This window comes from Solanum dulcamara, chromosome 3 (assembly GCF_947179165.1).
Source record: "Solanum dulcamara chromosome 3, daSolDulc1.2, whole genome shotgun sequence".
Classification (NCBI taxonomy): domain Eukaryota; kingdom Viridiplantae; phylum Streptophyta; class Magnoliopsida; order Solanales; family Solanaceae; genus Solanum; species Solanum dulcamara.
This window is the reverse complement of record NC_077239.1, coordinates 44046712-44107902: the sequence shown is the minus strand read 5'-3', so window position 1 is coordinate 44107902 and position 61191 is coordinate 44046712. Positions and strand designations below refer to the sequence as shown.

The window sequence follows — 61191 nt, the reverse complement described above, 5'->3', positions numbered from 1 at the left end:
CAAGATTGAAGAATAAGGTTCTTATTTACATATTTTCGTGGCTTGTAGAAATAATACTATAGCATCCTTATTTGGTTCAGATGCTTGCATTAACAATGATGGTTGTACAACCAAGATCATTAGTGGTATCGGTTTCATCTTGGTTCACATATCATCTGCTCTTGAAGTTGCAAATGGGAGGGACTGTTTACATAAACGTCTTACAGAAATATATTTAACAACTTCAACATATACTAGATTCAGCTATCGTATCTACTCCCTTCCAAAAAACTTCTTGCCTTAAATTGATCTGCTACTCGATAAAAGCAAATAATTCATGTACTGACTCTATAGCTTTTAGTTTTGCCTCCCCTTTAGCTTGCCTTAGGTAATCAAGCTTTTATCTACACTATTTCATTCAATTTCCCTTAATGTGCAACATTTTCAAGCCACCATTGTTCCTTCTCCCTCTAACGCAATCAAATATTGAATTAGGCTTTGGTGAGATTGTTCGCCATCATTCAAGAGTTCTAAGTTCCATCCTATTTTTCTGGTGCTCCTGTTTATTTACAATTTACATCTTTTTACATTATTTCATTCAATTTTCCTTAATGTGCAGCATTTTCAAGCCACCATTTTTCCTCCTCCCGCTAAGCGCAATCAAATATTGGAATAGGCTTTGGTGAGATTGCTCGCCACCTTTCAAGAGTTGTAAGTTCCATCCTAGCTATCTAATGCTCCTGTTTATTTACAATTTACGTCTTTTCACTCAAAGTTATTTACTTTTTAATATAATCATGTGCTAACCATTCCCAAGGTAAATAAAGAAGAGGTTAAAAGTTGAATTGGTATTGTGACTTGATTTTTCACTGTACAACTATCTCCTAGCCATACATGACAATTTGGACGAGTTCTAGCAGAATACTTGTTTGTGGTTTCCTTACAAAGATAAAAAAAAAAAAAAATAGACGACAAAATAGCCTCAGATATTTGCTGCAGTAGATTGTCATAAGATGGCTTATTTTTTAAGATCAAAATGGTCAGATGTCACATGAACTTCGAAATGAATATTGAAATTTTAAACTTGGGGATAAAGTGATATTTATTAATAGCATTAGTTTTTAGTTGGTCAGCACTCTACTGGTGGCTCGGGGTCCTACGGCAACACTATATATTCGACATATTAGACCAAACACCCATAAATATGGTATACGACTGTCATATCTCTTTCTTTATGAGAATTTTTATTTATGGCACTGTAGGATTTTTACTAATATCCTTCAATTTATGTGTACCTTTGTCTAGTCGAAATGATGATTAATTATGTACACTTCTTCTAAACTTATGATATTGCTCTTATTTTCCCTTTCTTCCCTTCCATTAACCTGTATTCCTTATTACTCATAAATTGTGTGTTTTGCCTGGTATGCATCTTTAGAAGTCTTATCATATTAATAAAACTGAAAACATTGTACTCATCGTCTGGAGATAATTTGGGTAGAGTTTATAGAAGAACGGAGAATAGTCAAAGTGCATTACAAGATGGGCAGATTAGTCGCACAGCTTCTAACACCCTAAATTTCGCTTATATTAGTAATTATTGTAGGTGGGAAACATAAACTATATGTGAAAATTAAATTACAGTGGTAGTTGGAGATTCATATTTTGAACAACCAATGTTGAATTAACTGGTAAAGATAGCAAATTAATCGCTCATAATTAGTATAATGTACTTGTATAACACCCACTACTTTATCCCTTGACGGATTCATCCCATGGATATAATGTATCTAAAACAAAACAGCTACTTCCACAGAACAAATGCACCAGTACATATTTCTGAAACCTTTAACAAGTTAACAACTTTGTGATTTATTACCCTTAATTTGGCGCGCGTGTTTTGGAACAGTCATTAAACTAACGGTGGTGCCCACTGATTGAATGCACTCGGACTCGCCCAAAAGAGGATTCAATATCTAGTGAGAAAACAGCAGTAACAGAGATCAGAATCTTAACTAGGACCAGTGCTACATCCACCATACAAAGAATGAATCAGAAACTATTGGTTTACTTAGAAATAATATGTTCCTGCATGTATGACATTTGAATAACCGTGTACTTCTTGACGGCATAAATCTGAGTCACAAATGATGATTCGAGCTCAATTAACAACTTACAAATTATCTAATGCTTCCGCGCCCACATCTCGGTGGCACTAGTAAGAAACTTTGGAAAAGACACTTGGATAATATTTCAAGGTTATACGAATCTTATGACTAGGCATACACGCACAACGTATGCACGGTGAATCTAGTATTACCTTAAAAACATGAACTCCCTAAATTGAATGTTAAATTATTATTATACACCCAACTAAAAACATCCCTTTAACTTGAATGTTAAATTATCAGCATACACCTTTTCACATTGAAGAACTGTGACGTTTTCAAAGGGTTGCGACTTTTTTCGATGAGTAGTGACTTTCTCAAGAGTTGGGACTTTTCTGATAAGGCACAATGAGCATTTGTTCATTACCCTTTGTTCGCTATAAATAAAGAGGCTCAGTGAGCTAGATTTTTTATTCTTTCATCTTGGTTTATTGTTATTATTTTTGAATATTTTTTCTTCTCTCTTTTTTTTTGATGTGTGTTTCTCTCTATTACACCTTCAAGTTAATTTTCTATAAAAAAAAAATTGAATTTTTATTTGGGCTAAAAATTTAGTTCAAATTGTTAAACTTTTAAAGCATTTATACTATTAAGCATGGATACACGTACTATTAAGCATGTCGTGAGGCTGACGTTTTGAGAGCAAGTTCCATAAAACATATGTGATGAAAAGCTTAAAGCTGGTACACTAAAAACAGTAAATCGTTGTAATAGCCAGTGTGTTTTAATATGAAAGCATCTTTTCAAATTTCTACCAAAAAAACACCGTAAATCCTTGAATGCTCACACCAATAATTCCATAAAACACACTCCCTCCATTTCAATTGGTTTGTTTAATTATGATTTCCCTCCATTTCAATTGGTTTGTTTAATTATGATTTTAAAACAATTGATTTGTTTAATTATGATTTCCCTCCATTTCAATTGGTTTGTTTAATTATGATTTGACACGAAGTTTAAAAAGTAAGAATAGACTTTGAATTAAAGCATTATATTAATTCTTCATGTTAGTATACATTCGTAAAAGGACCTCCAGCAAGCTTATAGCATAACTAAACAAGCCACAATTCATGCTCTCCAACTCCAGTGCATTTGCCTTTCCTACCAAGAAAATAAACCAAAAAATGATAACAAGTTCGTTCAATACATATTAAGTTTCGGGATGACCAGGTTCAACCAAAAGAAATCACACTGAACATCCATTCACACTTTTGGTTGGAGAAGATCGAGGCAATACATCCAACAACTTGAAATCAGTGTCTTCCTAAATCATCTTCAGCAGGAATTTGGATGAAAGAGCTCTGAGAGGTGACATCACACAAAACATCCTTCGTCTCTAAGGATGACGCAGGATGAGATGAGTTATCCTTGGTCACTTGTGGACTTACAACCTGGGGTCACAGGAGCTAGTTAGCTTGAAAAAAGATAAGACAAGTTGCTGAGATAATAGCATATCAATTTTGTACCTTTATGGGGTACACTTCAGTCACCTCTTCACTATTTTCATCGAGATAGACAACATCCTGCATAGTGAGCTGGTGGTATTCAACAATCTCCCTCAAGAAACGGTTCTCCCGTGTTAGGACTGAGTTCTCTTGACCCAACCTAGCCTTTTCTGCCAAAAGTGTCTCGAGCTGGAGCCTTATCTGATAGGTGCATATCACAACAATTATTTCCATGAACACACTTTTCAAAAATAACAGAAATTTGAAACAAGTGCAAGAAAAAGAAGGCATAAATGCCTTATCACTGCATGCATTGAGTTATGGCGACAAAGCAAGAAGCCACATCCCCCAATAAACACCATAAAAGTAGGTCCAGGATATCCCAGTGCCACTGGACACAGATGAATATATTGAAACCTTTGTTGGTGAAGAATGCAGATGGAGAAACATAAAGTGCAAAACTCAACTGTCTTATCCTCTAAATGAATTGAAGAAAGATTATGAACTGGATTTTTTCATACTTCCTGTTATTATTTTGAGATTTTGCTAACTCTAACCCTTTGAGTTAAGCAAGGGAGTAGGAATACCAAATCATCATCTTCAGGATTGCCGCCCTTTTCACGGCTCTCTCGAAGAATTCTGTTTTCTTCTTCTAGCTGCGCACAACGTTCTTTAGCAAAAGCTAGGTCAGCTTTCAGAGTCTTCAGCTCCCGAAGAAGAAGCTTTGCTTTTGCAGCCATTGCCATTGCAACCTGTAAACTCAAAACAGACATATCATGCATCTCACAAAAATACATGTAAAATCCAAGACATAAAACCAGCAAACATTCAGGAAAGCTGTCAGCAGCTTCCCTCTCTAGGATCTTCACTGATCTCAAGGCCATAACAGTGAGATAGATTAAAGTCATCAAAATATATGTTGCTCGGACTCTCCAATAATGGAAGATCCTTCAAAAATGTACTGGCTTTAAAGGATCCGACATGCACCTGGCAACATTTTTGAAGTCCGAGCAATATAGATCCAAATCAAAAGATTCAGTAGAAGTCCTTGATCGACAATGTCTTGTGGTAGATAAATACAATGAGATACAAGCATATTACCCATTGTAATATTTCCAAAATGATGGTGAACAATATATTTTGGATTCTAATGTTGACAAACGAAGTACAAAATCTGAATTATGAAAGAACCCCTTAATCCACAAGAACGAGAGAAAAGATTGAAAGGAGACCCTTCAGGGTGGCTCAGATGGTTTGTATTGGGACTTCCATAATGGAGGTCTCAAGTTCGAAACCCCTAGCCTGTGACGGCTTTCTGGATCAAGCTCACCTCACAAAGCTTGCTTAGTGCAGTTTACCTCTCTTGTGTGGTTTGCGGGCTATTGCATAGGAACGGGATTTACCCTATGCACACCCAAAAGGCAGCTACTGTGGATTCCCTTGTTAACCAAAGAAAGATTGAAAGTGTCTCCTGGATCCTCAGTAAACAAAAGGAAGCAATAAAGAGTCAAAGCAGGTACCCATCACCAGGTATGACAATTCACGCACTTGTGCAGATAAGAACATAGGCACATCAAACCCACCAAGAGACTTCCAAGGACATATATTGAATCTGTTAGGGATTATTTGGTTCACAGTAGCAATGTAATGGATAATAATAAATAAAATTAGAATCGACATGAAAACCACAAAGCATGTTAAGTTATTGCTAAACTAGTGTTACACAGTTGCCACCTTACGTCGCGAGATGCCTTGAGTTGAGTTTCCAAATCAGTTTGTGTCTGGGGTTGCATGTGGGGCCGCAACAGAGGTTGCTGACGAGCATCACTCATTGAAGCATTATTCTGTGGAACAGAGCTGCTATCTTTTATCCTTATTTGTAGCTTTTTGGTTTCCTGAATGATATCTGCAGTACGATTCTCCACAACTGCAAGACCCTCCTGTGATAGAAAATTCAGATATTCTATCTTAATATGATAATGAGCATTGCCCAAACAGATATTAAGCAAAAGGAGGCAGGAAGTGTGTGCTGAAACCAATATTGATGGTTATAAGGTGAAAATACACAATATATCTACTTAAGTGCACTTAAATAATAATAATCATAATATCAACATTAACACAAAGAAAAAAAGGCCACCCCTCTGTTTTAAAAACATAGGATAGGAAAATGTTCTATCTGTGGCTGTTATTTCATTTTTCTAAACAATCAAAATAATACAAAATTTCTGATGGAATAAAAGCAATAACAGTATAGCAATGTGTTACTGGATAACAGTTAAATTAAAATATTTGAGCACACTGCTTTGGGGTGCACTTAAGACGTCTGAATCTGAATGCACATCTAAATGATTAAGATGGTATCTCTAGATATGAACATTGAATGATTAAGACTGTTTGCTTTTCAACATCTGAATGTGCATAATTTATTGTTTTGTAAACATAATAAATATACAATTCAAATAAACAGTAATTAAATATTAGAAAAATACAAATTTAATAAAATAAAATTATTATTTGATTTAAAAAAGTTATATTTGCTAGTGATTGTGGATATGGTTTGTAACGATAGTGGTAGTAATGGTTGGTGGTAATAGCTAGTACTAGTGGTAATGATAGTTGTGATGGTGAAGGTGGTTGGTGTTATAGTGACCGGTGTGATGATGACGATTGAAAATGATTGTGGTGGTTGTGATGTTGAAGCTGATTGATGTTAGTAGTTGACGATGTTGGTGGTGGCAGAAGAAAGTTGATGATGTGTTGGTGGTAATTGGTGGCAGTGCTAGTTGTGCTGGTAAAGGTGGCTGGTAGTAGGCATTGACTGTAGTGGGGTAGTGATGTGTCATATTTGTTTGTAAATATGATGTGCGTTTTGTTCATTTTGTAGGAAAATTAAGTCACGCGCAAGTTTTTGGGTATGTTGCTGAGTTTGCTGAGAAATCACTACAGATGGGTGTCCACGAGAGCCACTACAGGTCGTGAAGCCTTATACGGCCTGTGGAAGCTGGTTGTTGTGCTGATGTGCTATTGAGAATAAGTCAAGGAATTGTTGCTAAGTGAAACTCCACGAGACCCTTGACAGGCCGTGGAATCCACCGCGGATCGTGGTGGTGAATCGTGAAAGAGATGTTGTGCATTGTGTGAAAAATTCAAGGGACCTCACCACGGGGCGTGAAGACGACCACGAATCGTGGAGCTTGCTTGTGAAGAAGCAAAGGACCACATAGTGTGGAGCCAAGTTAAACACCACCGAGCAAGGACCACGAGGCGTGAACTGCAGTAAGGTCCGTGAAGAGCCATCGTGAACATGTGTCGACTTAGTTTTCTTAGTTGGTTTAGAATTTGGTTTTGTAGTCTATAAATAACCCGTTTACGTTTTATTTTGAGGTAGTTACACAATTACGTAATTTTACTGATTTTAGAGCTTTAACAAATGTGAGAAGCATATTTCGAACAACGTTTTGAGGATCAAAACATTAATACAATATTTTGGTTTCTTGATTCGTTCTTCGTTCTTGTGATTCAAGGTTTACTTTTGCATAAACGTAAGTGTTGTCTTATGAATTCTACATTGATTCTTGATTCATTACTTGCGAATATGAGTAGCTAAACCCCATAACTAGGGTTGTGGAAACCATGACAGAATAACGAAGTAGGCAAACGTATAGGTGATTTTCGTTCATTGTTTAGCATGCATTGTAGATTTTTTTTTAATTTTGTTTTCCTTTTAACAAGTGCGCAAATTAAAACTCGTCTGTATTCATTACTTGCTCGGGAGAGGAATAGTGATAGAAAAAGAAAACTACAACAGAGATTTGAGGTTCAAAACCTTCGTCTAAGAACTTGAACCCGGGAGGGGATAGTTTTCTGAGATCAAAAGAAAGGGTAGGCTAGATACACATTTGGAGACTGAAAGGTAAAGAATGAAATTCATCTAATAGGACCAGAAGGTGTTTAGATGTACATAACTTGCTAGATTTTGCATGGGACGCATTGATATGATATCATTAATATGAGACGACTAGTGAGTTACATGTCATGGGGAACACAGTCCTAGATACCATCTCATATTGTTTAAAATCGTATATCTATTTGACTCTATTACTGCGTACATTGATAATTGTTACTAATCAAACAACCGAAACCCCAATTTACTGTCTTTTTACATTCGGGAAATAGTGACTACAACTTAATTTAAGTGTTAGTAGACTTATTTCCTCCGCATTTCCTATGGGTTCGACTCCAAACTAGTTGGGTTCTATACTTGACAATGACCGCTTTATACTTCTTAATTGAAGTGTAAGGTTGGGAGCATCAAATTTTGGCACCGTTGCCTGGGAATACAACTTTGAAATACTCTATTAGTAGTTAGTTCGGTTTGTAGTCTTATTTCCTACTTTTATTTTTGTTTCTTGTTTTTGGTACAGGTTTGTGCATGCCCAATACCCTAAGTAAGGGTGAACCACTGATCCCTTGCGATCCTGAGCTACAAAGGTCAATTCGAAAAATGAATGAACAAAAGCTTGAAGCGCAAAGGTTGAGAGAACTTGCGGAGGCGCAAATTAGAGCCAAGATGATGCACACCAACACTTGATGAACTTCATTGCTACATGCAAATCTTCTGACATCCATGGAGTTAGCCAAACATCGATTCGTCTGCGACTTTCCATTGTCTCTGTCTGGGAAGGCAACCAAGTGGCTAAATGAGCTCCCTCATGATTCTATCACCAGCTGAAGGAAGCATTTCTGGAGCGATTCTTCCCACCTTCAAAGAAGCTGCAAATCAAAGATGATATCAATGCACACAAGCAGCTGCCTCATGAAGCACTACATGACTCGTGGTTGAGATTCAGTCAGAAGTTGAAATAGTGCTCGAATCATAATCTCAAAGACGAGCACTTGATGGAACTATTCTACAGATCTTGCAACTTTGTGACCAAACCAGTTGTTGATCAAGCTTATGGTGGATCTTTCATGTCTAAGACTTTCGCGGAAGCATTGGCTATCCTGGACCAAGTTTCAAAGACTAACAGGGCTTGGCACACAAGAGATACTGAGATAGGGGGCATGGTCTATACATTCGAGATGTCGGCCAAGTAGAGAAGGAGAGAAGAGGAGCGAGACCAGGACATGGCTCACATCAAAACCCAGATGGATTTACTGACCAAGCGCTTACTATCCGGAGGTGTTGAGAAGGTGAACGCAATTGGGGGTGCAAACAGATATGATGAGCTAGAGTTCCACCTCGATGAGCAAGCAAAGTACTTGAGTAACCAAGGGGTGTTCTGAAATTACAATTCAAGAAACAAAGGTAGGAATTATCAGAGGGATGGATACTATGACAGGCAAAAAACCGCGATCAAGGAAATTGGTAGAATAAGGAGAACTACAAAAATGATTGAAGCAGTATCTATGTGCCTCCATGTGCCTCCTGGAAACAAAGATCGAGTTGGAACTGGAACATGTAGCTCAAGAATGGAAGAGAGCATGGCTAAGGTACTACAAAAGGCGGAATCTACAGAAGCTGGTGTCAAAGAGTTAAAAGGTGACATGTCCAAAATGAGTCAGTTGATGGATTCATACTCTACTTCCATCAAACAGTTGGAGCATCAAATGGGACAAATATCGGTCACTTTGAATCAGAGAAAGAATGGTACACTGCCCAGCGACACCATTCAAACCCAAGGATGGAAAAATAAGTACAACATAATGATGTCGTGACGCGACGTTAAATCAGACACTTCATGGAAGGCAACCCATGTGGAAACTTGATGAAGTCTGAGTAGTCAAGTGACCTCCATCGTGCTGGTGCCATTTCAAACCCGTCGACTGACGCTTAGGGCGTCGCGGATATGATCACCTCCCTTGTACTTACTTTTTACAGTTTTCACGTGCATTGGGGGCAATGCACAACTTTTTGAGGGGGGTAGGGCATCTTGGCCACTTGGGAATTTTTGTTGTCATCTTTCTTTTCTCTCAAGCGTAGTATCTAGTAGAACTGGCATGTTTAGGTGGTTGTTGAAAATACAAGAGTATAGAAGTATGTAGTAGCCTATGAAGTCTGATGCTTTGAATTGAATAAAAAATGAACCCATTGAAAAGTTGAAAAATGTTATGTGAAGGCACCTAAACTGTGAAGATTGACTTGTTAGGATCTTTATAGGACATTGTACGTATTGACTTGTCAATCAAATGTTGGCTAGAACATGATTGTGTTGATTGGTGCTGAATAGTGTAAGATATGTGCCATGTGTGTGAGAGCTAAATTACCCAGTTCAAACAATGCATCTGTAAGCTAGAACTTACCTGGTTAGTCTCATTAAAATGATTGAATAGCTTGATTAGGACAGGATCATAGGTCAGTATTGAAAATAAGTTACTTAGCCTAAAAATGACAAATCAAATGAAATTGTACCCTTTAAACCAAATGTTTGAGCCTAAAAATGACCTTTTCTTCGAAATAACACAATTCACATTCCCTACCTGACTGTAGACCTTTATCTTGGCCTTGATCCCTCCTAAGACAATGTGTGCCTCAACTCAGGCTAAAAGCCTAAGTTGAGAGTTGCTACTCTATAGAGAAAACCGAAAAAGTTAGGGTATGAAAAGAACTATGTGATGAGAGGAAAAAGAAAAGAATTGGGTTGTGGCCGTTAGGAAAATGAAAGAACAAGTGTAAAGCAACGGAAAATTCAGATGCAATGATAAAAACACTTAGAAAAAGAAAGAAAAAAAGTGAAAACCACACTCAAGCATAAATAAAGGAAGAAAAAAAGGGATAACACAAGCAGCTAAGCCAAAGTAGCGTCATGGAGGGGAAAAATAGTCACTTTAATCTTAAATGTATCCTACCTGAGCCCGAGCCTACATTACAAGCAAAGAACGTCCTAATGCGAGAAGCATATTTCAAACAACTTTTTGAGGATCAAAATGTTAATACAATATTTTGGTTTCTTGATTCATTCTACGTTCTTATGATTCAAGGTTTACTTTTGCATAAACGTAAGTGTTGTCTTATGAATTCTACATTGATCCTTGATTCATTACTTAGAAATATAAGTATCTAAACCCCATAATTAGGGTTGTGGGAACCGTGACGGAATAACAAAGTAGGCAATGTATAGGTGATTTCCATTTATTGTTTAGCATGCATTGTAGTTTTCTTCATCCTATTTTCCTCTTAACAAGTGCACGCATTAAAACTCGCATGTATTTATCACTTGCTCGAGAGAGGGTAGTGATTAGGAAAAGAAAATACAATAGAGATTTGAGGTTCAAAACCTTCATCTAAGAACTTGAGCACGGGAGGAGATAGTTTTCTGAGGTCAAAAGCAAGGGTTAGATACACATTCGGAGACAGGAAGATAAAAATGAAATTCATCTAATAGGACCGGAAGGTGTTTAGATGTACATAACTTGCTAGATTTTGCATGTGATGCGTTGATACGATATCACTAATACGAGAAGACTACTAGTTACATGTCATGGAGAACACAATCCTAGCAACCTTCTCATATTGTTTAAAAGCTTAAATCTATTCGACTCTTTTACCGCGTACATTGATAATTGTTACCAATCAAACAACTGAAACCCCAAATTACTTTGTCTTTTTACTTTCGAGAAACAGTGACTACAACTGAATTTAAGTGCTAGTAGCCTTATTTCCTCTGCATTCCCTGTGGGTTCAACTCCAACCTAGTTGAGTTCTATATTTGACGAAGACCGTTTTATACTTCTTAATTGAAGTGTAAGTTTGGGCGTATCATGTAGTGGCTAATAATGGTGGTGATGAAGGTGAAGGTAATGCCGACGGTGGTGACAGTGGATACAAGTAAATGATGGAGGTGATAGGTCATGTGGTAGCAACTGATAGTAATGGTTGGCAGCAGTGATGGTTGTCAGTGGTGGTTCTAAATATTGAATGATTAATAATGCTTGTCTTCTTAACATTTGAAAATGTAGAATTAAAAAATTATTAAGTATAAAATTTAACCACTACAACAACATAACAAATATAGTCCCACAAGATATAATTTAAATAATATATTCCCTCCGTTTCAATTTGTTTGTCTTACTTTTTTTTGTAGAATGTTTCAAAACGAATGACTTTTTTTTCTGACAATTATTTAATTCTAACTTTCCATGTGGCATGTTTTACACCGCAAAATTAAAGAAAATTTTGATACATTCTACCTAACTTTATTTAAGACCACAAGATCAAAAATCTTTTTTACTTTCTTAAACTCTGTATCAAATCAAAATCAGACAAACAAATCAAAATAAAAAGAGTAGTAATTAAATGTTACATCAACAATATATTTGAGAAAATATCAATATACCATAAAAAGACCACTAAACTAATTAAATATAAAATATAGTTGATAATAATTTAATGTATCTAAACTACATATTAAACAATATGTATATTCAAGCATTATGAGATTGCTTGTGAAAGAAAGTGTTACTTGTTGTTTAAGCATTTAACATAGTTTTAATAACCAAAGAGCATTGAATGGTCTTAAGACTTCATCTTAGATCAGACCGAATCAAACCTCTTAAGACCCACAAAGTGGTAAAAATATTTAAAGAAAAACAAACACACTTAATGGGCTATAGTCTGAATGATTCAAATTCATAACTCCCTTAAGTGCAAGCAAATGAGGCCTTAGTGAGTGTTTGGATTGGCTTATTTTTTGTCGCTTTTGGGTTTTCAGGGTGAAAAGTACAAATTAAAAAAGCCAAAAGTTGGGTGTTCCCAACTTATGGCTTTTAGCTTTTAACTTATTAGTCGCTTAAAAGAGTGAATTCAAACACCCCCTTAGCAGTCCATCTTAGTAAAGAAAAATTTAAAAGTATTAAGTGTTTTTTTATAACCGTAGTTTCGGGCCAGCTTACCCGCACCTCGACTATTGCAGTAAAAGATATTTCCCAATATTGCAAAGGTTACTTTGATTTTCTGTGATGCAGAAGACAACCAATTAAAACTTTTGAGCATAATCCTAATATTTTTGTTTTGATAACCGAGAAATCCGTTTGTGGCCCGCCCTTTGGACCAACCATAGCCTTCAAAACTCGGTGGATAATGGGTCCGCCCCTCTACCCTTCTCCACTTAAATACCAGGCTTCACTTTGCATGGTGTGGGGCTTGAACCTGTGACCTAAGCCACAAATCCTCCACCCTTTGCCACTCGAGCTAGGCCCTGGGGGCAGCATAATCCCAATATTGTTTGAGTCAATATCAGGGTTGCACATTAATTGGAGAAAGAGCCACATCTTCCCAATCAATGATGTGCCCTTTGGTGGACATTTAAGGGGGAGATAATAGGACAGTTACCCTCAACTTACTCGGGCATGCCTCTCGGATCTAAAAGCAGATCTAAAGAGACATGGAATGGAGTTGTAGTGTGATGTGAGAAAAGACTGTCTAGATGGAAGTCTCAATATTTATCAAGAGGTGGTAGACTGATATTGATCAACTCAGTCTTAGATGCATTACCAACCTACTTAATGTCAGTATTCCCTCTCCCTGCAAAGGTGGAAAAAAGAATTGAAACTATAAGAAGAAATTTTTTGTGGCATGGAGAGAAGGAATATAAAGGTTTCCACCTAGTCAAAATGGAAGACACTACTACTTTCCAAGCAACAGGGAGGATTGTCCATTAGAAATCTTAGAAAGCAGAATAGAAGCCTTCTCATGAAGTGGTTGTGGAGATTAGCCTTAGAAGAACAGTCCCTGTGGGGGGAAGTGATTCAAGCCAAATACAAAAAGGAATGGCCTTGGAAGACCAAGGAAGTAACATCCACATAGGAATCAGCTTATGGAGATCAATCAGAAACTTATGGCATAGTTTCGATGCAAACACAGACCTCAATGTGAACAATGGTAAGAAGAACAGGTTCTGGGAAGACAGCTGGTTAGGGAATGGTAGCCTCAAACTCATGTTCCCAGATTACATCACCTCACCAACAAAAAATGTCTAATCTCCATGAAGTATGGTCAGAGCATGGGTGGAACCTCACTTACAGAAGACTGATGCATGATTGGGAGTTGGGGAGAATGGCTGAATTTTATGGCACACTTGATCAGTTTTCAGGCTTCAAGGAGGAGAAGACACCCTCAAATGGAAGTGCCAAAGCAAAGGTCAATTCATTGTTAGCTCTGCGTATAGAGATATGAATCAGATGGGATCCCAAGTTAATATTTTACCCTGGCAGCTTATATGGAAGATTAAAATACCTTATAAAGTGACAGTTTTTACCTGGTTGGTGGTGAAAGAGGCTGTCCTTACACGAGAAACTTATGAAGAGGGGAATAAGGTTGTGCCCAATATATTGCTTTTGTGAGAAGTTTGCAGATACATTTAGTCATCTGTTCTTACATTGTAAAGTGGTAGGTCAGTTGTGGAATTTATTTACCAACTTCAGAGCTGGACTGTTCCTGAAAGAACAGGACAAGCTCTAGAAAGTTGGAATTTGGAGGGTAATGGCAGCACAGACCAGAGCAGATGGAGAATTGTCCTAGCTGTTATTCAGTGAATCATATTGAAAGAGAGGAATTTAAGAAGTTTTGAAAACAAGAGCAGCCATGTGCAAATGATTTAAATGAACTGCATTATCACTTTTTGCTATTGGTGTAGCTAAGAGAATATAAATGATCCTGTGGTTATTATAGACATACTAGTATCCTTATAATATGAAGGAGGATCTAGTGATAGTTTTGCCTTTTTCTTTATCTTTTTGTTTGATAGGCACACTCCTGTGGGTGTAGGATATGCTGTCAATTTTTGGATACCAGCTTTGAGCTGATGTTTGACACACAAAATGTTACCGTTATCAAGAAAAAAAAATGGGTTAAAAGTCCTGTTTTGATGAATATATCATAAGTGCACTTTTTCCATATTACAATGCAGTATTAGCATTACAGCATATTGACGATAAGAACCACACAGTTAGCAGCTTTTGCTTTGCAACATGACAAGTGAAGATGCTCAAAGCATTGAATATGCCTCCAGGCAACATTTCGTACATATGCAAAAATCCAGCAAATTCATCAGGATACATCCAATGACTTCTTTCTAAGCACGGAAATTTAGGTTCAGCACAACTAAAGTTTGTCTCACTTAATATGAATTTGAGTATATATTATTAGTTCCTTTTAAGTGTCAGAATAGTTGTTTGCGTCAAGAGAAGTTGGAGAAAAGAATTATGGCTTTAGCCATTTGCAGCTCACAATTTATTCATCTGCAATTCAGTAACACTCAAGCTTGTATTCCACTTCTTTTCCTCGAGACATTCAAATCCTATGCCAAGCAAGAAATCACTAATGCTCTCAGGCACCAATATCGAGGAAATCTTTTCATAGACCGTTTTTAGACTTTTTCCTTTATTGGGGGCCGAACTCCAGTACGATGACTGGAGTTAATGCATCAGGGGAAAACAGCATTTACTACAATGCTGGATTCAAGTCATATGAGATCACTAAATGCCAGTCAGGAGTAGATGCATGGTACGAATGGACCGAACGTAGCAGGAATTTAATGAGGAGAGTAAGAGTAACTCATAAAACTCTAAAATGGTTAGTGGCAGTATCTATTTAAGCATCAAAAACACAGGGGAAAGAAGTCGGAAGATGGAAAACAAAGGACCACTTCTCAAGAGTTATTTTGTACCCTCAAGTTCAATGAAAACGGGCGATACATTAGTTTCATAGTCATACAGGGGCAGAGCAAATCCATCATTATTACAAAGGAGAGTGGGGATACATAGCCCACAAAATTACAAAATTTATCTATGTGCCAGAGACCATACATCAGCCGCAGGAAGCACCTACAAGCCAACAAACACTATCTTTCAAAGAAGCTTGCAACAGCAGCAGATGGACAACGGAGGCCTCGAGGAAGGCATATCTATAGGCAAACAAGAAGAGTATCAGAATCACAGGAGACAGATCCACTTCAGAGAAGGATCTTCCGAATAGATGCCTTGTGGGTAGATTTCATACGGCGACACAGGAGACCCCAACTCTGAATGAGGTCAGGAAATGGGCCTGTAACTCCTGGAAGACAATAGAAGGTATTAATGTCTTCACAATGAATGACGGTCTATTCTTATTTGAGCTCCCATTAAAAAAAAATAGCAAAACACGTCATGAATGGAACCTGGAGTTGTAAAAAACGAATTTGTCACTCGAATGGTAGAACCCTACAATGGGCTGCTGGCCGGAAAACATCACCAGAGATTGGGTGTGGGTCAGAATCTTATGACTTCCACTGTGTCTGTGGTCGCAGAGCATCTTTAAAAAGATCGCCAATCAGTGCGGGGGATACATCGAGACAAAGGAGGAGGCATCTCTGAAAAACCACTTACACTGGGCCAGAATCAAGGTGAAAGGGGATGGAAATTTGATTCCCGCCGTAGTTAGAAGTAACTGCTGAAGGGTTCGTCTTCACTATCCCGGTATGGGTGGAAGCACCGGTCACTTTTAGAGAAGAGAGAGAAATCAGAAGAAGTTGTCGATTTTAGACCAGTGGTCAATATAGGGCAGAGACCTATTTTGATGAAAGATTCAGCTTTTGGGGAGACTAGCCACGTGGGGTCAGCAGGAAATAAGGACAATTCAAAAAGGAAACACGTGGAGGGCACATGAAGGGGAAAGGACCTATGTGGGCCATAGCAGGTCAATTAAAACAAAGTTTGGGCCAATCTGAAGACCCAAACAATTTCGGCCTTCAGGAAATAATTAAAACAGCCCAAAAGGAAGACATAACTATGGAGACTGAAATAAATGCATATATTATTTCCCATCAGAAATCTGCAAGAGCCGCAATGGAGCTAATTGAGGGGGAGAAGAAGATCCCAGATGTTAAGCTTGACAATCCAATAGAAAAGTCGCAACAAGAAGGTGATGAAGAAACATCAGCCATACAATTACATGACCAGCTTGAGGTAGTGAATCGCATCGGGGACGAGGCTATCCCTATCATAATGAAATTCCCAACAGAAGGAACTGAACATGAAGAGGACATTGCTGAATGGATTCAAGAGAACATAATCAAGCTGAGCTCAGAATTCGGGGTGAACTTTAAAGGCTGGTGAGGAGAAAACTAAGGAATTATTCAGAAAGGTACATAATAACAAGCAACAAAACAGTGACACACAAACCACAGAAGGTTATGTGTGTAAATTATGGGTACATTATATCCAATTAGAAGCCAGTGGGACTAGGGGGGAGTTACCCTGTGGGACAGAAGGTTCTGGGATGGAGAAGAAAGTAGTGTAGGGAAATACTCTATTTCTTGTAGACTCACTGAGAACCAGAACCTTGATTGGCACTTAACAGGGGTCTACGCTCCAAATGAAAGAGTAGAAAGGGAAGAACCCTGGGAAGAGTTAGGAGAGGTTAGAGGACTTTTCACAGGCCCTTGGGTCCTATGCGGTGACTTCAACACCACTAGGCACCCATCAGAGAAGAAGAGCTATCTTAGAATTAACAAAGCCATGACAGACTTCTCGGAGTTCATAGAAGACATGGATCTAATGGACCTAGAGTTGAAGGGGGAAAATACACATGGAAAAAAGGGAAGCGACAAGATATTGCAGCTAGGTTGGATAGATTCCTTATTTCAGAAGATCTAGACAGTTACTTCAGAGGCATAAAACAGTCAATCATGCAGAGGGTAATATCAGACTACTCTCCAACTATGCTGCAGTGTAGATATTGGGGGCTTCCAATTCTTATTTCAAAATTGAGAATGGGTGGCTTCAAAAGGAGGGGTTTAAAGAGAAGGTCAAGATCTGGTGGGACTCATTCTTTAGTGTTGGCAATCCTGATGTTGTTCTAGCGGCCAAGTTGAAGGCTCTGAAGACCAAACTCAAGGACTGGAGTAAATCAGTTCAAGGTAATTTGGGAATTCAAAAGCAGTTGGTACCGACACAATTGACAGGACTAGAAGAAATCCAAGAACACGGACTTTGCAAGAGGAGGAAATTGTGTCCAGAATGACACTTACAAATGAATTTGAAGATATTGCCAGAAAGGAAGAGATAGCATGGAGACAGAGGTCCAGGGCAACAAGTCGAAATCAAGAAGGAAATAGTGACCTTCTATGAGAATTTATATGCTGAAACAGAAGAGTGGAGGCCTCATCTAGAGACGGAGAATTTCCCTAGGATCAGTGCAGGAGAAAGTTCCATGTTGGAAGCCCCTTTTGAACCACATGAGATACTGGAAAGCATCAAGGCATGTGTAGGGGACAAGGCCCCAGGTCCAGATGGCTTCTCCATGGAATTTTTCAAGCAGTGTTGGGACATTATTAAAGTAGATCTTGTAGCTGCAATTCAGAATTTCCATGCTTCTTTGAAAAGAGAGCCTGAATGCAACTTTTGTTGCTTTGATTCCAAAGAAGGTGAGTGCCAAGGAACTAAAAGATTTCAGACCCATAAGCCTCATTGGAGGGGTCTACAACATAATAGCTAAGCTCCTAGCAGAGAGACTCAAAAAAGTAATCCAAGGCATAGTAGACAGGCAACAGATGGCCTTCATCAAAGGAAGGCAGATCATGGATGCTATTTTAATTGCAAATGAATGTATTGAAGCTAGACAAAGAAGCAACAAGCCATGGATTGCCTGGCAAGCTGGACATCCAGAAAGCTTTTGACTACCTGAATTGGAATTTCCTCATCCAGATGTTGGAAAGAATGGGTTTTGGGGCTAAATGGATCAACTGGATCAAACATTGTATTGGCACTGTGAGATTCTCCATCCTACTCAACAGAGCACCTACTGGATTTTTTGCTTCTCAAAGAGGATTGAGACAGAGGGGCCCACTATCTCCCTTTTTGTTCATTATAGCCATGGAAGGGTTGAGTAACTTGATCAACACAGCAAAAAGGAAAGGGTGGATCAAAGGATTCCAAGCAGGAGATTTAAACAATCTGGAGGTAACTCATCTCCAATATGCAGATGATACATTGGTGTTTTGTGAAGCAAAAACAAATCAAATCCTAATTTTGAGGATTATTTTTGTTATCTTTGAGGCAGTCTCTAGACTCCATATCAATTGGGGAAAGAGCTTTATCTATCCTATCAACACAGTGACAGGGGTAGAAAGCTTGGCCGGTAAGTTAGGAGGCAAGATTGGGGAACTGCCAACAACTTACCTAGGCATGCCCCTAGGAGCTAAAAGCAAGTCCAAAGGTATTTGGTATAGGGTCCTGGAGAAATGTGAAAAGAAACTCACCAACTGGAAAAGTCAATACCTCTCCTTGGGAGGCAGACTAACTTTAATCAATAGTATCCTTGATGCACTACCATCCTCTATGATGTCAGTATTTCCAATGCCTGCCATTATATCTAAGAGCATTGATGCCCTTAGGAGAAATTTCCTATGGCAAGGCAGTGAAAACAAAAAGAAGTTCCACCTAGTTAAATGGGAGGAATTGATAGTGAACAAGAATACAGGTGGCCTAGGCACCAGGAACTTAAGGGAGCAAAACCAAAGCCTCATGTTGAAGTGGCTGTGGAAATTTGCCAATGAAGATCATATGCTTTGGAAGGAGGTCATCACAGCAAAGTATGGCATGGAGGACAAGTGAATGACAAAAGTGGTTAACACTCCTTACAACTGCACTGAATGGAGAGCAATCCAAAACCTGTGGCCTATGCTATATTCCAGATCCATAATCAAAGAGGGAGATGGTCAAAAGACCCCCTTCTGTGAGGACAAATGGAATGGAGCGACACCTATGAAACAGTTGCATCCGGAACTATACATGTTATGTCAACAACAACATGCAACAGTGGCCACAATGTGGACTGGTCAAGACTGGAATTTGTTCCTAATGAGACACCTGCATGACTGGGAAATAGAAAAGGTAATTGCATTCCAGAACTCAGAAGATAATTTTAGCAATCATACTGAGGGGAGGGACTCACTGGTTTGACAGAGTGACATTCATGGCAAATTCTCAATAAATTCAGCATATAAGGTACTCAACAAGAGTGTAGACCAAGAGACAGACTGGCCATGGAGGACAGTGTTAACAAAGGCAAAAAGCGCAAAAAAGCTCTAAAGTCCGTTGCGGCTTTAAGCTCAAAGCGTAAATAAAGTGTGGGCTTTAATGAAAAAAGGCGCAAAGGGAGAAAAAAAATACAAATATATATGTTTAGTCCAAGACTAATAATTATAAACTTGAATGACAAATATATGACCAAAGAAATTGAAAACAAATTATGATAAAGTGAAATATCAATTGTTTAGTGTCACTTCTTAAGAAGAGGCTCATTGGCAAGGAAAAGTTTGCCTTAGAACCTTAATGATGACACTGAAGCGCACATAAAGCGAGGCGAAGCGCTCAACACGTTTTGAGCCTCGCTTCAGGGCTTACACTGATGGAGGATGATCTGAAAACCAAAGATGCCCTACAAAGTAAACTGCTTTTTGTGGTTACTATCAAAAGAAACCCATGAAAATCTGAAGAAAAGAGGATATCAATTTGCCTCTAGATGTACTCTATGTGGAGAGCAAGCAGAGATAATTAACCATCTTTTTTTGCATTGTAAGTGGACTGAGCAGCATGGAGAATGTTTATTCGCCTGAAAGGAATTAGGTGGGTGAAACCAGGTAGCATCAAAGGAGTTCTAAGTAGCTGGAATAGGGAAGGCAATGCTTCATAGGAGGAGAGATGGAAGATTGTTCCAGCATGCATTTGGTGGACAATTTGGAAAGAGAGGAACAATAGGAGCTTTGAGAATGTGCAGAATAACCTTCAGAAGATTAGAATGAATTGCTTAGCTCTTTTCTATTTTTGGTGTAAGCAAGATATTTTAGCTAGAAAAGAAGACATCTTTGATGTACTAGATTGTCTATAGGCATCAGATTGATTAAGCTCAAAGCTTTTGTAAGATGTAATACTTCTTTAAAGGGGAACTACACGTTTGGTTGTAGTATACCTATGGATATTAATAAACTAAGTTACCAGCCTCAAAAAAAAGACCCTTTAATGTGTTCACAAGAAATTACCATCTCCTGTCAAAACCTATTGGGTGTAGGCTTTAAGATCACCCTAAGTTGCACGATACCATTACGTGCACCCCCAACTGCAATAATTTTAAAATCACAACCCAGCTCCCTCAAAAAACCCATCCACTTGTCCTTTATCAACAGTAGATATATGTCTTAGTACTCATGAATCTAAGACAACTAACTATGAAGTTTTCCACAGTCACATAAGAAAAAATTCCAGGCTTTTAAGTTGGCTTATCAAATTTACAAATAAAAGAACTAATGCCTTGTATTGCAACCTAATGTGTTCAACTATATGACTTCTTTCGAACAAATCGGAGCTACTTAACTTCTCAGCTTTTTGAAAGTAGAAGTTATTTTATGATACCTAAAATCTATAAGATCAATACGAACATAGCTAAAACCCAAACACATTTTTTTATTATTTATACAAGCAACAACAACATACCCAGTGTAATCCCACAAGTGAGATATGGGGAGGGTGGTGTTTATGCACCCTGACCCCTACCTTGTGAAGTTAGAGAGGCCGTTTCAGATAGACCATCACCTCAAGTATCAAAAATTATTTATAAAGACTAAAACCAAACACAATTGAAGCAAGGGATTCATGTAGGTGATACCAACTAGATAAATTAGGATTAAGTTATCATTGTTACACTTATCATAGGTCCAACATTTGCCGAGAGTAGTTATGTGACTAGAGACTTGTATGTACATACAAGGATAAGTGTGAAATTTAACCTCTATCCATATGAGCATAGTATTGGAACAATCCACACAAACCACCGTATTAATTTGGATTGAGGCGTATCGGAGTTATCAAAGTTTTTAATTATTTTCCACATCCACACAATTAGTACATTCAAAAAGTTAAAAATGCTATTTCTTGATGGAATTTTCTTTTGGAAACTGGTAGCTTTATTCTTGATGGAAAATTTTTGAAGGAATATAAAAGCATACCTCAAAAGCATTTCCGATGGTCCCACCAATATAATTAAGGGAAGATGCAAGAGCATCTAATCCCTTCTGTAGTTTATGGCCCTCAGCTTTTCTAAGGCTTTCAGGCAACTGTTTTCTGTCATATTGCTGCAAGACATAAAATAAAGGTGCAAAATTCAGAATCTGTAACCCTAAAGCCCAACTCATAGACCATCACCACATAGCCGGAGACAAGTTTTAGCAAACATGCAACCATAAAATTTTCAATTTCAACATAAATTTCTTACCTGACCACTGGTTGCAGTATCAGGCATATGTTGCATCCTTGGTCTTACTTCGCTTACATGTGGTTGGTCTGTATTATTATCATCAATAATAGATTTCGCTTTCCTAGCCAGTACTCCCCAAATACCTTGTTTTGATTCACTCAAGTTTTTCATTGATGTATACTCATAGTTGGATGAATCCTGCATTAAAAAAAGTGTATTCTTACAGCAAGGAGAACTCCATTTATCAAGTGTAAAAGAGACAATGCCAAAGTCAAACAATTGATAACAAGGCCAGTAACTTCTACAAATCGTCCTTCTGCCCATTCCTTTACCCCCAACAGGTGGAAAGATTCCCATTTCCCATCCATCTTCACTTCTTTCTTTCCCTAAACTTGGAAGCCGATCCTTATCCTTCTTCCCTATCATCTAAGGATATTACTTGAAGCTTCTAAGGGTGTGGTCTAGCGGTCAATGAAGTAGATTGAGAACCATGAGTTCTCAAATTCAAATGCCAGTGAGACAAAAAATGTTACTCCCTCCGTCCCATTTTATGTGACACCTTTCCTTTTTAGCCCGTCCAAAAATGGGATGGAGTCAAAAGGCACCACATAAAATGGGATGGAGGGAGTATGTAATTTCTTCCTATTTTTCCAAGCCTTAGTAGACAGAGTTACCCAGTACCTACACTGATGAGAGATATCGGGTATCCCATGACAAGCTGGTACGAACACCACTGTTATTAGAAAAATAGATACAACTTGAAACTGCAGATGCAAATATGCATCATTGATCTTATGATTCCCCCCATCCCCTCTGTTGGTGGCAAGACCCTTCCCTATTCTCCATCCCTCCACATCTTTCATCCCCAAAGCTTGGAAGCCGATCCTAATCCTTTTCCATATGATCCAAGGATACGAAAAAAGAAGTAAACCGCACTCTGTAACAATCACTTAGTTAATGTACTTTTATACACAGCTAAAGAAAAATTGAATGACAACCGGATGATCAAATTTTACATTTTACAAAGGAAATTGTAAAAGTCCTCCTTTCTCTACTTTCCAACAAAACCAGTCTTAGACCTTCAAAACATAAGATTATGTAAATGTGACAATTATATACCTGCATATGAAAGGACATATCGCTACAGCTTGTAACATCAATGTGAAAGTACAACTCAACTTCAGAAAAGGTGAGTTCTTTGGCCCGCAAAAAACAGAAGAACAACAGACCCAATCAACCCTTAACAATATGTTAAAGTTCATCCTAACAAGTAGTTCTACTCTCAAATCAAAATCAACATATAGCCGCCTAAAATTCTTCAAGATACTGAAAGTCTAAAAGGAAGCATAACTAATTGCAGCAGTTGTGGAAAGCATGTGAAACGAGCGAGTAAAATGCCAAACAAAAACTCTAATGTATTTATGCGTAGACCCTAATGGTAAGCAAGAGCTAACCTTAGCTGCTGAAACCGGAGCAGAAGATCTTAACGGATTTGACTGACCAGGAGATGATTGACCATAGGAAGGGGAGAGAGAAGAGTCTATGTATGCGAATGATGCTGTTGAAACCGGAGCAGAAAATCGTAACGAATTGGAGTCGCGAGGAGATGAAAGAGCTGACTGACCATATGCGAAGGAAAGAGAAGAGTCTTTGTATGCGGATGATGCTCTTATTGCCTTAGCAGCGAGAGAAGAAGCAGATGAAGAAGAAGAACTGTCATCAGGCGGACTTCCAAAATCACTCGTAAAGGTAGAAACTTTAGGCATCTGCTGCTTCCTCCTGTAAGCCATATATCAGCTCAATTCGAGTCCCTTTGCCGCTATCACACGGCCACCGACACCAAAACTGATAGAAAAAATTCCGGTTTTACAATTTAATGAACTGCATCTCTGGGACTGAATGGTGGAGAGAGCAAGGAATTTGGTTATTCCGGGAGTTGAATATCGGATATTGCCGGTGAAATTCCTCCGTCGCCGGCTCCGACGAGTATATATGATGATAAAAATATGTCAACACGTCCTGCTGCTAAGCTGGCATCTCAAGTAGGCCAAGACTGAGATCTGATTCGTTAAAGAACTGCTCTTTCATTGAAGACTTTCGGGCCTAGTGGGCCGACATGAAAACTTCTGGACCTCATGCAAAAATCTCCAATGAACTATATGCCGATTTTTAATTTGAATATTTTATTTAAATTCCATAATGAAAAAGCTCAATTACAATTTATGTTGATTTTTTTGGTAATTATTCAAATTTTCTCTTTTTTCAGATTTCTGATACATACGAATGACGTTAATGCATCGCGATTTGATATATAAGTCATTTTCATTATACATCGATAGTTGATACAAACCAAATATTGTAATATCAATAAAACTTACGAATATATTAGTGTTATAAGATAATTCATAAGTTTATTGATATTACAATGTTTGGTTTGTATCAACTAGCGATGTATCATGAAAATGACTTATGTATCAAATTGCGATGTATCAACATCATTCCTATGTATCAGAAGAGGGATTTTTGAATTTTTTACAAATGATAGGGAATAATTGAAAATATAGGAATATAAGGTGTATAATTTGATAATTTTTCCTTTTAATTTTTGCCAACAAATGGCCTCAATCTCTAACTTTTGCACACGACCTCAAAACGTATGGAAAAACTACACGAAATTACATAGAATATCCCTAAATATAAGGAAAAAATACACAAAATAGACCAATTATGAAATTATTTACTCAAATTGGATTCAACCTAAATTATTTATCCTTAATAGACTTATGGCCCAAACTATTTACCCTCTTACCCTACTTTCTTTCTTTTAATTTCGCACATGACGTCATGTTGACATCAGCATCACTGTTCCTCTTTGATACCATATCAAACAATTTCGCTGAAGCACTGTCTCGTCCTTCTTGATACCATCAGAGTATATATATTACTCTCATGGTATCAAACATGTATTTACGTCAGTGCCCCTTCCCTTGTTTCTCTTTGATGCCATGAGAATATATTATATTTTGATGGTATTAAGCAGTTTCTTCTTGATACCATTATAGTAAAATATACTCTGATGGTATCAAGAAGGAAAAGACAGTGTTTCAGCGAAACTATTTGATACCATCAGAGTATATTTATACTCTCATGGTATGAAATGTGCAAGATAGTTAAAAACAATAGGTATAAAAGTAACGGGATATTCAATAGTAAATGGTTTTTTTTGAGGTATAACAATAATTATCCCTAAATATAATGGTTTTGATTTTTTGCCCTCCACAAAAAAAGCTTTAAAAAATGTCCTTACTTTCATTTTAAGTTGAATTAAAATACATTTTTGTCTTCTACACTTTAAATATTTTTTAAACCTCTTCATGCTCAATTGTCTCTCAACTTTTTCTTCTTTTTTCTTTTCATTTAGCTCTTTCTTTATTTTTTTAAATTATTATTTTTTCTTTTCACATTTTTTTCATTTTTCTTTTTCATTTTTTTTTGGTTTTTGTTTTTTTTCCTTTTCTTAACTTCTCCTTTTTTCTCTTTCTTTACTTTTCTTTTATTTATTGTTTTTTCTTTTAACTTTTTTATTTTTTTTCTTTTTCTTTTTCATTTTCTTTTCTTTTTTCTCTATACTTCTATTTTTTTGTTGTTTTCATTGATTTTAAGACAAAAGTTATTGTTTTCCTCATAAATTTGACTTAGTGAAAATGATGGAAATTATTGTCTATGAGGGACAATTTGTTATTTGAAAGTCATTTAGCTAAGTCTTGCCTCTAAGGCAAAAGTTATAGATCATTTCATAAATCAAGACACAATGTGATAGTATTAAATTTTGTCTATAGATAGTAACTTATTATTTTGAAGCTCTTGGTCTAAGTGTTGTCTCTAAGGTAAAGAGTTATAAAGCATCTCATAAGATAGACATAGTGAAATAGTATAAACTATTGCCTATGAGGCATATGCTATTTTTTTAACCCTTGAGGTATGTTCAACCTTTAAGAAAAAAGTTATTGTATTTCCCATAAGTTAGACTTAATAAAAATAGTATAAAATATTGCCCATGAGGTGCAACTTGTTCTTTAAAATTCTTGGGTTAAGTCATGTCTCTAAAGTAAGAGTTATAGAGTATCTAATAAATCAACATATAATGTGGTAGTGTCAAGTCTTGCATATGGGGCTTAACTTGTTATTTGAAAGTCCTTGGGCTAAGAGCCAAGAGATATAGAGAAAATGATAAATCAAGAGACAATATTGTAGTGTCAAATCTTACCCATGGAGTGTAACTTGTGAAGTTCTTGGTCTAAGTCTTGTCCATTGGGCATAACTTGTTGTTTGAAAGTCCATGGGCTAAGAGGCAAGAGTTATAGAGCATATGATAAATCAAGACACAATGTAGTAGTATTAAGTCTTGACCATGGGGCGTAGCTTGTGAAATTCTTGGTCTAAGTCATGCCCATGGGACTTAACTTGTCGTTTGGATGTCCTTGGGCTAAGAGGCAGAGTTATAGAGCATATATATCACGACGCGACCTAGGGCCTAATTGTAACACGATGATCGGGATGCAAAGGACCTCAACCATAAGCCATCTTAGCATACATCGCATACATAAGGTAAAGAACAATATAAAAATGAGCGGAAGTAATCATTAAGTGGGGAATGGGACTAAGAGAAATCAAATCTATACACGTCCAATCCAGGCTACACCAATATATCTTCTAAACATGCCTCTAGTCTAATATTTGACAGGGGCTTAGGACAAGCTCCTAGCTCACCCTAACAATAGAAGAAAGTGAAGACAATAGTAATCATGAATAAAAGTTTTGTCCTCGGTAGAATGAGGACTTACCAACTTCTTTGAAATCTAAAGAAATCTCTAGCCACAAGTAGGATAATCGCGATTGTCGTCCGTCCCTACATTGTGAGACAATGTAGGCAAAATATGTGTTAGTACATTTGAATGTATTAAGTATGTGAGGTCTGCATGAACAAATAAAAGAACGTAATCAATATGCCATAAGATGCATGACCAGTCATAATGAACTTGAATGTAGCTTAAAAGCAATTTAAAACATAAGAAACTTATGGTCAATGCATATCATAAGAACTTCAACTTCCAACTCATAACTTGACATCTCATAGCTTTAACTTGAACTTGTGTGGGATAGGACCTTTAACCGACAACTAAGATCATAGAAGTTATTACATGGAATTCGATGATTCCTATATCGAGATAGGTCGATGTCACGACCCAAGCCTAGGGCCTAGACGTGACATGGCGAATGAGGAACCCGAAAGTACCTCAAACAAGCCTCTTAGCATTCTTTTAGCCTTTCATAGGTAATGATGATAAATAGATAAACGGAAATCATAATAATAAATCTTCAACTTACATATGTCCAACAATACCTCTAACTATTAGATTTAATGGGGCTAAGACAAGTTCCTAGCTCACCCTCAATTATAATAGAAGAAATGCCATAATAAAATATCTTAACATATCATAAGCTAGAAAGACAAAGGAGTATTGTTCCCGGAACATGGGAACTCACCAAAAGTAGTCTTCAATGGAATATCAACTAGCCACGTGGAGGAGAACGAGGAGGAGCACCGATCCCTACATGGTGATATCATGTAGGCAAAAGAGTATGCGTTAGTACTTTGAATGTACTAAGTATGTAAGGATGCATGAACATTGAGAAAATATTATAACATTTATGTAATATGGAACATAATGTAATACATGCATAATAAATCATATGGATATCCTTTAAAACATTCATTTTGTGGGAAGCTAACCATAACCGACATTTAAGACCATGCGAGCTATTACATGGAATCCAACATAACCCCCTACGTTGGCCGGGGAGACTACTTGCCAGGTAGAACTCCGTCAACTTCATTCATTTCTTTAACTTTAACTTTAAGGGCTATTTATGGATCCATTAGCCTAAGCCTACAAGGGCTCCTATGTTGGCACATAGTTAATGAGACAAGGGGTTGCTACTAGGATTCCCTTACCGAATCCCACCTCAATGCCTCATTCGGTGCTAAGTCAATCCCACGGAATAGTTTAATACTTCAAAATATTCATAGCATATAACTTGAGAATTCAAACATCATATTCGGTAGAATAGCTCATTAAAACATTTGATAATTCAAATATGCAAGAATTGTCCTTATTGCATAAAGAATCCATCATTCATATCATTTCATCATTCTTTCATTTCATAAGACTCCCTTTTTGATCATAGATATTGCTTTCATAAATATTTATTTGGAGTCAAAGCTTTCAAGTCAAACTTTATTAAAAACATAGTAAAACTAGGTGGGTTCAAATCAATTCAACTTGCAAATATGTATGTAAATAAATATACATAAATACTTTGAAATCCATTAATTAAAAATCATGCTTTTAAACAACCCACCATGAATTTCAAGAACCTTTAAATAGATAAATAGAGGAATTACTTGTAAACCATAAATTCATACATATATAATTATGTTGCATCAAAATAGACCAATAATTATTAGTTTAACCATGATTCATACTATTAAGTAAAAATAAGAATTACCATAAGAAAATATTACTTGAAATCAAGATATTTAATTGAAAGAGTTTTTGGACTACATGGGTGGAAGAACCCATGGATAAACACCCACATAACTTAGAGTAAAGCTTAAAGAAAATAAACATAATTTATCATATAATCAAAATAATTTAGACATGAGAGTGGAAGGAATACTCTCATTGAAACCTTACATACCTGGAAACCGAAGCTTTAGTTGGTACCGGAAGACTTAATGAACACTCTTGAGTCCTAGCTTCTCTCCTTGCCGGAACGTTTTGTGTACTACCTGGAATATATGAATCACCGGAATAGTATTTCTTCACTACTAAGAACTAAAACTATATTTGAGAATGTGTATTGAGAGAAGATTTGCTTGAGAAAGCTTGATGAATAAAATGAGGAAATAAGGTGGGTATTTATAGGTGGGAAAGATGACCTAACAATAAATAAAATAATTATAAATAAAAATCTGAAAATTTAGTGGAATATATTGATGTCATGGATGATGTTAAATGGAGGACAATTTATGTCATGAGTGATGTCAAATGTATCTAGATCTTTCTATGGTAGGTGAAATGAGTTATCTTTGACAGAATACTCTTTTTGGGAGCTGCGTTTGAATAAGATAAATTCCTTATTAGGATTTGGTGTCTTCATAAGAATTGTAGATATGGAAGTCTAGTTTCATATAGTTCAAGAATCAACCAATTTGGATAAACCTACAGTGAGATATGAATTTTCTTCTATAAACACTCATTTCCGTAACAGCATCCTACCTTACAAAGATTAATTTATTTGACCTACTTAACCTCCGAATCTTAAAATATGGTCTTCATAAAAGTTGTAGGTAATGATCTTGTGGTTACTCAGAAATTTGAATCACTCAATTTGGATATTTCTATGAAAAGTTATGACCAAAATACAGAGGCTGTATCATGTTTAGGCAAAAATTGAAACATCGTATACAACGTTTTTAGGGGATATTACAGTCGATGACTCCTACATCGAAATAGGAGAGGCTACCTTGCCAGGACATACTCCAAAAGTAACTATTCAACTAGGCTATGTTGATCCACTAGCTAGGCCATGAATACAACCTACGTGGGCAACGTAGTTTGAGACTTTAGGTTGGTACTAGGATTCTCTTGGGTAACTAACTATGTTATCAGACCGAACTCCACCTAGAAGCCCTCTAAGTGCTTAGTCAATATCCCAATGGAAACTCATAAAGATGATCATAACATAGTAGGAAAATATAGTAACTGCCTATCAATCCATTTTTAAAACATATTTGGAATAGCTCATCTACTTGGTGATTCATAAGAATCCATAACTTCGGTGAGAATTGTCCTTATCACCATCTTTAAACATCTTTTGATCTTAACTCTGATCATCATCATAAATTTAACTTTAGAATCATAAATTTCAACTTTAACTCATAGAAAACCTTTATTAAAAATCATTTAACTCATTATTAACTCATAAACTCATCATAACTTCATAATCATAGCTTGAAAATATAGCTTTATGCATGGGAATATATAATTCGACTTGGAATCATGCAATTCATATGAGAACATGCTTATAAAGATCATTGATAATATTTAAAAATGAAATCAAACCATCCCAATGCAATTCATCAAAACTAGGGTTCATAATCAATTGAAAATTGAATGAAAAATTGAGAAATCTTTAGAACTTCATGGATGAAAAGAGCCCATGAATCAATCCCCACATACCTTGCTAGAATTCACTAAGAATTGAAGAAGAAACCTTATAGAAATTTGGAAACCCTAGCTTTAGCTTGAAGAAGAAACCTTGAGAGACTTTGTTCTTGCCTTAGAAAATTTTAGGAGAATGAATTGAATAGGAGGGGAATTTGAAGGATTGAATATTTATAGACTTAAACTTGGTTGTAAAAGTGTCTAGGTTCATTGAACCAACTTGAGAAAAGACACAATTTCCCTTCATTAAAATCTGAAAGTTGACCCTATGGATCCTCTTCTACGGATCATCTATGTATTGACGAGTCATCTAAATGACTCATCCTGCAGGTCTGAGAAAGGTATTAAAAATCAAGTCTCTGAAGTTTGAGAATGGGCAAGGTTTATGGCCCGTCATATTATCTACGATTCATCCTGTTGGCTCGTCCTGCAGGTTCTAAAAACTTACAAATTACAAGTCTCTAAAGTTTTGTGATGGGTGGTTCTTACGACCCATCATAGCTTCTACAAGCCATCCTATCAAGTCGTAGACTTGACCTTGAGGGACTTTTGGAACTTAGCCTCAGAACTCTTCCTACGAGTTGTGTCTACGGATCATCTAAGTGAGAACGGGTCATCAACATGAGTCGTAAGCCCTCTCTTTTAGGTTGTCATGACTATCAATAATGACTCCCTCCACGACTTATTTCTATGGGTCGTGTAAACTCCTACGACTCATAGAGACAGTCGTAAACTTGAGTTCAGTTAAAGATTTGAGAATTTTCTCCTTGGTTCCGACTTTCTGACTTCCGAGGTTTTACAATATCTCCTCCTTGGAAACATTCATCCTCAAATGAGATTAACTTATCATAAGAAAGACACAGAAAGGGGATTAGAAACCCAACATGAACATGATGACATCTTATAATGCATGGAACATGAAACTTTAACTTAACATAAAATCATAACTTTTAAAATCAACTTTTTCATGAACATGCATGCATATGAATGACATAGTAGGAACTGAATACGTAAGAGTTCAATTAGCTTGAATAGGAACAACTTACTACTTTAGGCTTGAGTAGAGGGAATGAGGTATGGGTATTCTTTAATAATATTTGCTTCCGCCTACTAAGTAGCACTTTCTATTGGTTCATTCCTCCATAACACTTTAACGGACACAACTTCTTTATTTCTTAACTTTTTAACTTGCCGGTCTAATATTTCCACCGGAACTTCCTCATAAGTCAAATTCTTCTCAAAACTTACATTTTTCAAAGGCACAATGGAGTTTGGATCACCCATGAACTTCCTCAACATAGACACATGAAACATCGGGCGAACCATAGCTAACTCAAATGGCAAATCTAACTCATAAGATACTTTGCCAACACGTCTCAATATATTGTAAGGGCCAATATATCTAGGACTCAATTTACCTTTCTTTCCAAAATACATTACACCCTTCATGGGTGAAACCTTCAAATAGGCCAATCATCCACTTCAAATTCAAGCTCTCTTTTCCTAACATCGGAATAGGACTTTTGACGACTTTGAGATATGTTCAACCTCTCCCTTATGAGTCTTACCTTCTCCATAGCATCAATAACCAAATCTGGACCAATCAAGGCTATCTCACCTACTTCAAACCATCCCACCAGAAATCTACATCTTCTCCCATACAATACTTCAAAAGGAGCCATTTGGATACTAGAGTGATAACTATTATTATAGGTAAACTCAATCAATGGCAACTGTTCATCCCAACTTCTTTTAAAATAAATAACACTCTCCTTTAACATATCCTCTAAATTTGGATCATTCTTTCGGCTTGACCGTCGGTTTGAGGATGAAAAGCGATACTCGACTTAACCTTTGTACTAAGACCCTTTGAAATGACTTTCAAAAATATAAAGTGAATTATGTACCTCAATCCGATATGATGGACAAAGGTACACCATGAAGTCTCACCAACTCACGTACATAAAACTTAGCATAATCTTCGACACCATAGAAAGTCTTAACTGGTAGAAAATGAGCCGACTTGGTCATCAAATCTACAACAACCCAAATGGAATCATGTTGCTTCTTAGTATAAGGGAAACCCATTATGAAATTCGTATTCACATCTTTCCACTTCCAAGTAGGAATCTCAATGTCTTGGGCTAGACCTCCCAATCTTTGATGCTTCACTTTAACTTGTTGGCAATTTGGACACGTTGCTACAAACTCTGATATGTCCTTCTTCATCTTATTCCACCAATACACTTCTCTCAAGTCACGATACATCTTGGTGGAACCCGAATAAATTGAATATATTGAACTATGGACCTCATTCAATATCAACTATCTCAACCCATCAACATCAGGTACACACAAATGACCTTGGTAATGTAGCACACCATCTCCCCCTTGAGAGAAAGCCTCAATGGCTTTTTCGACAACTGAATTCTTTAACTCAATTAACATTGGATCTTGGTCTTGCTTGGACTTAACATTCTCTACAAGAGACAATTCTGAACCATCATTAGAATCAACCAAACACATACCTCCATCATTAGAATCAACCAAATGCACACCTAAACATGCCAATCTATGAACATCTTTAATCAATTCTTTCTTATCTTCTTTAACATGTGCCATACTAGTCATGGACAATATACTTAGTGCATCGGCAACAATATTAGCTTTTCCCGGGTGATATAACACACTCATATCATAATCCTTTGACAATTCAAGCCATCTCCTTTGTCGAAGGTTCAAGTCTTTTTGCTTAAACACATATTGTAAACTCTTATGGTCGGTGTATACAACCGCTCCTAGTTTAAGATCATGGGTTGGATAGTTCCGTTCATTTACCTTGAGTTTCCTAGAAGTATATGCTATTACCTTACCATTGTCATGACCCGACCTAAGGCCTAGTCGTAACACGGCGATTGAAATACCAAAGGGCTCCAACCAAGCCTCTTGTACATATCATAAGCATACATAAGATAAAAATATAAAAGTGGAAACATCATAAGAGAGTCTAAACCATGAATAGAAATCTAAAAATGATTTATGACAACATAGACTCAAACGTATGTCCAACTAAATGCCTCCAAACATGAGTATGGGCGGGGGCTAAGACATGTCCCTAGCTCTCCCTCAAATTTTACAATGTAAACAAAAGTCTTTAAAAAGAAAAATAGTGAACAACTTGAAACTAGTCCCCGGTCAATGAGGACTCACCATAATACCTTGGGATAGGAACGCCTACTAGTTATGTGGATGATAAGGATCTTCAACCTCAACTCCTATATTATGAGATAATGTAGGTAAAAAGTATGCATTAGTACGTTCAAATATACTAAGTATGAGGGCGTGACATGCAACATAAATCATAGAATGTAAAGGTCAAGTAAATCACATAATAAGATGGAATACGTCAAGTCATGAGAAAATCATATTGACCAAAGCATTTAAAAATATAAGTTCAAGTCATAACATACTTAAGAAATCATACATATATGGGATAGGAACCATAACCGATAATAAGACAATGCGAGTTATAACATGGAATCCGATGATCCCCACAATGAGAAGGGGGAGGCTACTTTGCCAAGGTAGACTCCTAATCATGAACGTGTGCTATTTGTAGATTCACTAGCTAGTCCATAAAGGTAAATCCTATGGGGGCACGTAGTTATGAGATAAGAGACTTTATATAAGGACCCCTTACTTCGAGCCCCCACCTCAAATCCATATTTGGTGCTAAATCAAGTCCCACAGAATACATACATAACATAAGATCATAATTTCATATATCATATTCATGATCATAGGCTTGGAATTATAGAATAGCTCATTTCCATAACATACTTGTAATGTGAGAATTGTCCTTTTATCATTACAATCATATTTTCATAATTCATATCGTTAGGCCTTAGGTTGCCTTACTTCATAACTTGCATGAAAAACCATAATTTGAAACATACTTATAATTCATGATCATAATGAAAATACATAGTCATAATTCATACTTTGAAAATTCATGACCATAGCTTGAACTTGAAATTTGGGTATGACATGAATGCATGATCAATTAACTTAAAAATCATGAAATTAACTTGAAAACATGCATGATTATAAACTTTATATCAGCCCATAAATAATTCATATAGATAATATCATTTAAAAGTATAATTGAAAATACTCATAAATTACACCATGAGCCCTAGAAATCAAAGTAGGAAAATTCATGAAAAAACTCTTTAATTTAATTCAATAACCATCAAATTATATCAAAATAGACTCATGATCATGCTTTAAATCAAAATTCATGCAATTGGAATAGAAATCACAAAACCCATAACATAGCAAACTTTAATTTGATAGAAAACTTGAGAAATTGATTGGGCTTCATGGAAGAAAGGATCTATGAATCAATACCCACATACCTTGAGTGAGAACACAAATTAATTTAGAAGAACTTGAGAATTTTGATGGAAAAATTGAGTGAATTTGCTTGAAGTCTTCAATGGAAACCCTTGAGAGCCTTTTTTGTAAAGAGAGAAATATTTGATGGATGAATTGTAGAAGAATGAATTGAATTAGAGATTTAGGTTAATTTATAGAGTTGAATTAGTTCTTAAAAATATATAGGTTCATTAACTAATAATTTGGAAAAAGTCTAAAATGCCCTAAAAAAATAAAATTTGGCCAGGACACCTTCCCAGGTCTGCGTCGCGGACCTATCGCGACCAACTCGGCCAGAAGACTGTCCCCAGGTCAATGACGTGGTCCTGTCGCGGACTACTCTATCTTGCGCGGCTTCCCAGGTCTGCAATGCGGTCTTGTCGCGGACCACACTGTTTTGTGGTTTGTTCAAAAATCTTTCGTTCATTTTATGGGTTCTAAAAATCCATCGAGACCATTTTCCCGCAGGTTTTGACCTCCTGATCGATATTTCAAATTCGAATTTTCCAAAAAGATTAAGGATAATACATTATATGAGCAGCCTATTTTCAAGGCATTCTTAAGGTATATATATATATATATATATTATTTTTCAAAATTCTGAGGGATGTTACAACCATGTTGCATCAATACACAATCAAGAACAACCCTTGTATCATCACAATATACCACGAAGCCATCAGACCCTTCCGACAAGGTCAAGATAGGAGCAGTAGTGAGACGATTCTTCAACTCTTGAAAACTCTTTTCACATGCTTTCGACCATTAAAATTTCACCTTCTTTTGAGTCAACTTGGTCAAAGGTGATGAAATCGATGAAAACTATTCCACAAATCTCCTATAATATTCGGCTAGGCCCAAGAAACTCCTAATATCTGAAAGAGATAATGGTCTAGGCCAATTCTTAACTATCTCAGTTTTCTCATGATCAACCAAAATCTCTTCACCAGACCTAATGTGACCAAGGAAAGCCACCTCCCTTAACCAAAACTCACATTTGTTGAACTTTGCAAATAGTTTCTTGTCTCTTAGAGTTTGCAACACAATCCTCAAGTTATTAGAATGCTCCTCTTTATTCGAAGAGTAAACTAAAATATCATCAATGAATACAATCAAAAACATATTTAGATATTGTTTGAACACCCTATTCATTAAGTCCATGCAAGCCACTGGAGCATTGGTCAAACCAAATGACATAACTAAAAACTCATAATGGCCATACCCCGTTCAAAATGTCATTTTGAGAATGTCACACTTCTTTACCCTTAATTGGTGATAACCGGAACAAAGGTCTATTTTGGAGAAGTAACTCTCCCCTTGCAATTGATCAAATAAGTCATCTATCCTCGGATTTGGATATTTATTCTTAATGATTACATTGTCCAATTATCAGTGGTCAATGCACATTCGTAGTGAACCATCATTCTTCCTCAAAAAAATATAAGATCACCCCATGGGGATATACTTGGCCTAATAAAATATTTGTATAACAAGTCTTTCAATTGATCTTTCAACTCCTTTAACTCTGCTAGAGCCATCTGGTAAAGAAGAATAGAAATAGGTTGGGTATGCTGATAACATCATGGATAGCATGGATCACACAAAAGCTTTAAAGGAGCTTGATGGACATTAAATAAAGACATAAAATGTGTGGAAGCTTATCAAAGTGAAGAGAAAGAAGAAAGAGGCTATGTGTGCAAGTCAAATGATAACGACCCTTCCACCATACCTATAAATTCAAGAATTCACAAAAGAAGACAACCAAACAAGGCTCTTATCTCATTAAGGGTAAAATTATAAAGAAAATGTCTTCTTTATTTTCTTAGTATATGTAGTAGTCTTTTGTCATTTTAGAAGACTTAGATTATGATGAATTGAATATTTAAGAGCTTTTAAGCTTGTAGTTTGTAGGTTAACCCTAATATTAGTGTAGTTCTTAGTTGATAATTGTAGTTGAGTGATTAGAGTGGATTCGTGATATTGCTTGTGTTAACTTCTTCTAGCTTAATCAATCATCGATTTACCCTCTTTGTGGATTCAATTTGGTTTTCTCATTTTTGATTGAATTCAGGTTATTGTGGTTTGATCAGATTCAATTGAGAGGTGAAGGTATAAAGTTATTTGTTGCTCATAAATTCGATTAGATTTTGATAATTCTACATATCATTTTCTTTATTTTAATTTTCTGCATTTAGATTCTAGTTTTCTAACTAGGATTATCATTTGGTATCAGAGCTTAGGCTAGAGATTTGTACTCAGGGATCTCAATCCTAGGTTCATAAATTCGAAAATTCAAAAAAAAAGACTCCAAAAATTTATCCAAAAAAATTTGAAAATTGTTTTATTTTGATTTGTTATTTTTGACACTCAATTCTAGTTTCCTAGTATTTTTTGAGTCTAGGTTTCAAATTTTGTTCAATTTGTAGTTGTAGAAGTGAAGTTGCCATTGAAGGGTTTTGAGCTTTTGAAAGTTTTCAAATTTTAAAAGTGGGTCTTTTGATTGAGGAGGAATTGGAAGTTAATAATCATTGAAGTTTTTTCTTCAAGTCGAAAGGAAGCTAATCCTAAATTTTGAGCCAATTTTGAGTTGATTTGAGGTTGTTGGCATTTGGTGTGTGTTCTTGGTGTTTTTGAAGATCTTCAAGTGTTCTTGAAGAAGAAGAAGACCAAAAGGTACATTTGATTCAATTCTCTCAAGTCAAAGTGTTTGTGGGTCCACACGTGGAAATTTGAAGAAAAAAATTCGAAATTAAAAAAAAATAAATTTTTTTCCACGTGGACTACCACATTAGCAACAACTTGACAACACAGCAGCCACACAGACGCCATGTCAATGCCTGCACAATAGTTGACTTCCACATAGAGAGGTACAACTCTTTGATGGGCTCATGAGGTACAACTTCAGACAGGAGGATTTTGGTTTCAGCCTCAAAATTGTCTAAGTATGAGAAGCTTTTTGGACCTAAATTTTTTTTAAGTGTCCAAACTTCGTGATTTTTTTCTACACTCTTTTTCCTTCGATTTCTTAGCTATGTAAAAATTAATTAACATCGTTAATTACTTGTTAACTAGTTTTAATCATCAAATCATTCAATCAAGCTCTTTCTAGTGATGAACTTCTTTAAGGCTTCAAATATTTTCTAAGTGTCTGAACTCACTTCTTCTTCTTCTACAGTCATTTTTCTTCCATTTCTCAGCTATTTAACAACTAATTATCATATTTAATTACTTGTTAACCAGTTTTTAAATATTAAATCATCTCTTTAATTCTTCAAATTAAGTAACAATAAGCAATTTCTTGTACTTTTGTTACTTAGTTTTCTTTGAGTCCGATTTAATTTTTTTCGTGCTAATTTCTTTTTTGTGACTTTCTAGTTTTATTTCATTGTTAATTTTATTTATTCAAGTCCGTTAATTTTATTTGAGTCATACTTCTTTCAAGTGTCACAAAGATCCATTCCTCTATAAGGATAGATAACGTTGAATTGATTGAGCAGAATTAGTAACACTATCAATTTGGGAAAAAAGTCATAGAAGGTGAGTTGAGTGTTCAAATAAAGAGTGACATGAGGAATTTTTCTACTAATTTGTTTGTTGAGCTTTATAGGTATGGTGGAAGGGTCGTTATCATTTGACTATTGAGATCCTCGTACTTTGAGCACAAATGAGATGTGTGCTTCAATACAAAGAAATATTGAAAGGTTGATTCAATTAATCAGCGAGATGGCGTCCGATGAATTGGAAAGACTATTGAAGTGTAATACTCATCGTGATGAGGAACCTAAGGAGTTGCACAACCAAGGTGAAGACACTTTGTGTTATGAGATACAAGGTAACAAAGTAATTCTTCCACTTTCTTAAACTTAGAGATTCATTGTATGGCTAGTATCCAATTAAGTATAAATGATAGCTTGTTTTTATGTGAGCTTAATGATTTTTTAACACATAGTGATAATGTATTTATTGAGAGTGTTCATACACTAGTTGATGCTATTGATGAGCGAATTGATTTTTTTCGAAATATCAATTTGTGTCCACATAGTGTTGACACTTGTGGCTTGAATGATGTAGTTCTTTGCCATGTTTTGATAATGTGCATGTTGAGAATGTGGATACACTAGTTAATCCTATTGATGACCGAATTGATTCTTCTAGTAAAATAAATTTATGTCCACTTAGTGTTGATACATGTGCTTTGATTGATAGTTCATTATCAAGTGATATTGGTATTGATCAACTTATGTATAATAATCCCTTATTTGATTTTGACATGAATAATGAAGGTGAAATTAATAGCGGTGTCTTGGCATGATAGAAATATAGTCCCTCTTAAAGGCTACCAAGTGATTGAGAAACCACTATGGTATAATGACACATTCTCCAAAGATGAAACTCTCTTCTTGAAAGATGAGAGTACTTCTATTGGAGGGGTTAGTGATCTAAAGGAACTGAGTGTGTGTTCTCTAATAACCCATTCTTTCTTGTGTGATCCCATTCTTTATCAAGGCCTTAATGCTTGTGGATCAAAGGGTGATTCTATATGTGGGCATATCTTGGATGAAGTTAATTTATGTAGCACCTTTCTTTATTACTTTTTGCATATGATGATCCTTTGGGAAAATGTGGTTTTATACTTGTGAACCCCAAGGAAAATGTGTCATTTCCCATTTTGGGAGTTTTCTATATAGTTGCATCCTTATTTGACACACTTGTGTTTAAGTTGTGTGCACCACAACTAGTGGGTGCTAAGTTTCTTATGTTTTTGGGAGAGTCCATGGATATTAAGGGATCTTTTTCACCTTCATAGGGTTAGACAAGTGGAATTTTTAAGTGGGACTCCCAAAAGCATGTTTGATACTCTTGGAAACATGCTTAGCACATTTCTCTACTACCTCTTCGCTTACTATGACACCCAATGTATGGGAATTATTTGCTATAGAGGTAGAGGTCTTATTGTGAGGCGATGAAGCAATTGTATCTTATGGCTCTTAAAGCATACATGATATCATCTTTTGGGAATATTGATGCCATTAAGACCTTTGTGGTTTCCTTGTCTCATGATGTTGCTAATAACCTGTTACACCCCGTACTTTTGTACCTTAGAACGCGTTCTTAAGTTTTTTGAAAGGATATTAAGCTTCTTAAGATTCTTAAGGTTTCCTAAAGTTTCTTAAAGCTTCTAAAAGCTTCTTAAGACTTCTTAAGGACTCTTAAGCTTCTTAAGAGTGACCATGTGATCCGGGTAATCTATAACGCTATCAAACAACTCTAAGGGAAAGGAGAATGCGATACCCCATAGTAGAGAAGATTGAAAATAGAGTTTTAAGAATCTGGAAGAAGTTGGAGATCGAATAATGAGTCGTAGATGTCACAACCCAATCCCATGGACGTGACTATAGCTCAAACTGGACTCTCGTGTACACACCTGTTATCTATAATCAATCAAGAACTAAACATGATATGGGACTTAAGGAAATAGGATGTTATCTCAATACTATCCCATATTTATATATATAATGCGACCTATCTCCTGAGGAGTTATAACATCAAAATTAATGTAGTACATAAGCCGACAAGGCTATCATTACATGTAGGAACATCCCGCTATATATCATATACATATATGCAAGCCGACAAGGCCGTCACTATAAATAGGAACGTTTCCAAAATATAAGTCATACTAGTACCGTTGGATAACATCTATATACCACCCACATATATGTCTACAGACCTCTAAGAATATCAACAGTATCATATGATGGGACAAGGCCCCGCCGTACCCATGGATAAATAAATATATACATCAAAATATCTATATCATAATTCTAGGCTTCGGAATAATGAAACACTTCCAAAATAGCTGAGTGGAAATTCTAAGCTGGCGGATTCTCGAAATTAATATTTGTACCTGTGGGCATGAAATACAGCCCCCCGAAGAAAGGGGGTTAGTACGATATATGTACTGAGTATATAAAGCATAACATATCATAATCGAGATCATATTTGAAGTAGAGATTCAGGAGACAAGTATGATACTCAAGAAGTCACTGTACCTATGCCTTATGAAATAAAATCATGCATGATTATATCATATATCATATCCGGTCCATTATGAACTCGGTGAATCTATTATATACATGTATCATATTTGGCCCATCATGGGGCTCGGCGCTATCATCACATCATCATATCATCATATCATATCATCATATATATATACCGTACCCGACTCTCTAGTGAGGGACTCGGTGAACAATGCAGTGAAACTGTGCACGAATACATACCCGGCCCGGGACTCGATGAAATATACATTAAGGTATGCACGAGTAGAGTAGTGAGTAACCATATGCATTTAAATCATCATTTGAGAATCAATAGAATAATTCAAATGAACCATCATTTGAAAATCAAGACAATATTCATTTCAAGTAACCTCCGATTGACCTTATAAATTATTCCAAATATGAATTATACAGAAGTATGATTTATACTAAAATACAACTTATACCAACTTGGATGACTGGAATCATACATATGAATCAAGAAATATCGATATAAAATTCTGAAAATTGAGAACATTCGCCATCCTAGTATATCTAAGAATAAGAGTTTCGTTGGAATTTTATACATTCGTCGTCCAATTGTTTCATAAGATCATGCCAAAAGAAAGAAAGGTTAGTTTTACATACCTTTAGCATTTATCCGTACACAATATGTATATGCTGCCCCATAGGATCTCAACCTATATTAATACGTTAAGAACTATGATTAGGCTATAGAAAGGCATAAAACGTACTTCGTCGTTAGGTTATTTCTGAAAATTTGGACAGCACCTCCCCTGAACTTCATCACCATTTTTCGAGTACATAAAAGCAAAACTGGATTTTAGAGCCTAAATGAAAGTTTTAGCTCTATGAAATATCTTTCCATAACATCTTTAATCATCAAAATGGAGCTTTACATAAGGATTTATGCTAAAATTACTAACAGCAGTCCCATCCAAAACCGGATTTGCAAAATACAAAATTCTGGGCAGCAACTCCCTTATACTACCCACTTTCCTCACTTCCCAAATCAGCCATACAATCACCAAGAAACATCACTAATCACACATTCAAATGCCATGTCAAGACAATCCAAGACGATATTGAAAAATACTCCAAACAACCCACCTAACATTTAACTTTCGTTTATTACCAACATGACGACTACAATGCCATCAAATTACTTCTAATAAGTTGCAGCCATCACACCTTAATAAAATGATCTATAACAGCCCAACGATCAACCATGCAATGTATAATCATAACTTTAACTTAACAGAAGCAGCCACACACCATAAGCCGCCGTTACATCAATTAAAACTTTAACTTGACATGTCGTATGCTTTCATTTTCGTTTTGTAATAAGCAACAATAACAACCACCACATTAATCGATGTTCATCCATTATTTAGTTTAGAACAGCCCCAATATGTCCCAAACATTAACATATACAATCCCTTCACTTTTAACACATAATTCATGATAATAATAGCAACAACGACAATCAACCCAATCTAATTTAAACGACTCCAAATCTGTCCATTTTAATACCAACACTAATCATGGGGTTTTCTTGCTTCCAGTTCCATTTAAGACAAGTTAATATCTTCATCATAACATTATTAGTAAGTTAAGGCATCCCCCATTCATAACACTCAACAATAATTCCAATCCACATACAACTACTACATCTTCCAATTATCCTTAATGATCCATAGACTTGTCGTTTTATCGAGACAATCCTAAAACAGCCCAACCAACATATGATGCAACATAAAACCTTAATTATCATTAATTTTCCAAGCTCAACAAGAATAACAACAATCTATCAAAGCAGCCCCTAACTCACAACATAAAGAGACTCAAAACCTTGTGACGCCTTGTGAACATACCAACTAGACTACATATGATTTTACACCTTATGTCGTACTAACTTTTCTTCCAATTTTTTTGTGAGACATAGCAACAACTACACGTTAACAATATCACCTTATTATGTGCAAGAAAAGTATATTAACATCATTTAACCCTTACAATAGCCCACAACCAATTACCACTCCAACTCGAAATATCAAATTCTTCCATTTTCGTTATATAATCAACCACAACAATAACATCAATAATAGTTATAATTAATTCCATCATTTTCAAATTAAAGCAGCCCATTATCTTCAATCAACAAAATACAAATTTTAACTCTTAATCCCTCCAATCATCAAGAACAATAACACACCCAACCAAAATAGCCCACAACAAATTCAACCTCAACTTTAACCATTTACTTTCCTTTATTCTCATCACTTAATTCATACCCATAACAATCAAATACTAAACAAAATTGATTTATCATTTTCATACCAAAACAGTCCCCAACACTTCACCAACATTTCAACATCAACACATATGATTTCATACATTTATAGACTCACAAAACGTCCAAACTCACTCTAAAATACATAGAAAATGTTCAAGTCTTACCTTGATACTTAGCTCCTTAGTTTGATAAAATTTGAGGATTGAAAGGATGAAGATTTTTAGTTGCTCCATGGCTGCTTCGCGTCACTGTAGCTGCTTCCATGGTATTGAAGAAAAACGCCACCCTTGACCCCTTAATCTCTCCCTCACTCTCTCTTTCTCTCTTCCGTTACTTTTCTCTATCTCCCTTTGTTGAAGATGAAAGTTCTTGCTTCTTGGGAGCCTTCTAGAGTTAAAGAGAAAAATAATTTTGATGCAGATGTTTAGTCAACATATGGACAAGTGTGCTGCCCAAGGAGTCTTATTGTCCCCTTCAAAAACGTGGGCCAATAGGAATTGGCCATGTGGTAGTGGGGGACCACTTTTCATCTCAATATTAACTTAATTTATCTTAATTAATATCAAATTACCAATTAATAATCCAACCATAATTAATTAATCCTTAATATCAACTAATATTTCTATATTCATAGTAATTTGCAAACAAATTGAGCCATTTTAAAGTTCGGAATTAAAAATTCGTGGCCAGAGCCTTTGTTTAGTAAAATAGTCATATCTCTTGATTGTGATATCGAATAAATTCCCACAACCTATGGTTGGAAAGATAATCCAATTATCTATAACTTTTATTTTAGGAGTTTTCCGAAATTACCAAAAAATGATATTGTTATGGTCTCCCCAAATCAGATCACCCGAAAACATAGCGTAAAAACACCTTCTTCTTTTTTTGGATGGATTACACTTGGATTTGGCTCAAGGTTCCTTCTTGAGTTGTGTTTAAATTCACATATATTATCCATATAACTTATCATATGTCCCTTTATAAAATAACATCATATGGGCCCCACCTCAGCTCACGATTATGGGGCAATATATCTTTTAACATATCATTCCAATCATATTATACGAAATCCAAATATTATACTCATGCTATCCTCATATTTCTATGGTAGAATTTTATTCTTTATACTTGTAATATTTTCTCCCCCTCTGGCTTACATTAAGCCATCTGTAGCCTTAGTAACCCGAAATTTTCTGGGGTGTAACATCCTTCCTCCGTTTGGAACATTCATCCTCGAATGTTGAATTGATTCTGAATTCCCAATATTTTCTAAGGTAATCTCTTATTTAATTATACCCTTCATATACCTCCTCCATTTGTCGGTTACTGTAGTTCATTATAACACATTCCATGTTCTACGAGTAAAACAAAATTTCGCATGGGTAACATTTTTGTACTCCAATATTCTTGCTTTACTCTGTTGTGACAGTCCGTATTCTGAAGTCATCGGCATTATTTGTTACTTTCTGACTTTCTCTTGAAGGTCTTTGACTATCATTTGCTTTTACTTCTTGATCTCGATCTTTGGGTTGGCTATCAATTAGCGCTAGGGTTTCCTCATATTATGACCTTACCGTCATCCAGTAACCAATAAACCACTTGTTCTGATTATCTTGGTTAAATCATTTCATAATTTCCTTTACCTTAATTGGCAATATTTTAGGCATATTATCTTGATTCATTTCTCTATTTGTTACTCAAACTTTTTCATTGCCCCTTTACTCAAATTTGCTCTTAGCTCTCTTGCCACGCATCCTATTGCAATATTTACGCAAATATGTGTAGGTGCTTAAATCAGCCCATAAGATATCTTAACGTCACCACACTAGTCTTTAGGCAGACCCTATATTTTCTCTTACCTCTTTCAGTTGATATCAGGGCTCATCTATGGCTTTTGCCCTTATTACTAATTATATCCTTGTAGTTTTGTCTCAAACCATCTTATACTTTTCTTTGATGTATCCAAAATACTGCAACCATATTGTTGCTACTGAATTCTTATTCTTTTTATCAGGTAATCACTTGATCTCACCCTTATCAACTTCTTCATTCGGTAGCACTTATATTCTGATGATAAGTTGTCCAAGCTTTGTTATAACATTATCTTTATTCCAATGGATGTCAATTGTTACTTTAATAAGTTCACAATGCATTAATTGTTTCACAAATCGACAGTCTTTGTCCTTTAAGGATCTCACTATTATTTGTTTTCGAGGTGAAGTCATCTATACACAATACTCCTTAATGCTTCATGCGCTTTCACCCTTTTTGTATACCGCACGCTAACTTCTAATCTTATTCACAATCGTATCAAATTCGTTCTAATAAAGGTTTTATCTTATCACCTTATACCTATACTTAATTAATTATGTCTATCTTGAGTGCTTTCTTTAGTATTCCTTTCATTTCTCCAATCTATGTCTGTTATTTATTTTGTGCACGAGGAATTTCATGCTCCCCCTAAATCCTTCGAAAGAACTCTACTTTTATGTAACCTCTTTTTCTCCTTTTCAATGCATATTCCATTCATCTCTATTTATTCTTATCATATCATTCATCTCTGGCATTCATTCTATCTTGTTGCTCACCTTCGTCACCACTTGAATTTCTATTATAAATTTTCCTTATAGAACTTTGTAATCCTTTCTTATTCGTTCTTCACTTGCTTTTCTGTTTTCCACAAATCACATCATGTTCACATTATATTCACATTATATCATGTTCTTATTCAATCCCATTTGTAACACTTTTTAACCTTATTCACGATTCTTACTATGGGTTAACTATACTCGGTGGAGTAAGCGTACTTAACCTTTTTCTAAATCATCCCTTAGTATCACAAGCCCTTTCGAATCATCCCAGCACTTCATCAACAACACATGAAATACATGACCCTGAATAGCCCACAAATTTATGTTTTCCATTCACAAGTTTTATCTCCAATTAGTTGGTTAAGAACTAATAAAATATTATCATAAGACATTCTCCAACCATGACCAGAAGGAAACTAGAATCCGACAAGCACCACCGGACCTCTTAGTGCTTGATTTACATGGTTTACCACTAGGTTTATTCCTAGGTCATAAAAGAATTATCTAATTCATCAATTGCTTGCTGTATGCTTTGTATTTTCAACAAAAGTAAAACTTAATTACCGAATTTTTTCCCCCTTCAACATAAGGTTCTTTTAAGGCAAAATTGTGGCTGGAAAGTATCTTGGTTCGTTCAAATGAATTCCAAACTTTGTTGATCATATAGGCTTTTTCCGAAATAAAATTTCCCAAATCAGAATGATGCCTCTTACAAATGACATGGAGGGTATCTCTTAACTATTTACTTCAACATACTAAATTTAACTTGTCGGTATCAACTTCTAAGACATATTACGAACTTATATCCCACTTTCTCTTTATTTCTTCTTATTTCTGGGAAAATTTGGGCAGAGTTTCCTCTGTATTTTTACTATCCCAAAATCTACACGCAGAAAATACCAACAATGCCTCACAGGGATAACATATATATATATATATATTCATCTCATATCACATCTCAGCCACACAGGGCACCCAATATCAACAACAGTATGAAAATGATGGACTTACCTCGTATGTCCAACTCAAACTGCACCCGTTATACTTTCCTGTCTACTTGTCCTTTATATTTTCAACTTTACATTTCAATCATATTTCAATATTCTTACCTTATCCAACATACCTCTTTTGCACCATTACTTACCCGTATACTGTGTAGCTTCTAATATCATCAATTGCTTTCTTCTATCGATGTCGTTCTTCTACTGAAACTAAAGGTTAGAAAAGGAGTTTCATGTCCTATAATTGGGCTCTATCGCACGATCTTAGATATGAAAGAAAAGAAACATCCTAAATGTCCTATAGCCTCCTATTTATAGATGTGGTGTACAACACATCGATAAACAAGACTCTACTAGACACGGTCTGTAGACACTCCAAGGATGAACTATTCTGATACCACTTCTGTCACGACCCAATCCCATGGCCGTGACTATAGCTCAAACTGGACTCTTGTGTACACACCTGTTATCTATAATCAATCAAGAACTAAATATGATATGGGACTTAAGGAAATAGGATGTTATCTCAATACTATCCCATATTTATATATATAATGCGACCTGTCTCCTGAGGAGTTATAACATCAAAGTTAATGTAGTACATAAGCCGACAAAGCTATCATTACATGTAGGAACATCCCGCTATATATCATATACATATATGCAAGCCGACAAGGCCATCACTATAAATAGGAACGTTCCCAAAATATAAGTCATACTAGTACCATTGGATAACATCTATATACCACCCACATATATGTTTACAGACCTCTAAGAATATCAACAGTATCATATGACGGGACAAGGCCCCGCCGTACCCATGGATAAATAAATATATACATCAAAATATCTATAGCATAATTCTAGGCTCCAGAATAATGAAGCACTTCCAAAATAGCTGAGTGGAAATCCTAAGCTGGCGGATTCTCGAAATTAATATTTGTACCTGTGGGCATGAAATACAGCCCCCCGAAGAAAGGGGGTCAGTACGATATATGTACTGAGTATATAAAGCATAACATATCATAATCGAGATCACATTTGAAGTAGAGATTCAGGAGACAAGTATGATACTCAAGAAGTCATTGTACCTATGTCTTATGAAATAAAATCATGCATGATTATATCATATATCATATCCGGTCCATTATGAACTCGGTGAATCTATCATATACATGTATCATATTTGGCCTATCATGGGGCCCGATGCCATCATCATATCATCATATCATTATATCATATCATCATATATATATATCATACCCGGCCCTCTAGTGAGGGACTCGGTGAACAATGCAGTGAAACTGTGCACGAATACATACCTGGCCCGGGACTCGGTGAAGTATACATTAAGGTATGCACGAGTAGAGTAGTGAGTAACCATAAGCATTTAAATCATCATTTGAGAATCAATAGAATAATTCAAATGAACCATCATTTGAAAATCAAGACAATATTCATTTCAAGTAACCTTCGATTGACCTTATAAATTATTCCAAATATGAATTATACAGAAGTATGATTTATACTAAAATACGACTTATACCAACTTGGATGGCTGGAATCATACATATGAATCAAGAAATATCGATATAGAATTCTGAAAATTGAGAACATTCGCCATTCTAGTATATCTAAGAATAAGAGCTTAGTTGGAATTTTATACATTCGTCGTCCAATTGTTTCATAAGATCATGCCAAAAGAAAGAAAGGTTAGTTTTACATACCTTTAGCATTTATCCGTACACAATATGTATATGCTGCCCCATAGGATCTCAACCTATATTAATACGTTAAGAACTATGATTAGGCTATAGAAAGGCATAAAGCGTACTTCGTCGTTAGGTTATTTCTGAAAATTTGGACAGCACCTCCCTTGAACTTCATCACCATTTTTCGAGTACATAAAAGCAAAAATGGATTTTAGAGCCTACATGAAAGTTTTAGCTCTATGAAATATCTTTCCATAACATCTTTAATCATCAAAATGGAGCTTTACATAAGGATTTATGCTAAAATTACTAACAGTAGTCCCATCCAAAAACGGATTTGCAAAATACAAAATTCTGGGCAGCAACTCCCTTATACTACCCACTTTCCTCACTTCCCAAATCAACCATACAATCACCAAGAAACATCACTAATCACACATTCAAATGCCATGTCAAGACAATCCAAGACGATATTGAAAAATACTCCAAACAACCCACCTAACATTTAACTTTCGTTTATTACCAACATGACGACTACAATGCCATCAAATTACTTCTAATAAGTTGCAGCCATCACACCTCAATAAAATGATCTATAACAGCCCAACGATCAACCATGCAATGTATAATCATAACTTTAACTTAACAGAAGCAGCCACACACCATAAGCCGCCGTTACATCAATTAAAACTTTAACTTGACATGTCGTATGCTTTCATTTTCGTTTTGTAATAAGCAACAATAACAACCACCACATTAATCGATGTTCATCCATTATTTAGTTTAGAACAGCCCCAATATGTCCCAAACATTAACATATACAATCCCTTCACTTTTAACACATAATTCATGATAATAATAGCAACAACGACAATCAACCCAATCTAATTTAAACGACTCCAAATCTGTCCATTTTAATACCAACACTAATCATGGGGTTTTCTTGCTTCCAGTTCCATTTAAGACAAGTTAATATCTTCATCATAACATTATTAGTAAGTTAAGGCATCCCCCATTCATAACACTCAACAATAATTCCAATCCACATACAACTACTACATCTTCCAATTATCCTTAATGATCCATAGACTTGTCGTTTTATCGAGACAATCCTAAAACAGCCCAACCAACATATGATGCAACATAAAACCTTAATTATCATTAATTTTCCAAGCTCAACAAGAATAACAACAATCTATCAAAGCAGCCCCTAACTCACAACATAAAGAGACTCAAAACCTTGTGACGCCTTGTGAACATACCACCTAGACTACATATGATTTTACACCTTATGTCGTACTAACTTTTCTTCCAATTTTTTTGTGAGACATAGCAACAACTACACGTTAACAATATCACCTTATTATGTGCAAGAAAAGTATATTAACATCATTTAACCCTTACAATAGCCCACAACCAATTACCACTCCAACTCGAAATATCAAATTCTTCCATTTTCGTTATATAATCAACCACAACAATAACATCAATAATAGTTATAATTAATTCCATCATTTTCAAATTAAAGCAGCCCATTATCTTCAATCAACAAAATACAAATTTTAACTCTTAATCCCTCCAATCATCAAGAACAATAACACACCCAACCAAAATAGCCCACAACAAATTCAACCTCAACTTTAACCATTTACTTTCCTTTATTCTCATCACTTAATTCATACCCATAACAATCAAATACTAAACAAAATTGATTTATCATTTTCATACCAAAACAGTCCCCAACACTTCACCAACATTTCAACATCAACACATATGATTTCATACATTTATAGACTCACAAAACGTCCAAACTCACTCTAAAATACATAGAAAATGTTCAAGTCTTACCTTGATACTTAGCTCCTTAGTTTGATAAAATTTGAGGATTGAAAGGATGAAGATTTTTAGTTGCTCCATGGCTGCTTCGCGTCACTGTAGCTGCTTCCATGGTCTTGAAGAAAAACGCCACCCTTGACCCCTTAATCTCTCCCTCACTCTCTCTTTCTCTCTTCCGTTACTTTTCTCTATCTCCCTTTGTTGAAGATGAAAGTTCTTGCTTCTTGGGAGCCTTCTAGAGTTAAAGAGAAAAATAATTTTGATGCAGATGTTTAGTCAACATATGGACAAGTGTGCTGCCCAAGGAGTCTTATTGTCCCCTTCAAAAACGTGGGCCAATAGGAATTGGCCATGTGGTAGTGGGGGACCACTTTTCATCTCAATATTAACTTAATTTATCTTAATTAATATCAAATTACCAATTAATAATCCAACCATAATTAATTAATCCTTAATATCAACTAATATTTCTATATTCATAGTAATTTATAAACAAATTGAGCCATTTTAAAGTTCGGAATTAAAAATTCGTGGCCAGAGCCTTAGTTTAGTAAAATAGTCATATCTCTTGATTGTGATATCGAATAAATTCCCACAACCTATGGTTGGAAAGATAATCCAATTATCTATAACTTTTATTTTAGGAGTTTTCCGAAATTACCAAAAAATGATATTGTTATGGTCTCCCCAAATCAGATCACCCGAAAACATAGCGTAAAAACACCTTCTTCTTTTTTTGGATGGATTACACTTGGATTTGGCTCAAGGTTCCTTCTTGAGTTGTGTTTAACTTCACATCTATTATCCATATAACTTATCATATGTCCCTTTATAAAATAACATCATATGGGCCCCACCTCAGCTCACGATTATGGGGCAATATATCTTTTAACATATCATTCCAATCATATTATACGAAATCCAAATATTATACTCATGCTATCCTCATATTTCTATGGTAGAATTTTATTCTTTATACTTGTAATATTTTCTCCCCCTCTGGCTTACATTAAGCCATCTGTAGCCTTAGTAACCCGAAATTTTCTAGGGTGTAACATCCTTCCTCCGTTTGGAACATTCATCCTCGAATGTTGAATTGATTCTGAATTCCCAATATTTTCTAAGGTAATCTCTTATTTAATTATACCCTTCATATACCTCCTCCATTTGTCGGTTACTGTAGTTCATTATAACACATTCCATGTTCTACGAGTAAAACAAAATTTCGCATGGGTAACATTTTTGTACTCCAATATTCTTGCTTTACTCTGTTGTGACAGTCCGTATTCTGAAGTCATCGGCATTATTTGTTACTTTCTGACTTTCTCTTGAAGGTCTTTGACTATCATTTGCTTTTACTTCTTGATCTCGATCTTTGGGTTGGCTATCAATTAGCGCTAGGGTTTCCTCATATTATGACCTTACCGTCATCCAGTAACCAATAAACCACTTGTTCTGATTATCTTGGTTAAATCATTTCATAATTTCCTTTACCTTAATTGGCAATATTTTAGGCATATTATCTTGATTCGTTTCTCTATTTGTTACTCAAACTTTTTCATTGCCCCTTTACTCAAATTTGCTCTTAGCTCTCTTGCCACGCATCCTATTGCAATATTTACGCAAATATGTGTAGGTGCTTAAATCAGCCCATAAGATACCTTAACGTCACCACACTAGTCTTTAGGCAGACCCTATATTTTCTCTTACCTCTTTCAGTTGATATCAGGGCTCACCTATGGCTTTTGCCCTTATTACTAATTATATCCTTGTAGTTTTGTCTCAAACCATCTTATACTTTTCTTTGATGTATCCAAAATACTGCAACCATATTGTTGCTACTGAATTCTTATTCTTTTTATCAGGTAATCACTTGATCTCACCCTTATCAACTTCTTCATTCGGTAGCACTTATATTCTGATGATAAGTTGTCCAAGCTTTGTTATAACATTATCTTTATTCCAATGGATGTCAATTGTTACTTTAATAAGTTCACAATGCATTAATTGTTTCACAAATCGACAGTCTTTGTCCTTTAAGGATCTCACTATTATTTTTTTTCGAGGTGAAGTCATCTATACACAATACTCCTTAATGCTTCATGCGCTTTCACCCTTTTTGTATACCGCACGCTAACTTCTAATCTTATTCACAATCGTATCAAATTCGTTCTAATAAAGGTTTTATCTTATCACCTTATACCTATACTTAATTAATTATGTCTATCTTGAGTGCTTTCTTTAGTATTCCTTTCATTTCTCCAATCTATGTCTGTTATTTATTTTGTGCACGAGGAATTTCATGCTCCCCCTAAATCCTTCGAAAGAACTCTACTTTTATGTAACCCCTTTTTCTCCTTTTCAATGCATATTCCATTCATCTCTATTTATTCTTATCATATCATTCATCTCTGGCATTCATTCTATCTTGTTGCTCACCTTCGTCACCACTTGAATTTCTATTATAAATTTTCCTTATAGAACTTTGTAATCCTTTCTTATTCGTTCTTCACTTGCTTTTCTGTTTTCCACAAATCACATCATGTTCACATTATATTCACATTATATCATGTTCTTATTCAATCCCATTTGTAACACTTTTTAACCTTATTCACGATTCTTACTATGGGTTAACTATACTCGGTGGAGTAAGCGTACTTAACCTTTTTCTAAATCATCCCTTAGTATCACAAGCCCTTTCGAATCATCCCAGCACTTCATCAACAACACATGAAATACATGACCCTGAATAGCCCACAAATTTATGTTTTCCATTCACAAGTTTTATCTCCAATTAGTTGGTTAAGAACTAATAAAATATTATCATAAGACATTCTCCAACCATGACCAGAAGGAAACTAGAATCCGACAAGCACCACCGGACCTCTTAGTGCTTGATTTACATGGTTTACCACTAGGTTTATTCCTAGGTCATAAAAGAATTATCTAATTCATCAATTGCTTGCTGTATGCTTTGTATTTTCAACAAAAGTAAAACTTAATTACCGAATTTTTTCCCCCTTCAACATAAGGTTCTTTTAAGGCAAAATTGTGGCTGGAAAGTATCTTGGTTCGTTCAAATGAATTCCAAACTTTGTTGATCATATAGGCTTTTTCCGAAATAAAATTTCCCAAATCAGAATGATGCCTCTTACAAATGACATGGAGGGTATCTCTTAACTATTTACTTCAACATACTAAATTTAACTTGTCGGTATCAACTTCTAAGACATATTACGAACTTATATCCCACTTTCTCTTTATTTCTTCTTATTTCTGGGAAAATTTGGGCAGAGTTTCCTCTGTATTTTTACTATCCCAAAATCTACACGCAGAAAATACCAACAATGCCTCACAGGGATAACATATATATATATATATATTCATCTCATATCACATCTCAGCCACACAGGGCACCCAATATCAACAACAGTATGAAAATGATGGACTTACCTCGTATGTCCAACTCAAACTGCACCCGTTATACTTTCCTGTCTACTTGTCCTTTATATTTTCAACTTTACATTTCAATCATATTTCAATATTCTTACCTTATCCAACATACCTCTTTTGCACCATTACTTACCCGTATACTGTGTAGCTTCTAATATCATCAATTGCTTTCTTCTATCGATGTCGTTCTTCTACTGAAACTAAAGGTTAGAAAAGGAGTTTCATGTCCTATAATTGGGCTCTATCGCACGATCTTAGATATGAAAGAAAAGAAACATCCTAAATGTCCTATAGCCTCCTATTTATAGATGTGGTGTACAACACATCGATAAACAAGACTCTACTAGACACGGTCTGTAGACACTCCAAGGATGAACTATTCTGATACCACTTCTGTCACGACCCAATCCCATGGCCGTGACTATAGCTCAAACTGGACTCTTGTGTACACACCTGTTATCTATAATCAATCAAGAACTAAATATGATATGGGACTTAAGGAAATAGGATGTTATCTCAATACTATCCCATATTTATATATATAATGCGACCTGTCTCCTGAGGAGTTATAACATCAAAGTTAATGTAGTACATAAGCCGACAAAGCTATCATTACATGTAGGAACATCCCGCTATATATCATATACATATATGCAAGCCGACAAGGCCGTCACTATAAATAGGAACGTTCCCAAAATATAAGTCATACTAGTACCATTGGATAACATCTATATACCACCCACATATATGTTTACAGACCTCTAAGAATATCAACAGTATCATATGACGGGACAAGGCCCCGCCGTACCCATGGATAAATAAATATATACATCAAAATATCTATAGCATAATTCTAGGCTCCAGAATAATGAAGCACTTCCAAAATAGCTGAGTGGAAATCCTAAGCTGGCGGATTCTCGAAATTAATATTTGTACCTGTGGGCATGAAATACAGCCCCCCGAAGAAAGGGGGTCAGTACGATATATGTACTGAGTATATAAAGCATAACATATCATAATCGAGATCACATTTGAAGTAGAGATTCAGGAGACAAGTATGATACTCAAGAAGTCATTGTACCTATGTCTTATGAAATAAAATCATGCATGATTATATCATATATCATATCCGGTCCATTATGAACTCGGTGAATCTATCATATACATGTATCATATTTGGCCTATCATGGGGCCCGATGCCATCATCATATCATCATATCATTATATCATATCATCATATATATATATCATACCCGGCCCTCTAGTGAGGGACTCGGTGAACAATGCAGTGAAACTGTGCACGAATACATACCTGGCCCGGGACTCGGTGAAGTATACATTAAGGTATGCACGAGTAGAGTAGTGAGTAACCATAAGCATTTAAATCATCATTTGAGAATCAATAGAATAATTCAAATGAACCATCATTTGAAAATCAAGACAATATTCATTTCAAGTAACCTTCGATTGACCTTATAAATTATTCCAAATATGAATTATACAGAAGTATGATTTATACTAAAATACGACTTATACCAACTTGGATGGCTGGAATCATACATATGAATCAAGAAATATCGATATAGAATTCTGAAAATTGAGAACATTCGCCATTCTAGTATATCTAAGAATAAGAGCTTAGTTGGAATTTTATACATTCGTCGTCCAATTGTTTCATAAGATCATGCCAAAAGAAAGAAAGGTTAGTTTTACATACCTTTAGCATTTATCCGTACACAATATGTATATGCTGCCCCATAGGATCTCAACCTATATTAATACGTTAAGAACTATGATTAGGCTATAGAAAGGCATAAAGCGTACTTCGTCGTTAGGTTATTTCTGAAAATTTGGACAGCACCTCCCCTGAACTTCATCACCATTTTTCGAGTACATAAAAGCAAAAATGGATTTTAGAGCCTACATGAAAGTTTTAGCTCTATGAAATATCTTTCCATAACATCTTTAATCATCAAAATAGAGCTTTACATAAGGATTTATGCTAAAATTACTAACAGCAGTCCCATCCAAAAACGGATTTGCAAAACACAAAATTCTGGGCAGCAACTCCCTTATACTACCCACTTTCCTCACTTCCCAAATCAACCATACAATCACCAAGAAACATCACTAATCACACATTCAAATGCCATGTCAAGACAATCCAAGACGATATTGAAAAATACTCCAAACAACCCACCTAACATTTAACTTTCGTTTATTACCAACATGACGACTACAATGCCATCAAATTACTTCTAATAAGTTGCAGCCATCACACCTTAATAAAATGATCTATAACAGCCCAACGATCAACCATGCAATGTATAATCATAACTTTAACTTAACAGAAGCAGCCACACACCATAAGCCGCCGTTACATCAATTAAAACTTTAACTTGACATGTCGTATGCTTTCATTTTCGTTTTGTAATAAGCAACAATAACAACCACCACATTAATCGATGTTCATCCATTATTTAGTTTAGAACAGCCCCAATATGTCCCAAACATTAACATATACAATCCCTTCACTTTTAACACATAATTCATGATAATAATAGCAACAACGACAATCAACCCAATCTAATTTAAACGACTCCAAATCTGTCCATTTTAATACCAACACTAATCATGGGGTTTTCTTGCTTCCAGTTCCATTTAAGACAAGTTAATATCTTCATCATAACATTATTAGTAAGTTAAGGCATCCCCCATTCATAACACTCAACAATAATTCCAATCCACATACAACTACTACATCTTCCAATTATCCTTAATGATCCATAGACTTGTCGTTTTATCGAGACAATCCTAAAACAGCCCAACCAACATATGATGCAACATAAAACCTTAATTATCATTAATTTTCCAAGCTCAATAAGAATAACAACAATCTATCAAAGCAGCCCCTAACTCACAACATAAAGAGACTCAAAACCTTGTGACGCCTTGTGAACATACCAACTAGACTACATATGATTTTACACCTTATGTCGTACTAACTTTTCTTCCAATTTTTTTGTGAGACATAGCAACAACTACACGTTAACAATATCACCTTATTATGTGCAAGAAAAGTATATTAACATCATTTAACCCTTACAATAGCCTACAACCAATTACCACTCCAACTCGAAATATCAAATTCTTCCATTTTCGTTATATAATCAACCACAACAATAACATCAATAATAGTTATAATTAATTCCATCATTTTCAAATTAAAGCAGCCCATTATCTTCAATCAACAAAATACAAATTTTAACTCTTAATCCCTCCAATCATCAAGAACAATAACACACCCAACCAAAATAGCCCACAACAAATTCAACCTCAACTTTAACCATTTACTTTCCTTTATTCTCATCACTTAATTCATACCCATAACAATCAAATACTAAACAAAATTAATTTATCATTTTCATACCAAAACAGTCCCCAACACTTCACCAACATTTCAGCATCAACACATATGATTTCATACATTTATAGACTCACAAAACGTCCAAACTCACTCTAAAATACATAGAAAATGTTCAAGTCTTACCTTGATACTTAGCTCCTTAGTTTGATAAAATTTGAGGATTGAAAGGATGAAGATTTTTAGTTGCTCCATGGCTGCTTCGCGTCACTGTAGCTGCTTCCATGGTCTTGAAGAAAAATGCCACCCTTGACCCCTTAATCTCTCCCTCACTCTCTCTTTCTCTCTTCCGTTACTTTTCTCTATCTCCCTTTGTTGAAGATGAAAGTTCTTGCTTCTTGGGAGCCTTCTAGAGTTAAAGAGAAAAATAATTTTGATGCAGATGTTTAGTCAACATATGGACAAGTGTGCTGCCCAAGGAGTCTTATTGTCCCCTTCAAAAACGTGGGCCAATAGGAATTGGCCATGTGGTAGTGGGGGACCACTTTTCATCTCAATATTAACTTAATTTATCTTAATTAATATCAAATTACCAATTAATAATCCAACCATAATTAATTAATCCTTAATATCAACTAATATTTCTATATTCATAGTAATTTGCAAACAAATTGAGCCATTTTAAAGTTCGGAATTAAAAATTCGTGGCCAGAGCCTTTGTTTAGTAAAATAGTCATATCTCTTGATTGTGATATCGAATAAATTCCCACAACCTATGGTTGGAAAGATAATCCAATTATCTATAACTTTTATTTTAGGAGTTTTCCGAAATTACCAAAAAATGATATTGTTATGGTCTCCCCAAATCAGATCACCCGAAAACATAGCGTAAAAACACCTTCTTCTTTTTTTGGATGGATTACACTTGGATTTGGCTCAAGGTTCCTTCTTGAGTTGTGTTTAAATTCACATATATTATCCATATAACTTATCATATGTCCCTTTATAAAATAACATCATATGGGCCCCACCTCAGCTCACGATTATGGGGCAATATATCTTTTAACATATCATTCCAATCATATTATACGAAATCCAAATATTATACTCATGCTATCCTCATATTTCTATGGTAGAATTTTATTCTTTATACTTGTAATATTTTCTCCCCCTCTGGCTTACATTAAGCCAACTGTAGCCTTAGTAACCCAAAATTTTCTGGGGTGTAACAGTAGGACTCGACTTATTTATGTAAGCTATCAACTTGGAAATATTACATACTTAAGCTACTTGTGTACATACCAAGCTTACGTAGAAAGGATTATATAGGTTTTTAAAATAAGACGAGATTATGAACCCATAAGGAGAAAACAAAAAGTGCCACGTGGCAGCATGAGAGAGTGCCACATGGCAGCATGAGAGAGTACCATGTGGTAGCAGATGGATCAAGAGTGGTGGACCCCACATTCCATGTGGCATCCCGTGATTGGAGGAAGGGATGTGTTGGCCCAATGAGGGCTTGACATGTGTCACCACTTTAGGGATGATATGTGTCCCCTCCTAAAGTGGACTATATATATATATATATATATATATAATTTATTACTTTAATTTTATTTTTATCCTATAAGTCATCTTATCTTCAAGAAAGTTCTAGACAAAAAGAAGAGAAGAGAAACTTAAGCTAGAGAGAAGAAAGAGCTACGATTTTGGGAGGAGAAAAAGGTAAGTTCTCTAATTCTGTTCTGTGAATTAAATATATGGGGTATACCACAAAGGTATGAAGGTGTTAGTAATATAAATTTATGATTTGGATCATCCCCAAATGGACAACAAACAGCCACGAAGTTTCAGTCGCGCTAGAAGAGCTTCCGTGGTGAGTTTTGGCGAGTTTTGGGCAAGGTAAGGCTTTTCCTTTCAAATTGAAGTTTATGATTTTTTTATGGGGTGTATTAAATTTCTTAAATAAGTCTGGAAGTGGAAAAATGTATAAGGATGCTTGACGTTAGAACCAAACTAAATTAAATTCGTAGTAGGTAAATCAAAGTCGAGTAGTGTGTTATTGTTGTGGTGATGCAGGTTGGGGGTGATTAAATTGCGTGTTGCAGGGATGGAAAGTACTAAAAAAGGGGTGTGGGTGATGATGGTTTTAGTCACACGACCCTCCATTTCGTATGGTAAAAGATTTTACAAAATAAAGGCTAAGAACTCAAATTTGGTATTGTAGTTCGGAGCTAGTTGTTTTGAGTTGTATTGGCTAATGTTGAAGTGATTTATTTATATATATGCTGCTGGTTGTTTTTGTTGGTATGGTTGTTTATATTTGACCGAGTTAAAATTTCGGGGATGTTGAAGTTATAGGGGAGATGCTGCCCAATTTTCGATAACTTAGGAACTAGTAATGAACTAGTCAAGGGAAATGGATAAGGAAATGACCTCTATGGAGACTTGGTTGTAGAGTTGGAATTGGAAAATTAAAGGTCATTAACCATAGTATTACTTTCATGTTAAATAGGTTCAAGAGATGATGAGGCGAACGTATTGGGAGTAATCCGTAAGAGGTATGTAAAGCTAACCGTTCCTTCTCTTGGCATGTTTTGACATAAGTACATAAAGCTAATCTTCCTTTTTGGCATGGTTTTTATGAAACAAGTATATGACTTTTATATGATTCCAAGGAAGTTCCTATTTATAGAGCCGCTAGGATAGCCAACTTCTCAATTTTCCAAAGGATATTTTATCGTGCCTAGATATGTGTATATAATTCCAAAAGTTCTATTTGGATATAACTCATAGTGATATTCAAAAGGTACTTGATACGACTCTTGTCTTGATTTTTGAATAATAGCTCATTTTGTTAACTCCATCGAGTCTCAAAAATGATTTAAAGTGCATTTAGTTTCTCACCACTCTACTCGTGGATGCCTCAATGATTCCTTCACCGAGTCCGAGTCAGGTTTTGTTATCGTGCGTACTTCTTTGTATCATTTGCCATACCCAATGTGAGGGGGTAAGTACGCCCTGTACATTTGTTTGATTTGTGGAGTTATGATGTTCCATGTACACATATGATATGATATGATCTAATATAACCATCTGATATGATATGATTTATTACGGAGATATTCCCTACTCTGGAGTTATGATGTGCTGTGGCGCCAGTGACGGGGCAGTGACCACGATTTATTCACCGAGTCCCATAATAGGGCCGGATATGGCATATATTTTTCTGCATACATTATCTGTGGTTATGAAAAGCATTTTGATATTCTGGATATTTTATTTATTTTTGCACCTTCTGTTCTGGTAATGGCTTTACCTATTACAGTCCATGCTTTATATACTCGGTACATTATCTGTACTGTCCCCCTTTCTTCGGGGGCTGCGTTACATGCCCACATGTATAGACGCTCGATTTGCTGATCTGCTTGCTTAGGACATCTACCTTGTTGGTTGGCAGTGCTTCTTTGTCCGGAGCTCTATTTTGGTACTAACTTTTCTGTTGTATATTTGTATATATTTGTTAAGGGTATGACAGGCCCCTGTCCCATCATATGACTAGTCTATCATTCTGTAAAGGTCTGTAGACTTGTGGTGTGGGTTATATATATATATATATATATATATATTTTGGGCTTTGTTTTCTGTGATGGCCTTAACGGCTCTCTTGTGCTATATCTGTTCTCATGCGTTCTATAGCAACCCCTTTTTGATTTCTACTTTTGTTTATTCTGCTAACAAGCTAAATGGGGCTAAGGGTACATATGGGTGCCTAACTCGGGCACTAGTCACGGCCTATGGAGTTAGGTCGTGACAAAAGTGGTATCAAAGCTGTTCTTTTTCGGAACGTCTACAGACCGTGTCTAGTAGAGTCTTGTTTATCAGTTTGTTGCGTGCCACATCTATAAATAAGAGGCTACAAGATATTTAGAATATTATCTTTCTTTCATATCTAAGATCGGGCGATAGATCCGAGTCATAGGAAAACTCTTTATATTAACCTTGGATGTTAACAGAAGGATGACAACAACAGAAGGAAGTGACTAATGATATTGGAAGTCACAAGGCACGCAGGTAAGCAAAGGCACGAAAGATATCTGTTGGGTAAGGTATTGAAGTAGAACTGAAATGTAAAGTTGTAAATTGAACGGAAGAGTAGACAGGAAAGTGTAATAGGGGAAGTTCCAATGGACGTACGAGGTAAGTCCATTTTCATACTATTGATTGTGGGCGCCCTGTGTGGCTGCGATATGATGTGATATGATACATATATATGTATCTTTATAATATTGGCCCTGTGAGGCACTGTTGGTATTTTCTG

The 61191-nt window shown here is 35.8% G+C and overlaps 1 protein-coding gene and 1 long non-coding RNA gene across 2 annotated transcripts; both read right to left on the bottom strand.

Annotated features, from left to right (window-relative positions):
* Window positions 1-3119: 3119 nt before the first annotated feature.
* On the bottom strand, window positions 3120-23911 carry LOC129882553 (uncharacterized). The gene is made up of 7 exons (XM_055956911.1): window positions 23279-23911; window positions 21843-22022; window positions 21577-21702; window positions 5332-5532; window positions 4180-4344; window positions 3614-3793; window positions 3120-3538 (listed from the first exon to the last, which is right to left on the bottom strand). The coding sequence occupies exons 1-7, from the start codon at window positions 23612-23614 to the stop codon at window positions 3401-3403; spliced, it is 1326 nt and encodes a 441-aa protein (XP_055812886.1). The 5' UTR covers window positions 23615-23911; the 3' UTR covers window positions 3120-3400.
* A 16468-nt stretch (window positions 23912-40379) lies between these two features.
* On the bottom strand, window positions 40380-43157 carry LOC129881728 (uncharacterized). Its single transcript, XR_008765681.1, has 3 exons — window positions 43075-43157; window positions 41242-41294; window positions 40380-40460 (listed from the first exon to the last, which is right to left on the bottom strand). It is a non-coding gene; the product is annotated as an uncharacterized LOC129881728 (long non-coding RNA).
* Between the last annotated feature and the right edge of the window lie 18034 nt (window positions 43158-61191).

Coding starts and splice junctions, on each gene's coding strand:
- LOC129882553 (XM_055956911.1), bottom strand. CDS start 23,614: ATGGCTTACAGGAGGAAGCAGCAGATGCCTAAAGTTTCTACCTTTACG. Junction 22,023..23,278: donor CTCCGGTTTCAGCAGCTAAG/GTTAGCTCTTGC, acceptor TTTTTAATGCAG/GATTCATCCAACTATGAGTA. Junction 4,345..5,331: donor AACTCAAGGCATCTCGCGAC/GTAAGGTGGCAA, acceptor TTGAGTTTACAG/GTTGCAATGGCAATGGCTGC.